The 69,910-nt window shown below is 51.2% G+C and overlaps 2 protein-coding genes and 1 long non-coding RNA gene across 3 annotated transcripts in view; all 3 read left to right on the plus strand.

The window, feature by feature from the left end:
* Positions 1-1,739: 1,739 nt before the first annotated feature.
* On the plus strand, positions 1,740-28,013 carry LOC121151594 (TIR domain-containing adapter molecule 2-like). Its single transcript, XM_040973174.1, has 4 exons — positions 1,740-2,123; positions 4,854-5,099; positions 7,652-7,779; positions 27,251-28,013. Exons 1-4 carry the CDS (start codon positions 1,926-1,928, stop codon positions 27,900-27,902), a joined length of 1,224 nt encoding a protein of 407 aa, XP_040829108.1. The 5' UTR covers positions 1,740-1,925; the 3' UTR covers positions 27,903-28,013.
* Positions 28,014-30,153: 2,140 nt separating this feature from the next.
* On the plus strand, positions 30,154-32,303 carry LOC121154179. The gene is made up of 2 exons (XR_005883463.1): positions 30,154-30,314; positions 31,954-32,303. It is a non-coding gene; the product is annotated as an uncharacterized LOC121154179 (long non-coding RNA).
* A 16,127-nt stretch (positions 32,304-48,430) lies between these two features.
* The window catches only part of FEM1C (fem-1 homolog C), a 24,048-nt gene continuing 2,568 nt past the window's right edge, over positions 48,431-69,910 (plus strand). Inside the window, exons 1-2 of the mRNA XM_040973189.1 lie at positions 48,431-49,466; positions 68,022-69,910. The exon at positions 68,022-69,910 is cut by the window's right edge and continues 2,568 nt beyond it. Coding sequence (XP_040829123.1) covers positions 48,923-49,466; positions 68,022-69,331 — 1,854 coding nt within the window. The 5' untranslated portion in view covers positions 48,431-48,922 and the 3' untranslated portion in view covers positions 69,332-69,910. The remainder of the gene's footprint in view (positions 49,467-68,021) is intronic.

Consider the following 69,910-nt stretch of genomic DNA (forward strand, 5'->3'; position numbering starts at 1 on the left):
GCCACAGGTAGAGGACTGACCTGCCACAGCTCAGGCCCTAGAAGCATGGGCTGAGAATCGGGCATACAAGACACGTGTGTGTATGGAGATCTGCTGTGTGGCTCATTGATCCAGCACAGCAACAGCCTTCCACAGAGTATCTGACACATGCATGCACTCACGGGTGCTTGTCCACGCCGCCTTGGAGGGGACCTGCTTTCCTACTGCACTTCCGGCTCACGGGACCTTTGCAGCTCTTCTTTGCACCTTGAGCCTCCGTTTGCCTCGAGACTCTTACAGGGTTGAGGCAGGAGATGGCGAGCCTTGTTCCGAGCACTCCAGAAGCCAGCACGCTGTTTCTCCTGCACAGTGAGCTGGCCTCTGTGGGGATGGAAGACTGGGATGTGGAGCGGATCAGTGTGCAAGCCGAGGCTGTCCTGGAGAAGCTCAGCTGTCTGCCCAAGCCCCAGCTGACTGAGGAGGATGGTGGGTCCAGCAGAGACAGGTCCACCCGGTGACCTACGGTGCAGTGTGCACAGTGACCAGTTATCCCTGTGGGGTCAGCAGAAGGCTGTGTTTTGGGGTGCCATCACCCACCATCACCACTGACGTACACAGTGTGTTCGCTTCCTTCTCTGGCCGAAAGACACAGTCTAACTACAGGAAACTGCACACGCTGTACCCTTTCACAACCAGTTAGACCGCAACCCAAGTCGGATTAGAACCACAGGCACCCCACAGTCTCCCTTCCCTCACCCTGTGGCGCTTCTCAAAGATGCCCCGTCCTCCCCACTGTCCTGTGAGGTCAGCGCCCTTACGCTGTGTCCACTCGCAGACTCCCTGTCCTCCCCGCTGTCGTGTGAGGTCAGCGCCCTCACGCTGTGTCCACTCGCAGACTCCTCGTCCTCCCTGCTGTCGTGCGAGGTCAGCGCCCTTACGCTGTGTCCACTCGCAGACTCCTCGTCCTCCCCGCTGTCCTGTGAGGTCAGCGTGCTCATGTTTCAGTCTCATTTCACCTCATGTCAGGGAAAACGGGTTGCTATCCGCCTTTGCTCCCTTGTGGCTTTCGTTGCACATCTGTCAGATGTGTCCACACAGTCCTGTGTCGCTAGGTCTGCTGGCTTCATCACTGCGCCACACCCACGTAGGGCTGTTACTTTACGGCTGGGTTGTTTCAGGTAGTGTTGGCTCTAGCCTTCCTGTTCCATGCCAACCTACGCGTGGCTCTCTCTACAGAAGGGTGCTATGGTATTAGATTATCTGGTGCTTGCTACAGACTCTCCACTTCCCCCAGATAACAGAACCCTGCAGTCAGGCTTTCAGATGCAAGCTAGGACGGCCCTACCCGCGCCAGCAGTTAATTGTCAACACCCAAACCGATCCTGACCTCCTCTGCGCGCCCCGCCCAGACCGCGGAGACCACGCCCACTAGCCCACCTGGCTCCGCCCATCCCGCTGGCCCGCCCTCTCGGTGTGGCCACGCCCATCACGCTTGCCCCCGCCCCCGCCGGGGCCCCGCCCCGCCCACCGCGCTGGTCCCGCCTCCGCCCGGGCCTCGCCCCGCCCCATCCACTGGCCCGCCCCTCTTACGGCTTCGCCCCGCCCATCGTGCTGGCCCCGCCTCCGCCCGGGCCGCCGTGGAGGCTGAGAGGACCGCGCCTCGCGAGCTTCCACGTACACAACTCCTGCGGCTCCCTCCCCCGGGGAGCACATCCGGGTCGCCGCAGCAGGTGCCTGGGGCCCCGCCCCTTCCGGCCAACCCGGGCCCTTTCCGCCTTCCGCCTGCCGGTCCGTCTCGGCGTCCGCGGTCGTGCCGGTTCCCGGGCCAGGCCGCTCGCCCTCCTCGTCCACCCCGGCGGCGGCGGCCGTCCTCTCGCCGCTCCCCGGCCCCGCGTCTCGAGCCTCGCCGTGCGCCGCGCTCGGGCGGAGGCCGTCGCCTAGTCGGGATGCCGCGGCCTGGGTCCGCGCCGCACGGGGGCTGCGGGCTGCTGGCCCTGCCGGCCCTGCCGCCGCTGCTGCTGCTGCTGCTGCTGGGCCCGGGGCCGGGCGGCGCCTCGGAGATCACCTTCGAGCTGCCGGACAACGCCAAGCAGTGCTTCTACGAGGACATCGTGCAGGGCACCAAGTGCACCCTGGAGTTCCAGGTGCGCGGGGCCTGCAGGCCGGGGGCGGGCTGGGGAGACCTTTCAGAAAGCGGCGTCCGTCCCCTGCAGGGCCCAGCGTCCACGCCCCGCTGGCGACGCCTGGCCCCGGGGTCCCTGCGGGTCCTGGTAGTTGGAGGAGCCCCGGCTTGAGGCTGCGCGCGACACCCTCCCTGCCCCGGTGGTGTTTGACAGCAGGTGGCTGGTTAGGTCGGCCCTGCACTCAGTTTTGTAGGTGTCTGGGAGGCTGGTCTTGGTGGACCCAGGGGACTGGGAGAGGTGGGGCTGGTCGGGTAAGAGCGGTCCCTGGAGGGGTGTCATGGAGTCTGGGGACGCCCAGCGCTTCCTTTAACGTGACTTTAAGCCCGGTGTCAGAGGATGATTCGTAGGGCAGCCAGGTGGGGGCGGTGACCAGGCTGCCCTGCTTCCCATTCCAGCTTCCTGCTGCTGGGCCTGGAGAGAGCCAGAGGGTGGCCCAGGTGCTTGGGCCCCTGCCACCTGTGTGGGAGACCAGCGTGGGGCCCCAGCCTCCTGGCTTTGGCTCGTCCAGCCCTGGTTCGCTGGGAGAGTGAATATAAATAAGTTTTGTTTTGTTGTTCAAAGGATGACTACCCGATGCTTTCATAAGGGAGGGTGGGGCCCACCTGTGGTGGCAGGCGAGGACTGGGAGAGGGGAGCTGGGCAGGGGCGGCAGGGGCAGCCTGCCACGGGAGACTTGCACGCGACCCGAGTCCCTTGGCTGCGTGAGTAACACCGTGTGCACGCAGAGATGGCGTGGTAAGGTGCTGCAAGGTGGAAGGTGATTAGGACATTGTTGGTGGTCTAGACAAGAAGTCATGGAGTGGCAGCTGGCCACGCGGTTCAGGTGGACTGCTCAAGTCTTGGTACTGCCCTCGTTTGGTTTTTACCGATGAAGCTGGAGCTAAGACCCTGGGTCCCCGAGCTTGGAAGGAGCCAAGTCCATGTGTGCATTAGGTTAAGTGCTCTGTGGTCCACATCCCCAAATCAGCAAGCCTACCTCAGGCGACTCCCCTGGGAGCCTGAAGTCATGAATGTGCAGGGTGGCAGTGCCTGCATCCTGTGGGGCAGTGCTAGCCGAAGACAGGAGCACCCCCTGGGGAGAGGCTGCTGGAGCTGCTCAGTGCAGGTGGTGAGGAGGGAGGCGAAGGCATGGCAGGCAGGTGGATGGCTGTGTTGGGGGAGGGTCTGGCTTGAAGTCAGCCAGAACCCCTGCTGTGGCTTATGGGTGGCTCAGAGACATGCCAACAGCAGCCCTTCTGCTGTGACCGTGCCGGAACTGCAGAGACAGCCGTGTTGCTCCGGCCAGATGGGTCTTGCCATGAGGCCGGGTCCACCGCTGGAGTACGCCTCTGTGGCCATCCAGTAGTTGAAACACTCAGCCAGATTCTGGGGTATTCTTGGCACGCTTGGGTGATTGATTCCTGCTCTGAGCCAAGCGGATCTGGCCACACATCACAGGGAGGGCCAGGAGCCCACAGCTGCCCTCTCCTGGCCTCTCTGGGTGGAGACGGCCTTTGGCCAGGAGGTCCTTCCTGCAGCTGCCTGGCCCTGTGAGCCTTGTCCCTGCAGTGTCCTGGGAGCCTGGCACCCATCTCTCCCCACGCTGAACTGCCACGTGAGGGCAGCTGTACCCCAAGCACTTTGCCCAAAATGACCAGAAGTTGAGGATTCTGGGGCCAGCGAATGAGCAGAGCAGACAGTGAGGCTGCTTGGGGCTCTGGGCACGGGCTGGGGTTGTTGACTGGCCTGGACTGGGCTGCAGGCCCCTTGAATTAGCAAAAGGTTTTCAGAGAGCACTCAGTGAGGGATGAGGACCGCCAGAAGATGTTGGCATGGTTTGGCTGAGGGGCTGCCACAGACCCAGAGGCTGCTGGACGTGGTACCACGGCCTGCTCACTGCCCGCAGTGGAGTCATCCAGGTGCACACGGGAACAGTAAGCCTGGCTTTGGGGGAGAGCAATGGGGTATGAAGACCTCGTCCTGTCTGGACTGGGGGCATGTGGGAGGGCCAAGGTCAGATTTCCCTGGTCACTGGGCAGGTGAGCACGTAGAGCTTGTGGGGGGCAGCCATGCGGCCGTCCTGCCGGGGTGAGGTGACGCTCACCTTTGCTCCCTGTGCAGATTCAGAGCACACCGGGCAAGGGGGAGTGAGTGGGTGTGTTGAGAGGAAGTGAATATTTTCTCCTGAAAATAGTTACTGACTTTTCAGGGAGAGGTGAATACCCACTTGATATGACACATTAAAAAACTTATCAAAGCATTTTATCTGCGTGGTAAGGTTTACATTTTTCTAGTTTCCTGGATGTATAACTATCTCATTATCAAAATGATCTTGAAACTTAGTTCATTTAGTCGTTATCTCTCTTTAAATAATGAAAGGTCACATCCTTCTTTCAAGTCCGGAGTTTCCCTGGCAGAGGATGCCAGCCTGGTCCCGGAGCACCTGAGGGGCTAGCTTGTGCCCTGGGCCTGGGCCATCCTCACTAAGAGTGGCCGACTCCTGCCAGCACCTCAGACTTCCTCCCCTCTGTCATGAGGGGACCTGTTTGGTGTCTGTGAAACTTTCAGTGGACTAAAACCTGCGTGCCAAGTTTCATGTTCTGGTCAAAGTCAGCGTGAGCTCGTCTGTGCTCCAGAAGTCCTTTGGCGGCTGGCAGGGAGCCTGTCCTCTCTCGGTGGTCTCGGGTCTTCTCAGCCGTACCTCTCTCGCAGGTGATCACGGGCGGCCACTACGACGTGGACTGCCGGCTGGAGGACCCCGACGGCAAGGTCTTATACAAAGAGATGAAGAAGCAATACGACAGCTTCACCTTCGTCGCCTCCAGAAACGGGACGTACAAATTCTGTTTCAGCAATGAGTTTTCGACCTTCACACATAAAACTGTGTATTTTGACTTCCAAGTTGGAGAAGACCCACCTCTGTTTCCCAATGAGAACCGAGTCAGCGCCCTCACCCAGGTGAGTGACCGCCTGCAGGATAGCTTGGTGCGGGAGCAGCAGCATGCAGGAGCCAGCCCATTGCTGGACACGGGACTGTGAGGCCTCACCGCAGTGGTTAGAGCCCGTCTAAGTTCTTGGAGGAGGCTGAGCTCCAAGAGCTGTGGGCTTGCAAGTCAGCCGTGCTGAAGAAGGGGTGTGCTCTGCTGCCACCCCTTCAGCAGGGGGTGCTGTGACAGGAAGGGCAATGATGCCTGCCTGGTGTGTGAACATGCCACGCAGAGCCTTGACACCAGCACTCTGCCACTCCAGCTCTGGCACGGGGGTTTCTGCCAAGACTCAGAGAACACGTTAAAACCACAAACTGGCCTTTCGGTGTTCCCTGGTTCCACTTAGGCTCTTGGTCAGAGTCGAAGTGAAAGAGGCAGTTTGAAGATAGGAAAGCAATTAGGCGTGAGAGGCGCTCTGCTTGCGTGGTTGTCCTTTGGGGCTTTTCTTCGTGAGCTGTGGCTTGTGTGTGAGAAGCTGGCTTGCTGCAGAAGCCCAGCTGGGCAGTCTGTGCCCAGGAGAAGGGCAGCAACAAGCGGGACAGCCCCTTTCCTCACGCCACATTTCTACCTCATCTGAAGCAGTCATTCATGCTTTAACAATGACAAAATTACCAGTTGGTGAGTGCAAAATCTGTGATCCTCTTACTGTCACCATTTCTATCCATTAGTAAAATGATGAGTAGAGTGGCCTCCGGTTGGTTGCTGTAAAGCCATTAGCTGTCAGGCCATTGGGGAGCTTTGTAATGGATGGGTCAGGCAGGCGTTGCCTCAGCCTCGGGATCCCCAGTGGAGTGGTCGCCAGACACTGCGTGCCTTGGGGCGACGGGCAGTGAGAGGCCTGCGCCCCGCATCGCTGCCAGCCGGCCAAGAGCACTGAGGAACAGGAAGGGCTGCGGGTGGAGTTGGCGGAGCACTCGGTTGCCTCCCCGCGGGGAGAGACAGGAGCCCAAAAGTTTCAGGAAACACATGGGCTGACTGGGCTAGCTTTGTGTCCATGGCTGGTGTGCAAATAATCTGGAAGTAAGAGGGAAACTTGCTGACTTTATGCAACTATTTTTATTACTTTATGTGACAGTTTATGTTTTTTTAAATTATTTTGGTGTTAATGCTATCTTTAGGGAATGAAGTGTGAAAGTATTATAGCTGAAGCAATAAAATAGCTTGAATTTGCTTTAAAATAATTGGGGGAAATATGTTCGGTGAGTGCAGATGAAATGAAGTTAGCCTTGTGTTAATAGAAACTCATTGTGCTGTTCTCTGGACACTTTAAAAGTCAGGAATAGATGAATTCATGTAGATAAGCCCTTGGACTTGGGCGTTCTCTCTGATCTAGCAGTTCTTGACTCACAGCGCGTGGCCGGGCTTCCAGGAGGCCTTCGCCGCTCTGGGCCTGCGGCATCTCCTGCTTTGTGTGTTGTAAGCAGGTGAAGAGTGCCTGGCCCCACGCCGGGTTGAGCATGCGCAGACAAGAAGTGCCCGAAGCCCCTCTGCAGCCTCTGCTCCCACTCCCTGGGGCGGAGTTGTGCTGACACTTCCCTCCCAAGGACCTCAACAAGAAGAGAACAGTGCGAACTTTGGAATTTTCTAACAGCTAAATGGAGTTTGTTGACCTGATTTTCCACGTTTTAAAAAACATCTGTAAATGGACATTCTTATCATCTGTGTTTTCATATTTAGTTTGGTAGAACTTTACTAAATGCTTAATTTTTACTTTATACTTTTAATGAAAATTCAAACTCATGTTTTTTAAATATATTTTCATTTTGAATTTTGAATTATGTGGTACAATTTCATTTAGGATGGGATTGCCCCCCAAACTCATGTTTAAAAACAAATCTTCAACCATGGGTTATGATATAAAATAATCCTGAGACATTATCCATCACTGTGAGTACATTTTCAGCATGAGGGAAACATTGAACCCCAGTATACTGAAGAACAGACATTCCTCAGATGGTGGGTGATAAATGTGCAAGGCCAGGGTGTGTCAGAAGGCACGGCAGGCTGCCCCGCTTGGGCCCATCACACAGGGTGTTGCCTTAATTTGCACAAGGAGAAGACATTTTTATCAGATCTGTGCCTTTCTGACTCAATGGTTAGTTACACATTCTGATAAATACTTCTAAGCACTGTTCTAGAAGAGTTAGGGAGCTGACTGACTCAGCTCTCTCTGTGCCGCTGTAATTCGCTTCTGTTCCTGTTTGGACTTGGACTTGCAGTCATTGTTGGTGGACTTCATGCCGTTCTCATTCTTGTTGGAAGAAGCTGGACTGGCGAGCCGAAAGCCCCTGGCCTTCACTGCCAGCATTTCTTGTGACAGACAACCCGTTGGTGGGACTTAAGCTTCACCAGGGTCTGGTGTGGGGGTGAGGGGAAGGCCCCGTGACACTGTGAGGCAGTGAGTGGTGCCCAGCTAGTGAATGCTGGTTGGCGGAGGAGCCGAGACCACATCAGCAGAAAGGTGGAAATGCTAGAGGGATGTGCAGACAGACCGAGCGCCCTAACAGGACTGTTTCTCTTTAGATGGAGTCTGCCTGCGTGTCAATCCACGAAGCCCTGAAGTCGGTCATCGACTACCAGACTCACTTCCGCCTGAGAGAAGCCCAGGGCCGAAGCCGCGCGGAGGACCTGAATACCAGAGTGGCCTACTGGTCGGTGGGCGAGGCCCTGATCCTCCTGGTGGTCAGCATAGGGCAGGTGTTTCTGCTGAAAAGCTTTTTCTCGGATAAAAGAACCACCACGACGCGCGTTGGCTCCTAACTGTGCCTGGAGCCCCGGGGCCGCCTGGCACCTTGGGGTGGGTCCTTGAGTAAGGTACTGGAGAACTTGCCAGGGGCAACGTTTTTAAACTTCACTTTTACGCTTGTTGAGAGGGATGGCCAGTGCGATCCCCACACTGTGGAAAGGACACCTTTTTTATTTGTAAAGGTGGAAAAATTTTAGAACTTATTTTTGGCTTTTCATTTTAAATATTGAACACCAGTGATGAGCTTTCTTCTTGGTTGTTTGTATCTCCTGTTCACACACTAAACTTTGATTCCTTTTCTTATAGGTGGTTGGTATTTTAAAAAACTTCGGTTTACCGTTACACATGTTAGGGAGGAAGACATCTGCCTTTTATGTTTGTAGTGAATAAAGTTTTATTTCCAAGAAAACCAGATGCGTAAGTATAACCCAGGCTGTATTCTGCATCGTTTAGTTTTATGGAGCAAAAAATCTACCATAGAAAAGTTAGTTACTGTTAGTACAGCATTTAAGTGATCCCATCATGGTGGTGGTTATTTTTCACTGGCTTGGAAAAATGCCAGATTTGTGTTTGTTTTTATAATGATATGATGTTTTTATTTTCTATACAAAGGCATTCTTACCACACATAAAACGGTATGCTTCAATAGCAGAACAACCTACACGGGCCTTAAAGCTGAGACTTGTCACAGGTGGAGTGACTGCAGCGGGAGGACAACCCTGACACGGTGGAGGGTGGGCTGTGCGTCGTGTTTTCAGTCCCCGGCTGATGCCCTTTGGTGACCAGTGTCAGCCCTTCCCAGTTGAGGCTGACGGCTGCTGGGGAGCCTCACGTGCGAGCCGTCCACTTTAGTTCACTTTATCCTCGGGCTGAGGTGCGCTCAATGTCAGTCCTGCTTTTGTCTGCTTATCACATTTCCTTTCTGTAACATCTGGGTACAACCCTGGGGTGACTTGAAAACTTATGATACTCTGTGTTTCCTGCTTGATAATCTTCACTGAGTGAGAATTAAATGGTTTGTTTTCTGTGCACTGTTGTTAGACTCCACTGGATTCTTACAGCATATGTAAATTGAGCTGACTGAAGCAAGATTTTTGTTCCAAGTATTCCAGAATAGAATACAAGATGATGTAAAACATGGGGATATTTAAAGCTTTTCTGCTGTTTACAAAAAGTTAGAGCTGCTTCTGTGCCTCCCTTTCCCACCCCATGGATGCTCGATGATGGATGATGGATGCTCGAGCTGGGTGGTCTTGGTGTGGACGCTGCAACAGCTGATACCCAGGCTGTTGGTGGACAGCAGTTAGTCACCCGCCCGTGGCTAAGAGTCAGTTCTGTTTTCTAAGCTATCTTAAAACGCATACATACACTTAGCACGAAGAGCGAAACAGGTTCAAGTTGTCATGCCTGCTAATTCCAGATGCCACAGTGTAACCAAGAGTCCCTCTGCAGCTTTTTGATTGATTTTTTTTTTTAAGACCAAATGGCTACTCCTAAACTGCAAGTATCAGTGGATTAAGAAGCAAAGTTGAAGCCTTTCTGGGCTCAGCTCTGTAGGTCCTTGGGCCAGAGCTGGCCTGCAGCTTTGTTAGTGCCCATTTACGGTTAGTCATCAGCGCGTACTGCGGTAACGTTCCTGTGGCTGGCAAGTACGGGTGTCTGTCGGGCGTCCCCTTCTGATGGTGGTCCTGTTGTGTTGAGGTAATTGCACCACTATTTAACAGATAGGTCCTGCCAAGATTGGCTTAGCTAGTGCCCTGGTTTACTTGTGCCACTCAAAACTTGATGCTATTAGACTATGGCCCCAAGAGTGTTTTTAATAATAAAATTACTGAACTTAAATGTTAATTAAAGTGTTTGAAATCAGCACAGTTACCTGCTTTAGAAGGTGATGTGGCTTAGTCTAGTGTCTGTGACCTGTCAGTTTCTGATGGCTGTCTACACTCATCAGAGTGGGTAGCATTTGTTTCTTCCTGTCACTGTGTAGTTAATAGCTTACCTTTGTTTTCTTTTATCCTTTCATAACTTGTTACATCAGGTTGTTTTCCAAATATTAATGTTTGGACATATGGCCCAGAATGCATATTTGAACATCATAGTTGTATATATTTTTAAACTAGCATAAGTAAAGGAGGTGACTTGACGTACAAGTTTATATTAAATTTTCAGCTGTGTAAAGATAGTTTAAGATATTACTTTGCTAATAATCTAGACATTCTTTTTCTATTAAAGAAAAAAATGATTTGTGGGTCAAAAATTTTATCTAGGCTTAGTGGTAATGAGTTTTAGATACAGGGAGGACTGAAATACAGTTTTATTCTTTGGAAGGTTACACTTCTCTGTTCTATCCATGTTTGTTTTTTTTTTTTCCAGTTTGTAAATGTATAACATTTTAACTTAAAAGGACAGAGAAACCCTATGACTATTGTTTTCAAAAATTAAGTTAATATATAAATAATTTAAAAGATTCTTCATTTACTTTTGAGAAGAAAAAAAGTAAATCAACACATGGTTCTGCAGAACTGCCCCAGTTTGTTGTAGAATAAAAAAGTCTGTAAGCAAACCTGCCTCCAGCTGTGTTGGATTGAGAGCTTTGTGGGCTTGAAGCGTCTTCCGGAACAGCACACGTGGCTTGCCAGGGCGTCGCCGAAGTCCCAGGGACTGGAATCAGCAAGAAACGCGTGGCTTCGTTCTGTCTTCCCTTCGCTTCCCTATTAACAGTCTGGGCGGGTGTAGCATAAGCCATCAGTCGCTCTAAATACTCTTCATTTTTAAGTTAACTAGGTTGTGTACTGCCCAGTTTCATGCGTTTTGTTGTGCAAAGTAGGAACCTGGTTCTAGAACAGTGGCAGATGAGCAACAGTCATTGGGGGTTGGTGTGTGCGAGGTGTCTGCTGGGAGTCCTGCTGTGAACACGTGCTGTGAACACGTGCTGTCTTTGTAGTGATGCAGTGATACTGCCACTTTTCAGATGAAATGAAGAAGTCAAGAGATTGGAACCACAGCAGCTGACTCTAGAACGTTCTTTCTCGAGCAGCGTGATACCACGTAACAGACATGAGTTCAGGTTAGGTCTCTGGAGGCTGAGCCGTCCGGAGATGGCTGCGTGGCTCCCTGGTGGCTTGGCTTTAGAGTCATGTCCAGGTCCCAGACATGGTTGTGTGATGTTGTAGCGGTGGCTGGGTTGACTGTAATGTGAGCCTCTTGTTGCTGCCAGGATCATGCATGAACTGTGATAAGAAGGAAGTGAGGAGTTTACAAAATACTCGCTGGTAGGCTCTCTGCCCCACATATGTCAGCTCTTGGGATGGTGTTTTTATTGTTGGTCTAAGTGTGGTCTCTGGGTTATCATTAGTCCCCAAAGTTCTCACTGTGACTCCTATTCAGGTGACCCTTGGGCAGTACATGACACAAATGGGAACGTGTTTGAATGTCTGTCGTCTGCATAATAGCCTGCTACAAGTTTCTGAAATGAGTACAGTAGGCTGACCTCCAGGATTGGTGGCAATATGAACAAGTAGTGTTACACAGTGGCCTCTTGTTATTAAATGTTCAGAAAATTATTTGAGAAGCTGAGAGAGAAGCAAAGTTGCAGTCCATTTGTCATTCCCCAAATGACCACAGTGGCCAGACCTGCCCTGGGCCATATCTTGGAGCCAGGAACTCAATCCAGATTTCCCATGCAGTTGCCAGGAAACCAGCTGACTTGAGCCGTGCCACTTCCTCGTGTTAGCAGGGAGCTGGAGTGGGCAGAAGTGCGACCAGATCCCTCTCAGAACACCTGCTTGTGTGCCTCTCCGCTCCTCGGCCAGACAGTTCACTCGTCACTGCTTGCGGACTGCACTGTTAGGAGCAGTGATGAATACATTCCTTAGAAAGAGTAAGAAAGCATCACATTCTGTTTTTGTTAGCTTGTTTCAGATTTATTGATGTATTTGTTTATTTGGAAGAGCTTCAGAGAGAGACTCTTCAATCCATTAGTTCACTTTTCAGATGGCTGCGGTGGCTGGGGCAGGGCCAGGTCAAAGCCACGGGCTTCTTCCAGGTCTCACATGGGCACTGGGCCCAAGCACCTGGCTGCCTTTGCTCCATCCTCCACTTTTCCCAGGCACATGAGCCAAGAGCTGGATGAGCGTCACTGGTGGTGGCTTGGCCGTATGTGCCACAACGCCGGCCCCAGGAAGGCTTAAATTCTATTGAGTGTTGTATGGCGTGACTTGTGCTGCGCGTGGAGTCTGCCGCCTTGCTGTGTCTGTGTGGCCGTCCCTCCCGGGAGCGTGACAGAGCTGCTCTGAGCATCCTTGTGCACACGTACATGCTTTCTTGAAAACCCACCCAGGAATGGAGCTGGTGGATAATAGGTTACACGAGTCTTTAGCCCTCCCGGGTAATTGCTCACTTGTCCAGAGTCTTAGGGCTGCACTGAAAAGCTCTACAGTATTGTGACTTGAAGATGTTTGAAAATTGGGCTTGTGAGAAGTGGTATAAGGCCGAACGTGTGGAATACTCCAGAATCCCATCGGTGCTCGCCAAGCTCTGAACTATGGAGCACATTGGATTTTTGGATTAGGATGTTCAGTCAATTATGCAAGTATTGCACAGCTCAGAACTCCAGAATCTGAACTTGGTAGGGAATCTTCAACACGTGTCTTCTTGTTGGTTAATTTTTTATTGTTTTTTTTTTTATTTTCTTTATTGGAAAGGCAGATATACAGAGAAGAGGAGAGATAGAGAGGAAGATCTTCCGTCCGATGATTCACTCCCCAGGTGAGTGCAATGGCCGATGCTATGCCAATCCGAAGCCAAGAGCCTCTTCCGGGTCTCCCACGTGGGTGCAGGGTCCCAAAGCTTTGGGCCGTCCTCAACTGCTTTCCCAGGCCACAGGCAGGGAGCTGGAAGGGAAGCGGGGCTGCTGGGATTAGAACCGGCGCCCATATGGGATCCCGGGTGTGCAAGGCGAGGACCTTAACCACTGCGCCACCGCGCCGGGCCCTGTTATTTTTTATTATATGGTTCTTTGCATATAGGGATTCCCTCTCCACATTCCCTTCTCCCCCCAGCACCACCATGTTCCTACTCCCCTCCATGGGTTACTTACCACTGCATTTCCTCTCTCCTGAAGTCCCTGTGTAATTTTTGTACTCATTTTGAAAAATAGGATTATTTGATATTTTTATTGGGAAAAATTAAATATCCAGGATATTAATAGGTTATAGGTTAATAGGTTATAGGTTGTAACTATTTCTCTCTCTTAAAATACATACACATACATTTACCCAGAAGGCGGAGTTGCATAGACAATAGAGACAGTGTGGCTGATTTTCTTCCTCTGGGTGGGGCCTGAGTCTGTAGCTTCATGATGCCTTAACAGGGACTGGGAGCCGAGGTGCAGCAGCCAGGACTTGAAGCAGTGCCCATGTGGGATGTTGGTGTTATGGGTGGCAACTTAGCGTACTGTGCCACAATGCCAACACTGGTTATAACTATTGCAGGTGACTGTTCACAGTTGTGTTTTTCTTCTGCTGAAACCACGTGTTGGTGTTTTTGTGTCTTAATTTTAAAAACACTTCAGTCTCCTCAAGTTATGAATGTCTTCTGTTTTCTCAAGTATGTAGTTTTAGGGTTTTTTTGTTTGGTTTGTTTTGATTTTGATTTAATTCTGTTTGTGGTGTGAAGTAGGGGGCCAGGTATGACCCCCAGTGGCTTGAAAAGTTGTTTTTGTTCTACACGTTGCGCATGCCCCCTGCCATGCACTAAATGCCCTGCCTTGGGTAAGTAACTTCCTGGGCTCCCTAGTCTGTTCATTGGTCTGATGTGCTTAATTATCAGTGATTTGAAAAGAGTTGTTATTTAGAAAATTCAGTTTTATATATACTGAATACTGTGTTCTTCAAGATTTGTCATCTTTATACAAGTTTTAGAAAACCAAGCTTCCATAAAGCAAATATATCGGGATTTAGATTGGGTTTATGTTTGATCAGCTAAGAAACTCCTGTTTGTATTAGTGCGTTCTATGGTGAATCAATGTTGAAGTCCTTTTATTGTTTTTTTTTAGATTTATTTATTTATTTATTAAAGATTTATTTATTTTTGGGCCTGGCGCGGTGGCACAGTGGTTAAGGTCCTCGCCTTGCACGCCCGGGATCCCATATGGGCGCCGGTTCTAATCCCAACGGCCCCGCTTCCCTTCCAGCTCCCCTCTTGTAGCCTGGGAAAGCAGTTGAGGACGGCCCAAGGCTTTGGGACCCTGCACCCGCGTGGGAGACCCGGAAGAGGCTCCTGGCTTCGGATCGGCATAGCATCGACCGTTGCGCTCACTTGGGGAGTGAATCATCGGACGGAAGATCTTCCTCTCTGTATATCCGCCTTTCCAATAAAAATAAAATAAATCTTTAAAAAAAAAGATTTGTTTATTTTTGTTGTAAAGTCAGATATATATAGAGAGAGGAGGAGAGACAGAGAGAAATATCTTCCGTCCGATGATTCACTTCCCAAGTGAGAGCAACAGCAGGTGCTGCACCAATCTGGAGCCAAGAGCTCTTCCGGGTATCCCACATAGGTGCAGGGTCTCAAGGCTTTGGGCCGTCCTCGACTGCTTTCCCAGACCACAAGCAGGGAGCTGGATGGGAAGTGGAGCAGCTAGGACACAAACTGGTGCCTATCTGGGATTGTTGCTTTTTGCAAGGTGAGGATTTAGCCACTAAGCCATTGGCACCAGGCCTCTTCGTTAACTTTTTTATACTAATTTTAATTGTTTTAGGGAAAGGATTGTAGAGTTATCTTCCATCCACCTGTTCACTTCTGTGGGGGTGGCCCCAATGGTCAAGGCTGGCCTGGAGCTTCCTCGGGGTCCCCTGGGCCCACCTGGTGTTTCTCACAGGCCATTGGGAGGGAGCTGGATCAGAAGCAGCACGGCCATCCAGGCGGGATACTGACATTGTCGGCAGCAGCTTCATGTGCTATGCCATAACGCCAGCTTGGCCTTGTACTCCTCCACTTCGTTGTCTTTGGTTGTTTGCCTTAAAAATTGGAAAATTGAGGGCCTGACATGGTGGCCTAGTGGCTAAAGTCCTCACCTGGAACATGCTGGGATCCTGTAGTGGTGCTGGTTCTAATCCTGGCAGTCCTGCTTCCCATCCAGCTCCCTGTTGTGACCTGAGAAAGCAGTTGAGGACAGCCCAAAGCCTTGGGGCCTTGTACCCACATGGGAAACCTGGAGGAAGCTCCTGGCTCCTGGCTCCAGATTGGCACAGCACCAGCCCTTGTGGTCTCTTGGGGAGCAAATCTTCAGACAGAGATCTTCCTCTTTCCTCCTCTCTGTGTATCTGACTTTGCAATAAAAATAAATAATTCTTTACACAAAAATTGGAAAATTGAGACTGGCCATTGCAGATAGGGCTGCAGCACCCACCAGCACACGTGAGACCAGGGGTAGGTGCTGCAGTTTGTTAGGGGAGTAGGGGTGACTCCCCTGCTGGGCCACTGCTCCTGCTGGTGAGAACAAGAGCTGGGACCGGGGGCAGACCAGGTCAGACAGGACCACAACACCTGTTGGCCTACATGTGAACTGGGTTGGAGGAGAGCCAGGATAAGCTAACCACTGTTGCAGCCATGAGCCAGAGTAAGGGCATGTGGGTTGGGCTTTCCTGCCACAGCAGCAGCTGCCAAGTGCTGGGACTGGGGGCAAAGCCTGCCAAACTAGACTACAGAACCACCTTCAGAGTACAAGATCTGGGACAGGGAGTGGGTCCGGTGGGGAGGTTGTGGGTACCTCTGATGGGCTGCAACTCCCACTGGTGAGCATGGGAACCAGGACTGGGGGTGGGCCTGGCTGGACAGGCAGTGGCACCCACTGGCATGAGTGTGGGCTGGAGGGTAGAGTTGGCTGGATCCAGTTAGGCTTTAATACCCAATGATATATACAAAATCTGAATGGGATATCCAACAGACCAGGCCAGTCATTGCACTGCGCAGGAACCAGAGCTGGGAGCTAGTCCAGTGGAAGTAGTTGGGGGTCTCTTTGGGCTGCAGCTCCCCTGTGTACATAAGGGCTGAGCCCTGTGTTGGGCAAGGCTGGGCTGGGCAGCAGCACCCATTGGTTTGCAGAGGAAGGAGGGCAAAACAAATTGATCAACTTTCCCAGTGAAGCTCGACAGCAAATTCCTGGTGAATGGAGCCTTGGAGGTGGACTATGCCAGCCAGTTGGTCTCAGAAGGATTTCCTCATCCTTGGACTGGCAATATCAACAGCATCTCAGAACTACTGAAACCACTTGACTAGAACCCTCAGAACATGCCCCACCGAGGGACCCTGGGATGACATCGGGAGGCCATTCCCCATCCCCAGATCCTGAGGTGGTTGGGAGGCTGGCTGTGGCTTCTCCCCCTTGTATTCCCCGCAGTGCCCCAGACACGTGTGCAAACAGTGGTCTCGCCTGCTTTCCCCTGATCTTCCACCCTTCCCACCTTGATCAACTATAATAAATTGGGGGAAAGCAGGAATGACTGAAGCACTGAGGTGACTGTTTTGAAGGGTTGGTGGTGTTCTGCCATGGACTTTGGAAGTCCTTGGTGGTCTGGGGCTTGGCTTTAGGTTTCCTGAGCCCTTCCACTGCCATGGGGTTTGTGCGTGGACCCCAGGGTGCAGCGCTCTGAGTCCCGCCTGGAGCAAGCTGAAGGAGCCCTTCTCCCAGCTCTGCCTCTCGGCCACTTGCTCTGCGAGTCACTCCCAGAGCTGCCTGCCGCATCTCATGCATTGCCACCTTCAGCGAGCGGCCATTTCTCCCGTGAGCCACTTCTGCTGGTTACAGTCAACTCCGGCGTCTTCAGAGAAAGCCTGTTGAAACTTTGTTGAAGAAACAGGTTTGTAGTTTTACATCTGTCATTTCGGCAGGGCCGAGATGTGGCTTCACCCTGTTGACACCCACCATGGTGGTAACGGGGTGCCGGTGCTGGCAGGAGACACGTGGACAGAACCTGGAGTTTGTCATCCGCGGAGCAGGCGGCTGCAGCCCTGGCCAGCCCTGTTCTTCAGCTGCTCTACCCCACAAATCCCGAGGGGTGCAGGCCGCGGCTACGCAGGTAATGGTATCAACTGTACTAGTCTTTGGGGGAAACCTTCTTTACTTCTTGTTGGGCCCATTTTACTTTAATTTGTGTTGTTATTTTTGTCCCTTTCATCTTTTTCTTTGTTTTACTTTTTAAAAAATCTGCGTAACTGGGTGCTTTTTTGTGGTTATCTTTTTGGCTTTCATATTTAAAATAGTAACTGGGTGGTCAAAAAAAATTTTTTTTAAGTCTTCCACAATTATGTTGAGATTTGTCCTGTGGTTAAAAAAAAAAATGCGGTCTAACCTGAATATTTTGAGTGCCTTGATCCCTGTTGAAATGGTGTCCTTGACGGACAGGGACATCTGGGGAGATGGACACGGGAAGCGAAGACGGACCCGGAAACACGAGTGTTGGTGCCAGATGTCCAGGTGGGGCCACACCTGTCCGAGAAGCCCGCTCAGTTCACTCACTCCTCCCCGCTTACTTTATTTCTTTGCTCATTCATTCTCAACTGTCTTGTTTGCAGATCAGACTGTAAACCCCACGAGCATTCTAGCTTACACCGTTTCCCTTGCTGCAAATACTGCTGGCACTCTCTTGACATTGGGGGAGAGGTGGTATGAATTACATTTGTAGCCAGTTAAATAGGTTCTCAGCACAAGGAGAGAAAATACTGTAGAGAAAGCAAAAGGTGGAGCCGTCCTGTTGTGCACGTGGGGACTTGAGGCGCACGGATGCCCGAGCAGGGAGCAGCGGACCCCCGCGGTCCTGGGTTTTGGGGACGAGGTCTGGAAAGCCTTTGGCTGGCGGGAGCGAAAGCCTAGCTGGAGCAGGCTGCGCTTTGGCCCTTCAGTGAGGAAGGAGCGTCCTCCCCGGGGACTTTGAAGGCAGGGCCTCGTCGGGGGCGGACCGCCCCGCGCGTCGGGGTTGGTCGCCGCGGGAAGGGCCCCTTGCGCAGTCCACGGGGCAGAGGGGAAGGCCGGTCCTCAGGCCGCGGCTCCACATCCCGTCCCTCCCGCCTCGAGCCTGGAGCCTCTCCCGACTCCGCGCTCCCGGCTGGCGCGCACAGGCAAGTAGGCGGCTGCACGTGGAGTCCACGCGGGGCGTGGCGCTGGGGGGCGGCGTGTGGGCGTGTGGCCGGTGCCCTGTCAGCGGCCTCCATCTTGTGTCTTCCCTTGGGCCGCCGGGGCGTTTGTCGCCTTCCCCGAACCCCGCCGGCTGCCTCTGCCTCCCCACAGTCCCGTTCCAGGCTTGGGGCGCTGCTCCTGCCCGGTTCCTCTTTTAAACCCCCAAGGCACCTTCGGGCCTGCCTAGTGCTGAGCGCCATCCCCTGTCCCCTCCGCTGTGCCGGGTGACTGCAGTGTCTGCTTCTCCCAGTGATTTCCCCCCAGATATAATTAGAGCTTTCACTTCCCTTGCAAAGTTCCTGGAACTGTAAAAAGTGAACTTGTGCTAGGGCTGCCAAGCCCTCTTCGGGCTACTCTCCTCTTTGCCTTAGCAGCACTGACTGCCTGGGTTGTCCCGCGCCTGCCTCACCGCCCTGTGCACCAGCTGCTGTCTCGTCGGTGGTTACTGCCCTGTCCTAACCAGGTCATTTTCCCGTGGGTGTGATGGTGTGGGCTGATCACTGCTCAGGATCCCGTCTTGCGCCAGTCTCGGTGGGGGTCCGCCTTCCCCCTGTGCGTGCACACGCGTGTGATACAGGCAGAGGTTAGACAGGTAACAGCGTTTACTGCGATGAAGTTGCCAGCTGGACTGATGTGCTCTGCGGCCACTGAGAAGTTGGACACAAGCACTGTGACATGCCAGGAGAACTCTGGCACCCAGGCTGGCCTGTGCCCGGCAGGCCGGCAGTATGTGCAGTGTGGCCAGGCGGAGGAGGGCGTGGGTCCAGTCCCAGGAGGTGTGGAGGATCCTTCCTTGCAAAAACAGCAGGACCCGTGTTCCAGCTGCAGCCCTCCTCGGCCCACTGTGAGATGCACGGCTCCTTTCGAATGCTGTGGCTGCGGCTGCTCACTGGCAGGGAAAACACACAGTCCTCTTGAGCCTCGTTTTAATGAGACAGTTTGCCTCTGTGTTCTGTATTTTTTTTAAATGATTGATTTTTTAATAAAGATCTATTTATTTGTTGGAAAGTGAGATATACAGAGAGGAGCAGAGACAGAGAGGAAGATCTTCCATCCGATGATTCACTCCGCAAGTGAGCACAATGGCCGATGCTATGCCGATACAAAGCCAAGAGCCAGGAACTTCTTCCAGGTATCCCACACGGATACGTCCCAAAGCCTTGGGCCATCCTCGACTGCTTTCCCAGGCCACAGGCAGGGAGCTGGATGGGAAGGGGGGGCCACCAGGATTAGAACCGGCGCCCATATGGGATCCCCGTGTGCTCAAGGTGAGGACTTTAGCCACTAGGCCACGCCGCCGGGCCCAAATGATTGATTCGATAGAGCTACAGAAACAAAGATCTTCTGTCCACTGATCACTTCCCAGATGGCCACAGTGGTGGAGGTTGAGCCAAGCCTCAGCCAGGAGTCTAGAACTCTCCTGGGTGGTGACGGGGGCCCAGATACTTCAGATACCATCCAGGGAGCTGGATTGGAAGTGAAGCAGCCAGGACACAAAAATGTACCCTTATGCCCTGCCAGTGGTTGTACATGCTGCGCCACAGTGCTCACGCCCAGATATAGAATAATTTTTTAAAAGTTTCCCTTCGTTTGGAAGTGTTTTTTGGACAGTTGCTGCTTGCCAGAGTAGGTAAGAGTCCGACTCACAGAACAAGCCGTTTAATGGGCAGGAGCTTGTTTATAGGGTAAGCTTTTTACTTCTGCATTGATTAAATCAGTATTAGAACCATCAAGATTTGTGGGTAACGCAGTTCTTTTTCAAAGACGTAGGAAGTGTTTTCATCTTGGGAGAAGCTGTCGGGGACTAAAAGGCCATTTAATTTACAATGTATATTTTTTTCATTTTAATGGCAAACGAATGGCTTATTGTCATTACGTATGTGTTACTTTCTCTTCTAAAAGTAGAGAAAGAACTTCAGGATTGAGGCTTCAGATGTTTGAATAAACATATACGATTGTATACGGTGTTTTTTTTTAAAAGATTGGAGGTGCAATGTCTTTAAGGTTAAGCAGTTATTTTTTTTTTTAAGATTTATTTATTTTTGTTGGAAAGGCAGATTTTTGTAGGGAGAAGGAGAGAAAAAGATCTTCTATCCACTGATTCACTCTCCAGGTGACTGCAGTGGTCAGAGCTGAGCCGATCCAAAGCCAGGAGCTTCTTTGAGGTCTCCCACGTGGGAGCATGGTCCCAGGGCTTTAGGCCATCTTTGATTGCTTTCCCAGACCACAAACAGGGAGCTGAATGGGAAATGGAGCAACCAGGACATGATTCAGTGTCCACATGGGATCCTGGCATTTGCAAGGCAAGGATTTTAGCCACTGAGCCATCACTCTGGACCCAAGCTTAGAAGGCTTGCAGCTGAGTGCTGGTTCATGTCCCAGCTGCTCTGTTTCTGCTCCCGCCCCCGGCTCCTCCCCCCTGGTAACTAGCCCACCTGAGAAGCTAGCAGGGTTCCCTTGTAGGCGAAGGAACCCAAGTGTTTGGGCACCTAAGCGGGAAGCTGTGTTGGAAGCGGAGGGGACACGGACACCTCAGGTGGGAGAGCTGATGTGCTGTGCCTTGCTTCAGCCGGATGCTGTAGGAATCTAATGACTGACGGAGGGGTGATCGCTCTATTTCTTAGGCAGAGAGTTGGAGGGAATGGGAAGCTTTGAGAAAGAATTCGGAGGCAGATTTGCTGACAGGATTTAAGCGTTAGTTGAATGGGGGCACTTGGGTTAAACGAGAAGGAAAGTGAAAATGATGTCTGAGTTTCCGTCTTGGCCAACATTACGTGGTCACTGCCTGACACATGGAATGTCTGAATCATGGCAGCTTGAGGGGGTTCACTGACTGACCTGCCGGTCCATCCCCGCATCCAGTCTACCTGCGCTGTGCTTACCAGGTGCCTCCGGTCGGCAGAGGGAAAGACAGCTCCCAGATCACTCGGTGCCTTCGTTCTGGCCCAGCTGCCACTGGCCACTGTCGGAGTTGGTGGTGGAACCAGGAGACACGGGGGCGCTGCTGGGCTAAGTCTATTTCTAGCATCTCGGTGGAGGTGGGCTTGCCCACCTTTGGACGTGTCCCAGAGCCACGACCACCCTCGGCCTTGACTTCACTTTGCCGGGTCGTTGGTCCCCGAAGATGACCTGACTCAGTTGTTTTAGCTGTCGAATGGTTTGCCAATGTCACACTCATTGTTATCGAAGCTTTATAGAAGTATGAATGCAAAGTCTCATTGTTTACAAGTTGCTGTGCTCACCCTTTAGATATCCATAAAAGTTTTGGAATTGAACTTGTAAATCTGCCTAAGATGTTCTGTTGAGGGTTTGTTTTTTGTTTTAGATTTTGTTTTTATTTGAAAGGCATAGTTACAGAGAGACAGAGACAGAAAGAGATCTGTCCACTGGGCCACTCCCGCAGTGCTGAGGCCAGGAGCTCCCGTGTGGATGCAGGGGCCCAAGGCTTCGGACCATTCTCCACTACCTTCCTGGGCACTTTGGCAGGAGCTGGATCAGAAGTGGAGCGGCCAGGACTTGAACCAGCACCCATATGGGATACTGGCACTGCAGGCAGAGGCCTGATGCCATGGAGCCTCCCCTTTGTTGAAATCTTTATTGGGATTGCATTTAATCTATATATCACATTAGAATGGGCACTGTTACTATACTAAATTTTTGAGTAAATGAAGACAGTAGTCACAGATACCTGTAAATATTTCTTCTGTGATTATTTCTCTTTTTAAACCTATCCTAGTGTTTTGTAGTCTCCTGAGCAGAAGTTGTAGACTTCCTTCCATTTTTTGGGCTTGTTACATCTGCTGACCTTACTGATTTTCCTGTTCTTTCTGTTCAGTCAGGAAGCAGTGGGCAGTGGCTCATGTGGAGCTCCTGGTAGCACGCCTGTGAGGAACATGCGCAGACAGGTCCCTGCTGGGCTGGGGATGAAGAAAAGCAAGAAGGAGCCAGGTGACTGGTTGGGGCGGGGCTTGCAGTACAAACCCTGACTCAGCTGGGCACGGGGTGGCAGGGGGCCCTCTGGGACCAGGACCAGGAGCCCCAGCCCTTCTGCCTTCATCCATCGGCCCCTAGGATGCATTAGCTGCAAGCTGATTGAAATCAGAGCAGTGTACAAGGTGGGCAGGCATCCCAAGTGGCAGTCCTGATGGATTGGTGGTGTTGTTGAATCAACCATGCGCTCCCTAAAACGAGCCCAACTTACCTGTGATGTGTTATTGTTTTTCTGTAATATTCTCCTTATGGTTTTTAAAGAAGTAACTGTAATTTTGCTTTCCGTGGTTGTCGCCCTAGGTGTTGGTGTGATGGTTTATGCTGGCTTCATAAAGAGAAGTCGGGCAGTGTTTCCATTTTTTCCCAATCATCTGGCCTTGTAATTTCTTCCTTAAAAACTGGGTGGACTTCCCCATTACCCTGTGAGTCTGCAGTTGCTTCGTGGAGGGATTTTCAGGTCGAACGTATTTCTTCATTAGTGGAAATGTCTGGGTTTCTTGCGTCTTCGAGAAGGCATTGGCTCGCAGGCATGTTTTCATCTCACCAGCCCTCGCTCGGCTCGTGATGCTGTTAGCGCATGTCCCGTCTGTGGGCCCCTCCCCAGCCTCGCTCCTTGGAGTGGTCCCTGAACGCAGGACTGTGTGGGCAGCTGCTGTCCCTCCGCGCTGGAGGAACCTTCTTACTGCTGTTCTGGGAAGGCAACTGTTTTTTCTTGCTGTTTTTTGTAAGACTTTTCTCTCTCTTTTAAAAAAAAAAGTTTCTTTGTTTACTTTTAAAGTCATAGTTATAGAGACAAAGGGAGAAAGAGATCTTCCATCTGCTGGTTCACTCCCCAAATGGCTGCCACAGCCAGCACTGGGCTGGGCCAAAGCCAGGAGCCAGGAATTTCTTCCAGGGCTCCCGCAAGGGTGGCAAGGGCTCAAAAACCTGGGCCAGCTCACTGCTTTCCCAGGCCGTCAGGAGGGAGCTGAACAGCAAACAGAGCAGGTGCGATTTGAATCAGTGGCCATAGGGGATGTAGTGGGAGGGTTCCTAGAGTCCCTGCCCATCGCTTCTGGAATTGAGCCGTCCGCCAGGGGCGTTGCTTCTGGGTTTCCTGCCCTTGCACTGCCTGCTCAGCACCGTTATTGATCCCTGTACCGCCTGCCCTGACCAGAGGTGGTAGGCACACTGTGACGCACATGGCCCTGGAGAGGAAGAGAGTGCGAAGCAGCCTGCTGGGTCCCGGTCCCTCTGGTGACCACCAGCGCACTCAGATTTCCTCTTTGCCTGGCAACTTCTGGCTTCAGAAGTGGAGGGAGCGTTGGAGGTACGTCTAAAGAGCAGAGCCTCAAGTAGCATCCCGACGTCTGGATGGCAGTCTTGTTCTCTTCCTTGCAGCCTCTTCCTTTTTTCTAAAAGCAACATGCTGTATTTACATTTAGGGAAGTCTTAAAAACTTGACATAGTTGTTTATTTTAAAACTCTAACAAGATGTTTTTGGGTTGGCTAGTCCCTGGTTCTGACTGCACCAGCAGGGAGGATGGAGAGCTGGTGTTTAGCTTACTCTCCCAACTCTGAGAGCCCTGTTGGGCTTATGAAATGTCTCATTCATCCATCTGAAAGATGTCTCTTGGGTGCCGACCACAGGCTGGGCTGTGGGACGCCACGGAGGGCCAGGCAGACAGTTATGGACCTGACTGCTCGATGACAGCTGTCGCCAGTGCCAGGACAGGAAGAGCCCACATGCATCTCCCTTGCCTTGCACATGTGGGCTCCAAGTGTCGCAGGATGGAAGGGACAGGCACCGGCTGCCTTTAAGTGCACGTGAGCACCCATGGGTGATATGTGGCTGTTGTAGCTGTGGACAACAGAAGCTAGTTAGTTTCAGCAGAAAGGTGTGTTTCAAGGAACGGCAGGGTTGACGACGCCTTTGGAAGGCCAGCTCTTCTAGGAACACCCCTGAAAGGCAGAGCTGGCCAGCCGACCGGGCCTTGGCCCACTCCAGCGTCTCCTGCCACATCAGAAACCTGCTTGCTCCTGAACCCCACTACCCCTGTCATAGTGCTGCCCGACAAAGCAGGTGCCGTGCTCTGTGTGTCACTGCTGGCACCTGCCTCACTTCTGGACCCTGCTCCAAGTGCGTCCGAGACACTCCTGGTAGCTGCGTGGGCAGAAAGTCCAGTCACGGTGGCAGAGGCTGGCACCTGCTGGGGGTCACTGCTTTGTCTACGTGGTGTCCATGTGCGTCTTGCTTCCGTTCCTCACCTCCCAGGCAGCAGCTCTGAGAGCTGGCTTTCCCCCAGGGTGATGTAAGCATCCTTTGAACAAAAGTGCACTCACCTCCTCTCTGAAGATGAAACCCTGAGAAAGGGAGAGCGAGAAAAATCTATCCACTGGTTCACCCCCTGAACAACCAGGCTGAAGCCAGGAGCCAGGAACCTGTTCCAGGTGTCCCACGTGGGTGCAGGGGCCCAAGCATGTGCCATCTGCCTCTGCTTTCCCAGGCCACTAGCAGGGAGCTGGATGGGAAGTGGAGCATCTAAGAAATGAGCTGGCACCCAGTGCTGCAGGCAGAGGCTTAGCCTACTGTCCCATGGTGCCAGCCTCAGTTTATTATTTCCTGATTAATTGATTTTTTTTTTTTTTGTCTGAAAGGCAGCTTTACTGAGAAATATGGCAGGGCACGAAGTTCTTCCATCTGCTGGTTCACTCCCCAAATGGCCACAACAGCCAGAGCTGAGCTGATCTGAACCTAGGAGCCAGGAGCTTCCTCCAGGTCTCCCATAGGTCCCAAGAACTTGGGTCATCCTCTGCTGCTTTCTTCAGACCATAAGCAGAGAGCTGGGTGGGAAGTACAGGAGCCAGGACACAAATGAGTGCCAATGTGGGATGCCAGCCTTTTCCTTGCTGTGTCATCGCTTCCTGTGGCCTCCATCAGCACACAGCATTTTGTCTGGGTAACTCACTGCACCCCGCCCCCGCACACGCGCAGGGAGCCAGGGCTGCTGCTCCCACCGCACCCCGCACGCGCCCAGGGAGCTGGGGCTGCTGGCTTGTGGCAGCGTTGGGTGCTGAGCTGCTTGTTGCAGTCAGCTGTCCTACTAGCAGACACCCTGGCCTTGCCCCGCCTGGCCCTGCCCCGCCTGGCCCTGCCCTGCCTGGCTGCCGGCTTAGATTTCTTTCTCTCCACCTGTTCTCAACACTTCTGCTGACACCACTCCTTTCCCTGACAACCTGCCCTCCTGCCGGGTCCTTCGTGCTCCCTCACTCCTATCTCCCTCTCCCTCCTTCCCCCACTCTCCCTCCTTCCCCCCTCCTCCTCTGCCCCCACTCCCTCCCAACAACCAATGTGTCGCTCCCCTCCTCACCCCCTCACCCCAACCAACCACCGGACTCCTTCCTGGTGGCCCTGCTGAGCTCTCTTCTGGTACCTGACCTTGCAGAGAAGGCCCAGTTGCTAATCCTGCCTCACATCCCTGCACCAAGCAAAACCCACCTGCTAAGCTGGAACAAGAAACCCTCAACTGTACTGTGCAGTGTTTCCACTAGGTGGTGCTGTTCAGGTACAAGAAGGAAGTTGTTCCAGGATCAAGGGTTCAAAGATGCTGTTGGCTTCACCTTGTTTCAAAGGCAGGAGCTGAAACATACAAACTTCTGCGGCAAAGTCATCGACTTACATTGCATATGTGCATCTATTTTATCCCCAAATTATTCGTGATGCTTATTTTACTTAATGCTGTTTTGGAGACCCTGTTCCCATTTGGCCAAAATGTTGTTATTTAATTACTGTTATTTTTTTTTTTTAACAGAAACAGAGGTCTTCCACCCCCTGGGCCACTCCCCAGGTGGCACCACTCTGTCTTTCTCTCACCTTCTCTCTTCACTCTGCATTGCTTTCACTCGTGCAGCTTGGGACCCTTTTTTTTCCCCCAAAGATTTATTTATTTGGGCCCAGCACAGTAGTAGCCTAATGGCTGAAGTCCTCACCAGGGATCCCATATGGATGCTGGTTCGTGTCCTGCTTGCTCCATTTCACATCCAGCTCCCTGCTTGTAGCCTGGGAAAGCACTCGAGGACATCCCAAAGCCTTGGGAGCTTGCACTGGCATGGGAGACCTGGAAGAAGCTCCTGGCTTCAGATTGTTTCAACTCCAGCTTGTGGCCACTTGAAGAGTAAACCAGGGGATGGAAAATCTTTCTCTCTCTCTAAATCTCCTTTTCTTAGTATATCTGCCTTTAGAATAAAATAAATAAATAAAATTTTTAAAAAAAGATTTATTTCTTTTTATTGGAGTGGCAGATTTATGGAGAAGTAGAAATAGAGATAAAGATATTCTGTTTGCTGGTTCATACACCAGGTCGGCAGCAGCTGGAGCTGAGCTGAGCTGAAGCCAGGAGCCAGGAGCTTCCTCCAAGTCTCCCTCACGGGTGCAGGATCCCAAGGCCTTGGGCCGTCCTCGACTGCTTTCCCAGGCCACAAGCAACTGGATGGAAAGTGGAGCCAGGACATGAACTGGTGTCCATGTGGAATCCCAATGCTTGCAAGGTGGGATTTAGCCAGTAGGCCATCTCACTGGGCCTGGAGCCTATTTTTTCTAAAACGTGGCTTTGGGGCCTGGCGTTGTGGCCTAGCAGTTAAAGTCCTCGCCTTGAACGCGCCGGGATCCCATATGTGCGCCAGTTCTAAATTGGCAGCCCCACTTCCCATCCAGCTCTCCCTGCCTGTGGCCTGGGAAAGCAGTCGAGGATGGCCCAAGGCCTTGGGATCCTGCATCCACCTGGGAGACCTAGAAGAACGTTCCTGGCTCCTGGCTTCAGATCGGCGCAGCACCAGCCGTTGTGGCCACTTGGGGAGTGAATCATTGGACAGAAGATCTTCCTCTCTGTCTCTCCTCCTCTCTGTATATCTGACTTTGATATGAAAATAAATAAATGAAAATAAAATAAATCTTTTTAAAAAATAAAATAAAAAGTGGCTTTGTTACTGCTGTCTGAAGACCCATGTCTCTCGATGTTGGCCAGCTTTTCAGGTGGAATGACCGTCTCCCGTGTTCATCTCTTGGTTAATTTTACAATGTGCTTCTGTTTTGTTATGTCTCCTTCTAGATCGGGAAGAAGAAATGCTGAGAAATCAGTAAAGCTTTCTTCTCCCCGCCTTGGAGCGCTGTCATGGGGGTCGGGAAGTCTAAATCAGATTCCTGCTACCTGTCTTTCTCTTGGGGTAAAAGCCACAGTGTGGACCCCAGTCAAGGACCCCGTGGGGCCAGTTCCAAGAGACCCAAAGATGTCGCCCGGTACAACACTGGTGGGCATGGCTCAGCCAACAGGGAGCCAGCGGGAGATCAGGAGGTGGCCGAGGGCATGGGGGCGACGCCCGCCGAAGGAGTGGAGGAAGAGGAGGTGTTCCTCAAGTTTGTGATCTTGCACGCAGAGGAGGACACGGCCGAAGCCCTGCGCGTGCAGAGCCTGCTGCAGGACGGCTTTGGTGTGAGACCCGGCATGATCTTTGCAGAGATGCCGTGCGGCCGGCAGCACCTGCAGAACCTGGACGCCGCAGTCAATGGCTCCGCCTGGACCATCCTGCTGCTCACCGAGAACTTCCTGAGGGACACCTGGTGCAACTTCCAGTTCTACATGTCGCTCATGAACTCGGTGAACAGGCTGCACAAGTACAACTCCGTCATCCCCCTGCGGCCCCTGAACAATCCCCTGCCCCGCGAAAGAACACCGCTGGCCCTGCAGACCATCAACGCCCTGGAGGAGGAGGGCCACGGCTTCCCCACACAGGTGGAGAGGATCTTCCAGGAGTCTGTGTATCAGACCCAGCAGCGGATCTGGAGGGAGGCGAGGAGCACAGCACGGAGACAGATGATGGCCTGAGGTGGGACCTTGGCCATGGCCAGCCTCCCGGGACAGGCCGGGTGGCATGTCCATAGAAACAGCCATGTTGTGTGGAAACACGTGAGCCCAGGAGTGGTGCCCCCTGTAGGACACTCCTGGAGGGGCGGTTCTAGATGCTTCTATTCTGCCGGAGTCCAGCTCCAGCTGAGTTCGGAACTCGAGAAGGGTGCGTGGATGAAGCGCAAAGAGGAAAGAAAGACGGACCACTAGGATTTCATGATCACAATGGATAATGCGGGAAAGCTGTCCGCTTTATTTATACAAAATCAGTCAAACTCTGGCTCAGACGTTTTATGTCACGGTTAAGTTGGGAATTCCTAAGAATAATTCTGCCATAGTTTTATAGAGACAATACCTAGAAGTTCCTGCTACAATTCTTATCCTACAACTCAATCTTGTATCACAAAGAAAAGGGGAATCTAAAGAATGAGGAAAGAATGAAAGCCTAAATCTAGATCCCTTGACTAGCACAGGCTCAATGGGGACAGCCAAGACAGTAGGAATGATAAAGGGCCCTTTTTGCAAGATATTAACGTCCAAGCTCAGGCTGAGCAAAAGGTTAACCTCGCAGTAGCAAATGCCAGGATGGATTAGAATTCTTCCGCAGGGTGGTCCGGTGTCCATGCAAAAGGTGGAGTTGCATTCAGGTGGTTGTAGAGAGGTCCACCGGACAGGCCCTACCAAACAGCGGGAAATTCCTTGCGGCCCTGCCTGCAATGGAACAACGCTCTTCATGTCCCCCACATCTACTGCATGGACCCCAACACTGTTCCTTTAAGAGTATCCATGCTCCAAGAACATCCGTCTCACTGTTTTCTTCTCATCCCTGAATGTGACCAAGGGTATCCTCAATTTGTGCTTCAAGCACTGAACTTTGGATGGAAACTTGTCGGACAGATAGTTCAAAAATAGAAAAGCAAGAAACGCTTTACACTCCAAAGCTTGTTCTCGAAGGACACTCGGAGGAAAATGACCCAAAAGGCTGACCATTCTCCCTCTGGGGTTCTGTCTTGGAGGCCACAGCCTCTGGGTACCATTTTTAAAGGTGTGAGGGCCCAGAGCATTGAGAATCGTGGGCCTGGGGGTTGTGAACCTGACACCTGTGTGAGACTGTGACACTAACCCTAACACAGGCTGCCTTCTGCTGGGTCTGCCCGGGAGATGCTTCTGGAAGTGTGGACACGTGTGCACTGGAATTGTTGCGAAAAGCTTGACCTCCAAGTGAAAGTGTTTCATCGCTTCGTCCTTCCTGGCACGCCAAGCTCCGAGTGGGCCGCAGGGACCCCACGGCCACCTGTTCCCTTCCACATGGCCCTCTGGCCAGCTGAGGCAAAGGGAGTGCCACCAGGTCCAGGACCCTGCACAGACCAGAACATTTCCTGCTGTGCTGAGCAGAGCACCCGCTGGGGCAGGGGCAGGGCCTAGGTCCCAGGCTGAGCAGAGCACCCGCTGGGGCAGGGGCACGCCCTATGTCCCATTCTAGTCTGGTGTCTGGCCGCGAGGATGGCTGACAGCAAGTACACCCCTTGAGCTTTGACTGACGGCGCTCTGAAGGCCTTGGTCATGTCCCAGGCTGTAAGAGGCTAGGAACCAGAAACAAAGATAGAATTTTCCAGGGTGCAATGGGTGTTAGGCACAGCAAGGTACCCCCACCGGGAACGCCAGAGCCTGTGCCAGAGTGCTGGTTGGAGGCCCGACAACTCTGCTTCTATCCAACTCCCAGGCGGCATCCCTCGGCAGGCAGATGGGTGACAGCTCAGGGATTAGACTTCTGTCACCCACGTAGGAGTGCTACTATAGTTCTGGGCTTCCGGTTTCAGCCTGTCCACTCTTGGCAATTAGCACATTTGGGAATGGATGGAAGATGTCTCTTTCTGTCCCTCTCTGCCTTTCAAGTCAGTGACAATAACAAACATTTCAAAAGAATTACATAAGGGTTTATGTGACATAGCAGGTGCAAACAACAAAATGGTATTTTTGTATTTGATATAGCATGATTGATTTAAAAAATTTTTTTAATTTTGATCATCTTTATATAGTTGGTTAGGGCCCAAAGGATCAAGGGCTGCAGGAAAGTGGGTAAGACCACTGTTTCCACATTCTCTTTTCTTTCCTGTAACTGTAGGAAGGAGAGAGACAAAGGGAAAAGCCATACCCACCCTCCCACCCATCCCAGGGTCCCCGATGTGGGGCGTGCTCTGAGGGCACTGCTCAAGTGGTTTCGATAGTTCAACTGTTCTGAATTACTGCCAATCTTGCCATTTCAAGCACAATGAAATATCTTCAAAACCCACTGGCTGGTACAGTCCACCTTAGCGTCTCCACTTGCCCAGATTTCACTGCCAGCACTTGGTGGGGGTAGCTGACCAATCTACTCCATCCTCTGTTGTGGTCCCAGGTGTCCTCTGCAGGCTCCAGTGGACTGCCACGTCCTCCATGTGCATCTGGTATGCTGAGCCACTGAGGAGGCCCAGCCTTGACACACGCACTCCATGGTCAGACCACAGGTCCTACAGTTCTCCCATGATTGGAGTTCTCAGTCCAGCAGTTTGATTCAGGAGATCCCCAAAGAAACTTCATCTGAGGTGAATCATCTCAGACCAGATTTTTGTGTGTGCTTCCCAGCACAGTCCGTCACCCCTATCGGCCTATGCATATGCTGATGGTTGCAATTGCTGGGTCAGTTCTGTCTCCAGCCCCATCTTCTACACAAACCAGTGGGTGTTGGAGCCCATCCCGATCCTGGCCACCACACACTTGGCCCTCACGCAAACCAGTGGGAGCTGCAGCCTAGTCAGAGCGATGTGCAATAACCCCACCAGGCCTGCCCCCTGCCTAGTTCCCATGAGCTTTGACTGACATACAGTATGTACAGCAGACTGGTCCAGTCTGTCCCACATCCCGTTCAGCTCTCATACCCGTCAGTGGGCATTGAAACCTAGTTCAACCCAACCAGCCCCACTATCCAGCCCACACACCTGCCTAGAAGGATTGATTTTTAATGATGCCTGTAATACTTTTACAGTCATGGGAAGAAATGTTTATACATACTTCACCAGGTGCTTTTGTTTTTAATACTTTTTAAAACACAAGGCCCCTTGAGCCCAGATATTCTGCCTGATTTTTCTTTCTCCATCCCCTCTTCTCTGTCCCTCAGTGGGACAGTTCATCTCTTCGTGGCCTTGAAGCCCGGTGTTCCCCAGAAACATGTACGTGAGGCGGCCTGCTCTGCGAGTGCCTGTCACCGGAGACCGTCCTCACTGCAGGCCGCCTTTCCCTTCGCCTGAAGTCACCGTGGCTCACCCGTTGCCCGCATGCTTTGGCTGTAAATAGTACTGATTTTTCCTATACTGCGTCCTCTGTCTTGAGTTGTGTCCCACGTGCCTTTCCTACCTGCCACACTCGGAGCGGTTGGTGCTGGCCCAGGGCCCCTGCCTCCTCGGGCGGCAGGGTGCTCGCTTGTGGCCGAGGCCTGAGCAGGACGTAGAACAAGGGATTATCGAAACAGCCAGATCAAGGGCAGGTGTCTTCAGATGCATGGAGGAGGTTCTGGGAGCTTCTGCCACCTGCTGGGAGCCTGCACTGGAGTGTTCTGTGAGCTCCACTGCCTGCCTGTGCTGTGCCCTCACTTCTTGTAGAAATCTGTGTTGTGCCTCGTTCAATGCTTCAGACTGTCTTAGCAGAAAGCCCAGTGTCCTGTGGTTTATACCACACGAGAAAGCGGTTATCTAGCCTAACAGGTGGCAGCGTGCCTAGGTGTGAGAACCCTGAAGTGTTGTTAGAAGCCCACATGTTTGCACATGATTGAATATTATTCAGCCATCAAAAGCACAGAATTCCAGCTCATGCCACAGCAGGGCAGACACTGAGGGCTCCTGGGAGCTTGGAGTGTCATCTGTTGGGTCTCGCCCCTTTGGGAGTTCTGCCTGCCTTGGGCTGGCCCGGAGCATGCAGTAAGGCTGCTCCGCTTTTCCCCTTCCTGTGCCACCTGCCACTCAGCAGGTGGGTGCTGGGCTCTTCCCTACCCCAGGTCCTCATCCTGCATCTTTGCAGATGCTGAGGTGCCCGTGGGGCCCCAGCTGGACTCCAGCCTCAGCTTCACTGGCCCTGCCAGGGTCTGGAGTTTGGGTGCTCATTGTCCCCCCAGCCTGAGTCCCCAGAGTGGTACTGTTGGGCCTCAGGGAACTTCCTGGGATCCCTGGCAGCATGCCCCGGAAAGGCCGTTCTTTGGTTGAGTTTGGCTGGACCATTGGTCTACCTCTGCTTCCCAGCTCACTGAGTGCTCCTCCCCTGCCCTCCACCAGGGGGCCCTCATGGAGCCCCAGCCTGCATCTTGCTCTTTGGACTCAGAACCCCTGTGAACTAAATAAACCTTTTGTATGAGTTGGTTGTCTTGGGTATTTTGTGGTGGTGATAACAAGCTGACAGATGCCAGCCCTGCAGCTCATGTCTGAGGCCCAGGCTGGCTCCCCTTCCAGGTGGCAAGCACCAGATTCACAGAGGGGCACTTGCCAAGCCATGCCATCCTGTGCCAGGTGAAAAAGAGATGGTTGAGGTGCTCAGTGGGGCTTCTTGGGAGGGAGCTGAGGATGCAGTGTCATCTCCATGCAGGCGGAAAGCTTGCAGTGCTGCTCCAGGGCGCGTGCGTTGCCCTGCACAGTCCGGCTGCTTCTGACCATGTGCGAAGCCCCAGGGCCTGAGCAGTCTTGCCATGGCTTTGCGGCTGTGCCCCAGAGTTCAGCCTCTGCCCTGTGCAACCTAGGTTCCTGTGATGCTGCATGGGATGCGACTGGCATGTGCCGGGCTGTCGCAAAGTGGCTGTGCTCTCCAGACTCACGGAGGGTCTGTGGGGCGAGGAGGGGCCCACGCCTGAGCAGTGACCACCACGCTCGAGCCAGTGATGAGCAACAAGTGAGGGGGCATGTGTGTTCAGGAATTCCGTGCTTCTCGTGCAATTCCGAAGAGAAATGCTCATTAGAGTGTGAACGTTCAGTGCCTGGATAAGAACAGCAGCTGTGCTGTCTATAAAATGCATGCTGTACATGTGGTTTGAATTTTCAGCCTTCGTTGGCAGTGATCATATTCAATTAACATGAGGTTTGAATTGGAGTAAGTAGTGCTCGGATGTGCCATTACTGAGTCACTCGGATCGTGAGAATTATTTTGCTTGAAAGCTCAGTGAGCTAAATGGTGGGGAGGAAATGACGATTGCCTCCCTGTATGCACGGGCCCTCACCTCTCCGTGCCTCCCTCCCATTTCAGTGAGCGAGGATTGTGGTGGAGGAAGTCATCCCTTTGTTTGGCATAGCAGTCCTCCCATCTGCCAGTGGGCAGCGATGCACGTCACTGCATGCTGAGCTGAATAATCAGGAGAGATTGATGGGCAAATCGCAGGGAACCAGCGTTAGTGTTTGCACTGGCTGCCTGTTGAAGCTCGACTTGGATGAGGACAGTGGTACGCTTTCCAGGTGCTGCCGGAGGATCTCTGTGGGAATATTGCATAGGAGGCATCAGCAGCTTTGTGGATTGCTGTATGTTCTGTTTACAAGTAACACCAGGGCATAAACATGTCCCCAAATTAGTTTGTGGTGATGTGCCCGGTCCTGCAAACATACTAGAAACCAGTGAGATATGTATCTAGCAAATTCTAGGTTATTCAAAATCTGTCTTGAAGAAGAAGCTGGAAGGACTTGGAGAACATAGCAAAGTACAACAGCAGCTTGGTTAAGCTGGGTATGTTGGTGGTGTGTTGGTATGTTGGCCAAGCTGGGTATGTTGGCGGTATGTTGGTATGTTGGCCAAGCTGGGTAGGTTGGCGGTATGTTGGTATGTTGGCCAAGCTGGGTATGTTGGTGGTGTGTTGGTATGTTGGCCAAGCTGTGTATGTTGGTGGTGTGTTGGTATGTTGGCCAAGCTGGATATGTTGGCGGTATGTTGGCCAAGCTGGGTATGTTGGCAGTATGGTGGTATGTTGGCCAAGCTGGGTAGGTTGGCGGTATGTTGGTATGTTGGCCAAGCTGGGTATGTTGAGCGGGCGTCTGTCTCTGGGGGTGCCCTGTGTGAGTTCCCCACAGAAGCCCACGGGATGTAGAGGTTCTACTGCAGTGTTCATTGTGGTGAAACCCAGAGGCCAGGGTCCATTAGTAGAACACAGACGTCGATTTCAGGTTACGCCAGCAAATACTTAATACGCTTAAACTCATCAATAAAGCCACGCGTGTAAATACAGGGCAATCCCACAGCAATGCTGGGTTGTCGTGGGAAAGCGGCAGAATGAATCTGACACCCTCGTTCTGTTTGCATACTGCTCGAAAGCCTGCCCTCGGAGCAGCCCTGGTGCGTTTATTGATGATGGTACGCTGTTGTCCACGCTCTTCTGTATCTTTGAAATAGTCCAGCTGATCGTTCTAAAATTAGCACACACACTTAGTCAGGCTCATTGCAGTTATTTGAGGAAGATTGTCAATAGATACATAGAGATATTAATGCTGGCAATAGCAAGTCTTCTTAGAATCCCTTGTATCAGGTGCTCACATGACCTCTGAACTTCCCCCCCCCCCATCCAGCTCCAACACTGTCCACCCCATCACATCCAGTGTTGGTCCAGGACGTGACAGTGCCATACCTGCGAGCTCAGGCTTGCTGAGGAGTTGGGGGGTCTCTCAAGCGTCCAGTGGTCAGGCCACAGAGCCTGCTGCTTCCCAGAGGTCCTGTGCTTTGCCCGTGGTGGGACAGTCTTCGGAGAACCCAGAGCACAGAGGACCACAGCAGTTTGCAAGCTACACTGAACTGCATGAGGCGCCTGCCTGGAGTGGAGTCTCCTTTGTGTAGAAGCTCCACATCCTTATTTCACGGTGTTGTCCCCAACTGCCTTTCCCAGACCCCTGTCTCCAGGGACTGACCGTATGACCACGGCTGGGACCCCTGTCTCCAGGGGACTGACAGTATGACCACGGCTGGGACCCCTGTCTCCAGGGGACTGACCATATGACCGCAGCTGGGACCCCTGTCTCCAGGGGACTGACAGTATGACCACGGCTGGGACCCCTGTCTCCAGGGGACTGACAGTAGGATGGGCTGGTTCCAGATGTTTTTGTGAGCTTTCTGAACACAAGTCTGCCAATTCTAAAGTGTCCCGTTTGTTTCCCTTCCTTGCCTTACGCTTTCTGCAGTTCAGCTTTTGGGCACGTGTCCTTCCGTCCTTCTTTCCCACAAGCTCTGAGTGGAAATGGCCATGATGCCTCCCCAAGGTCTCCGCTCCATGTCTAGGCGGACAAGAGGCAACCTGTGTCACTTAGCTTGGATCAGAGCTCACTCTGTGGCGTGGCTGCGTAGCCAGTGGCTTAAGACTCCTGACTGGGTTTGTGTTAGCTGTCACCTTTGCTCCAGTGAGGTGTTGCATGGGTTAAATGAAGCACTGCTTGTATTTGCAGGAGGGGAGGGGCAAGGAGCCGGACTAGGGGCTATTTCAGGAATGTTAGTGTTTCCTAAGGGTGGTTCAACACGGCAGGATGACTGACTAAAAGAACAAGCCCGGCCATGCACCTGCACTGTGGTGCGGGGTTCTGGCTGGGCTAGATCTGGCAGGAACTGTTTTTCATGTTGAGATGATCCTAGATGGGAAGTTGTTAGCCTCTGTAGCCAGTTGAGGCTCTGCCGTTTCTGTTGGGCTCACCTGAACACACAGATAGCCTTTCCCTGCCTCTATTGCCTCATTTCTGAGGTGGAAACAGCAGTGACTACCTCTTAAGAGCTGTGAAACAGTTAATGCAGGTGGAGACGGTGTTCCTGGGAGCCACTTCCCGTTGACCTTGCCCGGACTCCTGGCTAGCTATGAAGACACTGACTGAACCATCAGCCCCAGATCTTGCCCACTGGCCCATTTTTTTCCCCTTCCGGGCCATCTGGGTTACTTTCCTCTGATAAGTTTGCCTAAAGCTATCAAATGATCCATCTGCCACTTAAACAAGAACAAATGTGTTGCTGTTAACTATGAAAAGAGGCAGAGGAGTGTGCCGTGTCAACCACACAGGTCTGTGGACCACTCCGCCTCTGTCTTGCTGTGGCTGGGTGGCTGATGCAGTGGGATGCTGTTCCTGGAGCACAGCCATGGAAATCCGACCTGGTACTGTGTCTGAGCTGACACAGGGTCTGTGGGCGTGGACCCAGCGACTCTAACATGTGCCTGCAGCAGGAGTTCCGAGCCTGAACTGCTCCAGCGTCTCCTTGCGAGCCAGGGAGGACCAGGGAGGTTCCAGGCCTGACTGCAGCGCTCAGAGAGGCTCTGGGCATGGTGAGTGCTTCCCTGTGCCGGCCTGGGCAGTACATGATCAAGATTTTCCTGTCAATAGGGAAGTTAGGGGAATAGTCAGTGATCCTGACGATCGGCCCTTTGCTGAGATGTTTCTTTTGTTCGATGCACTGCGTCTTTAGGACCCAAGCTACTGTACAAATGCCTGCTCCAAATGTGTTATTTAGTTCTGTTTTATTGCTAAAATATATAATATATAATATACGCCACTTGGGGAGTGAATTATCGGATGGAGAATGCTCCTCTCTGTCTCTCCTCCTCTCTGTATATCTGACTTTGCAATAAAAATAAATGGCCGGAACTGCGCCAATCCGAAGCCAGGAAGCAAGAACTTTGTCCATGTCTCCCACACAAGTGCCGGGTCCCAAGGCCTTGGGCAGTTCCTCAACTGCTTTCCCAGGCCACAAGCAGGGAGCTGGATGGGAAGCAGAGCTGCCAGGATTAGAACCAGTGCCCATACGGGATCCTGGCTCATTCAAGGTGAACACTTAGGTCGTTAGGCCACTGTGCCAGGACCTAAATTTTATTTTGATGATGTTTACATAGTTGATTATGGCGGGAAGGCTTGAGGATTATGGAAAAGTGGGTGAGACCATGGTCTCCAAGTTTGCTTTTTCTTCTTCCTGTATAGGGGAAGGGGAGAAGCCACAGCCAGCCTCCCAGCCACCTCAGCATTCAGGGATGGGGAATGGCCTCCCGATGTCATCCCAGGGTCCGGATGTGGAGCATACTCCGAGAGTACTGCTCAGGTGGTTTCGATAGTTCTGAAATGCTATCTCTTGCCACTCAAAGGATGAGAAAATCCTGCCCAAGTCTATTGGCTAACATAGAGCACCTAAGAGTCTCCCTCCATTCATCCAGATATCCCAACACTTGGCTGGAGTAGTTAAATTGTTCTGCCCTCCTGCCTCTGCTATGATACCAGATGTCCTCTGCAGGCTCCAATGGCCATATCCTCCATGAGCATATGGGTATACTGTCCACTGCTCTGTCAGCCACAGAGGAGGCCCAGCCTTGACACATGCACTCCATGGTCAGACCACAGATCCTGCCATTCTCCCATGGTTGGAGTTCTGAGTCCAGCGGTTCAGTTTATGGGAGATCTCCAAAGAAACTTTGTATGAAGTGATCCCAGATCTGATTCTTGTCTGGCTCTGTCTTTCACCCACATCAGCCTACACACACTGGTAGTTGCAATTGCTGGGTCAGTTCTGTCTCCAGCCCAATCTCTTATGCAGACTAATGGGTGCTGTGGTCCAGCCTAACTGCCCATCACGTCCTCAGCCCTCACATATACCAACAGGAACTGTAGCCTAGTCAGAGTGATCCCTAATGACCCCCGCTAAGCCTGCCCCCCTGTGCTTGACAGTATATGCAGCAGACTGGTCCAGTCTGTCTCATATCCCATTCAGCATTTCTGCGCATCATTGGGTGTTAGCTTAACCCAACTGACCCTACTATCCAGCCCACACTCATGCCAGTGAGTACCATTGCCTGTCTGACCAGGCCCGCCCCCAGTCCTGGTTCCCATGCTCACCAGTGGGAGTTGCAGCCCATCAGAGGTGCCCACAACCTCCCCACCGGACCCACTCCCTGTCCCAGATCTTGTACTCTGAAGGTGGTTCTGTAGTCTAGTTTGGCAGGCTTTGCCCCCAGTCCCAGCACTTGGCAGCTGCTGCTGTGGCAGGAAAGCCCAACCTACCTGCCCTTACTCTGGCTCATGGCTGCACCAGTGGGAACAGTTGGCTCATCCCGGCTCTCCCCCAACCCAGTTCACATGTAGGCCAACAGGTGTTGTGGTCCTGTCTGACCTGGTCTGCCCCCGGTCCCAGCTCTTGTTCTCACCAGCAGGAGCAGTGGCCCAGCAGGGGAGTCACCCCTACTCCCCTAACAAACTGCAGCACCTACCCCTGGTCTTACATGTGCTGGTGGGTGCTGCAGCCCTGTCTGCCATGGCCTGCCTCACCTCGGCATTTTCTGGTGGGTGCCATAGCCTGGCCTGGGTTCCAGTCTGTCCCCAGTTCGAGTTCATGCTGGTGAATGCTGCAGGCTAGCCCAGCCAGGCTCCTGATTTTTAAGCAAACTGTTACTAGCCAGCAGATGCTGGATTAGGAGTAAGTCCCTCGGTCATTCCCCAGAGATAATCCCATACTTGTCAGTGTTAAGGGCCATTCGTTGGGAGTGATGACTTGATGGATGATGATCTCAGAAATGAACTATGAGGAAATCAATGAACAACAACAACAACAAAACATAGCAAATGCTTTAAACAAAGCCCATTAGCATTTTGTTAAGCAGAAGTTCCTCCAGAACAGTCAAAATCCATCAGTAAAGAAATAAAGTTAGCCAGATTTCATTTGCATGTGTAGTCAGTTTCTTTAGGAAATGCGCCAAACCTCATCTAGGCACCAGGTGTGCCCCCCTGCGAGACGCTGGGGCATTTTGGCAGTGACAATCATGCATGTTGGGGAACATTTGCATGCATGGCCATCCTGGACAGAGTCATGAGGACCCTGACACGGGAAAGGAGAAAGACCCTGTATCTGCGGGAGGGACTACTGAAGGCTTGAAGTTCAGCTTGTGACTTTGCTTCTGTTTCCAACTTGGGGGATGCTATTTTTGGATCAGAGATCAGAGATAGTCGTAGCATTAGATTAGAAAAAGGAGCAGTGGGCAGGAGTTAGGAGAGGATGGAGACGGCGTCCAGCGAGGACATGGACATCTTGTCCTTTGCGTGGAGAGACAGTGCTTCTGGCCACTGTGAGCACGGAGCGTTCTCCGAGGCATTTGGTGACAGCAGTCATGGATTTGTGCAAATGCAGTCATCGTGTTCCATCTGTTGTTTCCTATGGTCAGGGACAGAGATCACAATGGGTCATTGTTATAGCCACTACGGGCAGAGGGTCACATGGGCATTCAGTTTGTTGGGAGGCGATCAGGCTGATTGAGCCCGCTTGGAGAAGACAGACCTCCGGAGCTAAGCCATTGGACCCCACCTGCTCAGGAGCTCCCTGTGGAAAGCACCGTCAGGAGTTTCGCGGGCACTCAATGCTTTAGTTCTCAGAGCTGTTCTTTGGGCCCTGGCTTAAAGTGAGGGTCACTGGGGCTCTGAGAGATGTCCCTGACCAAGGGCACAGGTGGTGGTTTGCCTCTGTAGCTCTCTGGGCACCTACCTTCCTCACTGTTTACCTAGCAAGCTGAAGCTGCCCATTGGTGTGGGTCCCAGAGTGAACTGTGAGTTCCCTCAGAGAGGGCAGAGCATGTGGGTGCCCACTGACGGACTGCTTCTACAGATGTGCTCGTGCTGACCGGCCTGCCATGCTGCCAGCCTAAGCTCCGGAGCTGGGAGAACGCGAGGCGCAAGTGCAGGGGTCCAGTGGGAATTTGGAGGTGGTGGGGCTGGGAATGACGGGGTGGCAGCGCAGCATCTGGACAGTGCATTGTCCCCTAGGCCTGACTTCTGCCCTGTCCTCAGAAAAATCTCCCCCGAAGTCTCTGCCCCTGTACCTTCTTCTTGGTGCTGGGAGCCTGACTCCGTCTTCATCCTCTGACCCCCAAGGGCAGGTGGACCGACAAGAGGACACTGACGCCCTGTGCTGGAGAGGTTCCTGCTTGGGGCAGGGCCATAGAAAAGGGCCCACAGTGCCCACGGGGCTGGGCAAGTGAGAGCCAACGCTTGAAGGCAGTGTGAGGAAGGAGGCAGGAAAGGCTCAAGTGTGGGCACAAGCCTAATGCAGAGACAGATGGTAAGATCTAATGTTTTCATTCAGGGTTTAGCTTAGTATTTCGCCAGGAAAAGCGGGTGGGGACTGACACCCCTGCAACCTAGCCAGCCACCCAACCTGGTGGCTTGGCCCACCACCCCCGAGCTCAGGATGCTGCAGAACTGGGTCAGGCGGGGCTCTTCAGGATGGGGCTGGCAGCAGTCTCCTGCCAGAACCCGCTGAACGGACGCACTGGATCCGAGAGTGGGCCTGTGCTGGGTGTGCGTTGTTGAAGGCAGATTGTCTCACCGTGTAGATCCAGGAAAGACCTTGAGCTCCATAAAATGCCTGGGACCCTGGAGCCTTTTGACCATGGAATCTGTGACTTCCCTACCTCTAACCCCACTTGCTCCTCGTAAACTCAGTCAGCATTTACTTGGTGCCCTGTAGTCCAGCGGGAGCCCAGCCTGGCCTGCCCCATTGAACCCAGATTGGGAAGCAGCTGAAGGAAGTCTGACAGTCACAGCAGTGTCAAGTTGCTCTGACTCTATGTCCGGGGTGGGGCTCCTTCAGAACTCTACCTGTTCCATCCACACTGCTTGCTTCCCGGCATGAGCAAGTCTCTGCTAAGCGGCCAGGCCTCCTGTCCTGAGCTTTCCGGAACTTTCTCCATAGCTCCTCTTCATCCGGAAAAGACCCGCTGAGCCTCCAGGCTTTGGCTGGATCCTCAGTGCCTCTTGAAGTCCTCTTCCCACCTCACCACAGCCCCGATGTGGCACCCCAATACCCTCTTCCCACCTCACCCCAGCCCCGATGCGGCGCCCCGATGCCCTCTCCCCACCTCACCCCAGCCCCGATGCGGCGCCCCAATGCCCTCTTCCCACCTCACCACAGCCCCAATGTGGCACCCCAATACCCTCTTCCCACCTCACCACAGCCCCGATGCGGCACCCCAATGCCCTCTTCCCACCTCACCCCAGCCCCGATGCGGCGCCCCGATGCCCTCTCCTCACCTCACCCCAGCCACGATGAGGCACCCCATGCCCTCTCCCCACCTCACCGCAGCCCCAATGTGGCACCCAGATGCCCTCTCCTCACCTCACCCCAGCCCCAATGTGGCACCCAGATGCCCTCTCCCCACCTCACCCCAGCCACGATGAGGCACCCCATGCCCTCTCCCCACCTCACCGCAGCCCCAATGTGGCACCCAGATGCCCTCTCCGCACCTCACCCCAGCCCCAATGTGGCACCCTGTTGCCCTCTCCTCACTTCACCCCAGCCCCGATGAGGCGTCCCAATGCCCTCTCCCCACCTCACCGCAGCCCCAATGTGGCACCCCGATGCCCTCTCCTCACCTCACCCCAGCCCCGATGAGGAGCCCCAATGCCCTCTCCCTCTCTCTCCACGCCACCCCCCACCCCCGCCAGGTAGTTTGCTATCTTGCTCACAGACATCACATCACAGGCTCACCGTTGGGCATCACACAGTCAGCAGTCAGTAAGTGCAGCTGAATGGGTGTGTGACTGAACAAACGGCTGAATGAATGAGCGGGCAGAGAAATCTGCCAGTGCCAGGATCACGTTCCACAGGACTCAGAAGAGTGAGGGGCGAAGGTTTAAGGCTCTTCAGACTAAGGAACTGAAGCTTGTCCAAAGCATTAAAAAAAAAAACCCCACTTATTAGGAAAAAAAAATGAACTAAATCATGGTGAACAAGTGGCTTATACTGAACCTAACAGGACATACATACCCCGCACTCTCTCACATGGTCAGGGCTGCCTGCAGACAGCATGGAGCACCCCACTGATGCCCAGGGGTCACGGTCTTCTGACAGAAACGGGCAGTGTGCTGCACTCCTCGGCCCCATGTGACCACAGAGAGGCCTGGCAGAATTGAGACCTGCCTGCCAAGTGGGACAGAGAACAGAGCCAGCAGAGGATCAGCCAGGGAGTCACTGTGATGGGGGCACAGCAGCTGCGGGAAGAAGGAAGGTGTGATGGTGCTGGCTCTGGCCAGAAGGAGGCTCGTGGAAGGCTCTTCCCAGCTGGGAACCAAAAGAAGAATCCAGACGCCACTGGCATTGTGGTCAGGGAACGTGACCCTGCTGAGACGTGGGCCTATTGAGAGGGTTCAGCAGTAGGACGCCCTGGGCCATCCAGCAGGGACCTGAGTGTGACATGGAGGAGTGGAAACCGAGCACTCAGGAACAAGGAGGGCCAGGAAACGAGGTGCTGCCAGCGCTGCGGCAGAATCACCTCACAGAACTCACGCCTGGGACACAGTGGGTTCCACTGGGAAGGCGCTGGCTTGCGGTTCCCGGAGCTGGCAGCTCTAGGATTAGAGGTGGTCAGCTTGCATCTGTAATGATTCAGCCCAGCTGCTTGGAGACGGACAGCCTTGGAGGAGAGCGCCCCAGGAGGTGAGGGAGGGTGAGTCAGAAAGAAAAGAAGCACTCCGTTATCACCTGTTATCACCGGGGCATTTGGGACCTGGCCTTGGGCCCAGGAAGGGAAGAGTTGGGGAGAGGAGGGCCTTGTTCTGAGACTCCAACTGCTGAGTGAGAAGGGATTCCACTCCCCCCTCTGATAATGTGTGCACTCTGTGACTTTGGGTGGGACTCGCATGTTTATAACTGACAAAAACGTGGCCCCATCTGTCATGGGTGTAGGTGGTGACAGGGAACTTTGAGTTCCTTACCCAGGGAGTGGCTTGCTCGGCTGTTGACCAGGTTGATAAATTCATGAATAAGCCAGGCTCATCACACTGGGGAGGTGGCGTGAGCTGTGATGTCATCTGTCCCGGGTCTGGCTGAGGAGCTCCTAACTACGTGGGGAAGAAGCCAGACAGACCCTCAGCTCTGATGTCAGCTTCTCTTTGGAAACTCGGGGGACCTAAGGTCATCTCTAGGATTTGTTACAAATGTCGAGTCTTCTGCATCACACGAGAATCTGAATGTAGGCAAGTCAGTCGGGAATCCTCACGCTTGCCAGATTCCCTAGGAGGTTTCTATGCTTGGGATCCCAGGCGCCCGTATTCTTTTCTTTTCTTTTTTTTAAATACAGATTTATTTTGATTGAAAAGTCAGATATACAGAGAGGAGGTGAGACAGAGGAAAATCTTCCGTCCGATGATTCACTCCCCAAGCGGCCACAATGGCCAGAGTTGAGCTGATCTGAAGCCAGGAGCCAGAAGCTTCTTCCAGGTCTCCCATGCAGGTGCAGGGTCCCAAGGCCTTGAGCTGCCCTTGGCTGCTTTCCCAGGCCACAGCAGGGAGCTGGATGGGAAGTGGGGCCGCCGGAATCAGAACCGATGCCTGTATGGGATCTCAGCATGTAAGGTGAGGATTTTAGCTGCTAGGCTATGACCAGGTGTCGTATTGTTAGTCACAACAGCATGGAGCCTGTTCCGGTACAGTCAGGGCAGGTGGAGTTTAGGCTTCCAGGGAACGGTAAGCTCCGTCCTCAGCAGGCTCATCCCTGAAGGCCTAGGGAGATTCCAAGGAGGCTCTAAGGCTGGACAGTTCCTGCCAGGCAGACAGCTGCTGAGCCCTAGGAATTGCTGGGGTGGTGGGAACTCTTCCTGCTTGTTGGCACAGACACTGGAGGGTCATGGGCAGAGGCAGCCGAGGTTTGGCCGTCACCACCAGAGGCTGCCGACAGTGGCCTCTCATCCTGGAGACTCTTAAACAAGAAAGAGTCCTCAGAACAGATCCTCTGCTCCCACGTAACTGGTTACTTCATTATCTCAAACAAATACAACCCCCCTTTGGGCTTCTGTACCAGAAACCTGGGCACTCTGGGTGTGCTGGGCTGGGCTGGAACAGGCAGAAGCTACAGTGGGTGAAAGTTGATGCTTAAGAATGTTTAGATTCTTTTTCATCCATCACTCCCAGACAGCTAGAGTCGGGGCCTGGACAACGTCAGGAAAGAAAAGAAAGGGAAGACTCGGGTCCTTTCTCGGCGATGTCCTTGTCGCTTGTGGTGCTGTGCTGAGTGGAGTAAGGGCACCAGACCGAGGAGCAGACTGTGCCAGAACTTTCTCAGGATTTGGTGAATCAGTTGCTGCCCCCTTCTTTTGTATCTCTCAGAAAGTGGATGAGGATTAGATTCAAGCATGCGAGGACTGTGTGCTATGAAAAAACCCACACGTGCATTCCACACTGTTATTTGCACCAAAATCAATTTATTTTTTAATTCCAGTTTTCAAGAACTTTATGAAACATCCTCAAACACAAGGCAACCTAGAAATTTCCTTGCTAAAAGAATTCTACCCTGCCTGCTTCTACCTTTTTAAAAAGATTTATTTATTATTTTTTATTGGAAAGGTATATATACAGAGAGGAGAGACAGAGAGGAAGATCTTCTGTCCGATGGTTCACTCCCCAAGCGGCCGCAATGGCTGGAGCTGAGCCAATCCAAAGGCAGGAGCCAGGAGCTTCTTCCAGGTCTCCCAAGCAGGTGCAGGGTCCCAAGGCTTTGGGCTGTCCTTGACTGCTTTCCCAGGCCACAAGCAGGGAGCTGGGTGGGAAGTAGGGTCACGGTGATTAGAACCGGCGCCCATATGGGATCCCCGAGAGTTCAAGGTGAGGACTTTAACTGCTAGGCTATCATGCCGGGCCCTATTTCTACATTTTTTGAAAGATTTATTTATTTTTTTATCAGAAGGGCAGATATGCAGAAGGATCTTTCACCTGCTGGTTCATTCCTTAAAGGCCACAGTGACCAGAGCTGAGCTGATGTAAATCCAGGAGCCAGGGCTTCTTCCAGGTCTCCCGAGGGAGGTACGGAGTCCCAAGGCTTTGGGCTGTCTTCTACTGTTTTCCCAGGCCACAGCAGGGAGCAGGATGGGAAGTGAAGCTGCTGGGATTAGAACCGACACCCATATGGGATCTTGGCACCTCAAGGCGAGGACTTTGACCACTACCTTATTGTGCCAGGCCCCACAAGTTTAATGCTGGTAACCCATGAAGGATTTTTTTCTTTTGCTGTAAGCAGCTGTGGTCAGACTGTATCCCTCCTAACAGCTGTCAGTGAGCAGCTGCACTTGGAGGATTTGAATTCTGGTTGAGTTGCAAGTGGCATAGAAAGTCATACTTTGAGGGACAAGAGTAGAGATTTCTGTAGGCCCAGCAGGTAGCTAAGGGCACTGCTGTGGGACCTGGTGGAGGGATGAGGGAAGACAGGGGAGGCAGCTCCCAGCTGCTGGGTCGCCCCCTCCTCCCACTGCCTCTGGCAGGGCTTCCTCGCACCATGCGGTTTAATCATCACCCCGTTCCCGGAGTTGCCCAGGTGGAGTTGGCAGCTCTGTCCTTTGGGCTCTTGCTGTTTTTTTACGTACATATTTGCTCTCATCTGTCTATGGCATCTGTTTCCTCCAGATGATTGTGGTTGTGTCATATTCATTTAGTATCTAACACAGTGCGCAATAGGATAGGATAACTGTTGACTCAATTATGAATTTGTGACCATTAACATACCTCACATGGGAAAAACAAACCTTTGGTGTTAAAAAAAAAAGGGCCTTCTTTTCTATGAAAACCATTTCTAAGTACCACGAAGGGCATAAACATGACTCTGCTATTTTTATGTTAAGTTTACATTAATTACAGCAGGGGCCATTCAGACGTTTCTGAATTGAACTGTGGCCCAGTTCATTCAGGAGTATTTTAAAACTCATCCCAGGCTTTCCTCAAATCAGACAAGTTGACACTGTCAGAACCACTGGGGTTTTGACATCACAGACTGGCAGGAGCTCAACTCCAAGAATCCCAGAAGGAATGCTGTGAAAGGAGCCCTCTCCCAACTGCGGGAGATTCCACAGACTAAAATGCTGCCACATGGCCAGGCAAATCTGAGAAACGTGTGCATAATGTTTTGCACACACCAGGCTGAGGAGAACTGAAACATCTCCTGACACGGAGTGGAGACAGGTTTTGGTGAAGTCAGCACTCCCTTACTGGTAGTGCGGTAGGTTGTAACACTTCCGGAAGACACGGTGAGGGCTTTCCGTGGTCCAATCCTTGGAACCTTAGGAGGTGAGCAACCTGAAGCTGCTCATTGTCAGCCTGGATGCAGCGGTGTGCGCTGCTCAGCTCCACCTGCAAACCTCTCAGGGACCCTTGGTTCCTCAAGAGCAGGGAGTCACACAGCCACCTAACAGCTCATGGTAGACGGCAGGGAAAATGTCGGAGTTTTATTATTATATCGTTGTCAATTCCTTGAAAGCCTGCTACTGAATAGATTCCCAAGGTGATCTCTATATCATATTTTACTTAAAGCAGTTTTTTGTGAATCATCTCATTTGCGACAGGAATTGTTACCCAGTCACTGGGAGAGTACACTTCCTTAATGAAGGCCAGTATTTCAAATGGACACTTAACTGCCAAAGGTTGTTTACAGTTTCTGCATCCTAGAGCATCCGGGCACTGTAAGACTAAGAGGTAAGCCTTTCTTTTCCCAGACTGGGAAACATAGAGCTGTTGTCAAGAGTTGGGAAGTGAACTAGCAAGGTACCTTGACAGCATTGCTCCACCAGCAGATGGACTTAGGAAAGGATATAGGGATAAACTAAAGATTCTGAAACTAGTGGCCAGACCACCAAGTGTCCGCCCACTTCTTCAAATTCCCAGGGATTGTCTTTTTATAACCACTGAAAGGGCCCCAGTCAGCTCGGGGGAGGGCTTGTTGGGACAACCGAATTGTGACCTGTAATACAGTCTTTCTTGTCCGGCTTTCCCTCCTTTTGTTTTTGACCGCCAGAGAGACAGAGTGTGTGGGTGTGTCACACACACCGAGTTGAGTTTTCGATGGTCTGTAACAGTTCGCACTAGGGCTAACGCTGGGAATTCAGGCCGGCAGGTGGCTGGAACCCAGACCCCTGAGCACACAGCATGCCTCCAGGATGCAGCAGGAAGCTGGGATTCCAACCCAGCACTCCAGTGGATCACTAAGCGTCTGAGCTACCAGTGGAATGCTCACCTCGTTTTCTATCTACACATCACTAATTTCATTCTTTGTTCTTTTATGTTTTCTTGTCAATAGTGGTAATGATCTCAACTCCAATTCTTGTCTTCTAATAACGAGTGTATATATTGATGACCTGAGGGAAATACTATGTCCCTCTAAGGAAGGACTGAAAACATGAAAAATCTTACAGAATATGCCAAGGGGAAAAAAAGCAAAGCACACAGTTGAATGGAAATTGTTTCAGTGATACAAAACTAAATCAATTTCTGGGCTACGCTCTAGGTAAGCACATAGAAAGGAAGTTGTGTTTTCTTGCAAAATTTCCTTCAGTGTCGCATGGCTTTTAACAATGATGATGGAGACATGGCAGTCTCTCCACCATAATATATGTTTATGTCACCAGCTGAAGTGCTCACGGGGCTGAAGGTGTTTTCAGAAACTCTGGCTTCTCACCATGACTCATTATGAGTGTTATTTCCTCAAACATGTTTGAACGCTTCAGTCGCGTTTAATATTTAATTCCAGAAGTTTCTTCCCTGTTCTGCAGTAATTCCTTTCTTCATAAACGCTGTTTAGGTCTCATTTCCTGTGTTGTTCCTCACATTTCAGGAATTCCTTTTGCTGACTTTATACCGCTGTTGGCGTCTACCATTGCTCCTTTGTTATCTTTAGGGACCACTGACTCTGTTTCCAAAGCCCATTCAGTCCTGTCGGGTGGATTCCAACAGGGGAAAACGTGTTGGTCACAGGGGCTCACTCGGGGCCCGTCAGGGGAGGTAAACAAGTCAGTGACGTGCGGATCCCGGCCCCTGGCTGCCACGAATCGGGGTCTGGCTCCAGGACCGGGTCCGAGGTCCCGCAGCCCGTCGCCGGGAACACGAGCAGCTCCGCCGCCCGCGAACTTTCGCCGCGTTTCCGGCTACCTCAGGCAGCCGCGACGCCGCGCGGCCCGCCCCCCGGCCGTGCGCAGGCGCGCTGCCGCCTTCCCCGCCCCTAGGCGGTTGCTCGCGGCGGCCGCCGCCCTCCCCCGGCCCAATGGCGCGGCGGCCGCGTCAGTGATGTGAGGCAGCGCCGGGGCTCGTCCGGCCCGCAGCCCATTACACCATCGGCCGCGGCAGCCGCTGCAGGCGCCGCAGCCCGGCGGACGGCGGAGGGCGGGAGGCGGCCCGGCGTGGCGGGGCGGGGCGAGCGGCGCGGCCGGATTCATTCCTGTGGGGCGCGGGGCATGGAGGAGCAGCGCGGCCGCAGGCGGAGCAGGGCGGTCCGGGCGGCGGCGGGGACAACGGTTTCCATTTGAAGGGGGCGGCGGAGTCCTCGCGGCCGGCGACGGCGGGAAGACTTGGCCCGGGGCAGGTAGTGGCGGCGGGCCGGGCCGCAGGCTGCGGCGCCCGCGGGAGGCCCGGGCGGGAAGGAGGGCGCCCCGGAGCGGGCGGCGGGCGCTCGGAGGCCGGGCCGGGCCGCGGGGGGCTGCGGGCCCGGGGCTCCTCGGGGCTCCCCGGGGCCGCGGGAGGGACGGCTCCGCCGAGTCTGCAGGACGGGCGCCTCGGGCCGAGGTGTTTGGCGTTGGCCGGCCCGGTTTGGCGTGCGGGCCTTTTTTGTTCCCTGCCGCCTGCCGTCCCGCCGGCACGAGGCCCAGCGGCCGCGCGCCCTTGGCCGCCTCTCCTCCGCGGAGGCCGGGCCGCGCGCCGGGCGGAACGGGAACAAAGCTGGGCCGGGGAGCCCGGAGACGGGCCGCGTTCCCCGGTGGAGCCTGCGCTCGGCACGAGGGCGAGCGGGGCCCCTCTCCTTCCTTCTTAGCCTAGAGAATAGGAACCTAACTTTGTTCCGGAAAATTCCTAACCGCCCTCCCCCCTCCTCTCTCCAGCTGGAGCCCTGGGGTCCGATGCGGGGCCGCCCCTGCCGTGCGCGGGGTGCCGTCCGTCCTGCCGCGGGGTTCGGGTCCCCGAGCCGGGCCGCCGCTCGGGCGCTGTGCTCGCCGCACGTCTCGGTCGACCCCGCGCAGCCGCCCCACCGGCCCTAGATGGATCTCAAGACGGCCGTGTTTAACGCCGCGCGCGACGGCAAACTCCGGCTGCTCACCAAGCTGCTGGCCAGCAAGTCCAAGGAGGAGGTCTCCTGCCTGATCTCCGAGAAGACCAACGGGGCGACGCCGCTGCTCATGGCCGCCCGCTACGGGCACCTGGACATGGTGGAGTTCCTGCTGGAGCAGTGCAGCGCCTCCATCGAGGTCGGGGGCTCGGTCAACTTCGACGGCGAGACCATCGAGGGCGCGCCCCCGCTCTGGGCCGCCTCGGCCGCCGGGCACCTCAAGGTGGTGCAGTCGCTGCTGCACCACGGCGCGTCCGTCAACAACACGACGCTCACCAACTCCACGCCGCTGCGCGCCGCCTGCTTCGACGGGCACCTGGAGATCGTCAAGTACCTGGTGGAGCACAAGGCCGACCTGGAGGTGTCCAACCGGCACGGCCACACGTGCCTCATGATCTCGTGCTACAAGGGCCACAAGGAGATCGCCCAGTACCTGCTGGAGAAGGGGGCCGACGTGAACAGGAAGAGCGTGAAAGGTGAGCGGGCCTGGGCAGGCGCTGGGCAGGGGTGGGCAGGCGGTGGGCAGGCGGTGGGCAGGCGGTGGGCAGGGGTGGGCAGGGGTCGGCAGGCGGTGGGCAGGCGGTGGGCAGGGGTGGGCAGGGGTCGGCAGGCGGTGGGCAGGCGGTGGGCAAGGGTGGGCAGGCGCTGGGCAGCCGGTGGGCAGGGGTCGGCAGGCGGTGGGCAGGGGTCGGCAGCCGGTGGCAGGCGCTGGGCAGCCGGTGGGCAGGGGTGGGCAGCCGGTGGGCAGGGGTCGGCAGCCGGTGGGCAGGGGTCGGCAGCCGGTGGGCAGCCGGTGGCTCCCACGAGCCCCCCAGACATGGCGTTTTCTCCTTGCTTTGGAGTGGATTCAGGTTCCCAAGGTGCCTGTGTGGGGTCTCGGGTTTGTGTTGAGCCTGTCCTGCGGCAGAGTTTATGTAATACACTTTGCTTGGAGACCCCCTCCCCCATTTTGTTTTTGTTTGTTTAGCTCAGCCTTGGGAGGGGAGTGAGGCGGCGCCTGGTTTGTTGCAGTGTCGGGAGGCGAAGGCCAGCCCGACCTGGCAGGGTTCAGCTCAGGAAAAGGGCAGTCTGCTTCCTTGTTGCGTTGTAGTTAGGACTAACAGGAAACCCAGGCAAGTAAACATCATATGTGTAGTAAGAGAAAACGGATTTTTGAAAGTATTTCAGTACCGAGAGTGAAAACGAGGACTGAGTTAAGCAGATGTGGGTTTGTAGGCGAGTAACAATGCAAATTCCTTCGTCCAGGAAGAGCAGGCCTTACAGTGCTGCTTGGTAGACTTTGTACATGAAAGCCTGGTTTTCCTACCTCTATTTAAACAGCTGCAGGGGGCTCGTTAATTTTAGGAGGCTTGTGAAATGTCAAGGTAACATGCATCCATCTTAAAAACCTTTGGCACAGGGTGAATTGATGTCTCCTCCCCTGGAGTTGAGGCGTCTGGCTGCCCGCCTTGCCCCACAGTTACAGAGTGTGTGTGTGAGTGTGTGTGTGTCCCTCGCCCCGCATTCATGGTGTGTGCGTTGTGTGTCTGTGTCCCTGTCTGTCCGTCTGAGCCTGGCAGAGCCGAATACGAGAATATGGGCATGTCTGTCTGTGTCCCCTGCCTCTTCTCACCGCTGGTTAAGCCATGGCCTTCTGTGTTTTTTAACCTTGATTTATCTTGGCTGCCGTTCAGCTCCGGTGTGTAGCCACCTCGTTCTTGTTTCACAGCTGTACAGTGTTTCACTGTATAAACGTGCATAATTTATCTGGTCGTCACCAACAGATGTTCAGATCTCATCTAGTGCTTCGCTGATACAGACCATGCTGTATGCTTGTCCACTTGGCGGTGCAGGCTGTGCACACCAAGCCGTGTGTGTTTGGACTGCTCAGTCACCGAGCGTGTGTGCTGAGCTGCTTGTGAGGGTGGTGCAAGATCATCATGGTTGTACAAGTGTACATTTCTTCTGTCCTTCCAGAGCTGACTTTGCATGTACGTGTGTGTGTACAGTTTTTTTATATAATATCCTATGACTTGTTTTGCACCCAAATCTGTTATCTTTGTCATTAATCATAGCTCTTGGAACAACTGCACATTCCTTGAAGCAAGGTTTACAGCGCTTCCAATTTTTAGTGTGATTTAAAAAATGCTCCCTACACATTGTTTCTTGTGAATGTTGCATTTATTCCTGATTGGCTTTAGAAGTAGGAGAGTCAATTGCCAGCTTGTCTTTTCTTGAAATGAGCATTCTTTAGAAGAGTGCTTGCTGTAAGAAAGCTAGGCACTGTGTGGCTCGCCGTGTAAATGCCTGGAGAAGGTGAAGCAGAGGGGTCCGAAGGATGGCGTCTCTGCTGTGTGCTCAGTCCCGCCCTCCCCTCACTGCCTTGGCGGGGGGGATGTGCCCCCTCTTGTCGCCTCAGTGGTCTGCTCAATCTCTCATTTCCCCACCAGTGTCAATATCTATTATATGTGCCTTCAAAAATATAAACAAACAGCATGAGAAAACACTTTTATATCCAGAATTATTTTTCAGATAGTCTCAGTTCTATGTAGCTGTGTAAATAGGCGTCATCGTTGTGTGTGTGGTTGCTTTAGTGTTTTCTGGCCTTTGACGAGGTTCTTCGTGACTTGGGCAGGCTGAAGGACCTGTCCTCGCCCGCACTGCCGTCAAGAAGCTTCGGTTCTTTGACAGCCATCCCCCCCGCCCGACTTGGGATTTTCGTTTCTTTAAAATGTGTTAGCAGTACTTATAAAGCTAGCACCAACGGAAATGGAGACACAGACACTGGAGAGAAGGGTCTGATGGGGCTGCAGAAAGGCTGTTCTTCACGTTCTTGCCCCAAATGGACAATTGGTCAGACCAGGGATCAAGTCGAGTGCTCTCAGGACATTTTATTTGCCACCATTGTACATGTTTCTGAAGAAGGGATTACCACTATATTGTACTTGGTCTGCTTAAATATAAAATTCATGTGACTTCTATATCCCATGACTTCTTAACAGGCAGTTGACATTTGAATATGTTTTTAAGCTTATTTCGATTACTTTTTAACAGGCTGTTGGCATTTTGAGTATGTTTTGACCTCAGGTGGAATTCATTCCTTGAGTGTTTGTTGAGTCCCTTGGTGTGCCAGCTGTTAGAGTTAGGACATGGTCACAGATGAGTAAGACTGCCTGCTCTGGAGGGGAGCCGGGTTCATCCGCAGACACTTGAGTCGCCATATGGCCCGTCAGTAATGCTTTCTCCTAACAGATAGCTGGAAATACTTCCCCAGCCACCTGCTACCTGGGGACAGCTGATTGATTCTTTCCCAGAGAGGGGAAACAGTCTGAGCTGCTTAGGAAGACCTGCCCAGTTCAGCAGCCACATTGGTTGAATTTTGAGATGGCAGTTAGGTCCTATATGTGAATCTAGACTGTAAATCGAAGCTGATTGTATAAGCCACTTTAAAAGCTGTCACAGGATAATTGCTGACTTGGTTTTTTGTTGTTTTGTTTGGACTCAGCATGAGACTTTGCATATTTAAACTGAAAGTACCTAATTTCTTCCATTCTGCTTTTATTTTTTTAATGTTTATTTTTATTTGAAAGGCAAGTATACAGAGAGAAAGAGAGACTTGGAAAAATCTTCCAATCGCTCATTCACTACCCAAATAGCCGTAACAGCTGGAGCTGAACTGATCAGGAGCCAGGAGCCTCTGTCTCCCTCATGAATGCAGGGTCCTTGTCATCCTCTGTTGCTTTCCAAAGCCACAAGCAGGGAGCTGGACGGGAAGTGGAGTGGCCAGGATTCAAACTGATGCCCTTATGGGATGCTGGTGCTTGCAGGCAGGTTAGCCAGTTGAACCGTTGGGTTAGCCCCTCCGTTCTGCTTTTACACTCGTTGGCGTGATTCACCACCGCAGGCCCAGAGGACACACTCTGGGCTGAGTTGGGATACTTGCCCTGGAAGGTCTGCGTGTAAGAGCACCCGCTCATGGGCTGTACACCTGCCGTTACCATGGGTGCTTTGCGTAGGTGAGGCGCTGTGTTGGATGCTGTTGGCTGCGAGGAGGTAACGCGGACGGATTTGCTGAGCGCTCGGATGAAGATGTCGGCTGTATATCCTGTATCGGAGTTCAGAGGAGTATACTGACGAGCATTGTGTCACTCAGAAAGGAAAATCTGGTTGTTGGGGTTCAGGTGTGCAGGTTTTGAGGCAGCTTTCTAGGCTTAGGAAATGGCAGCAGGGCTGGCAGCACTGGGACGTGGACTTGGAATTGGAAAGGAACCATATTCCATCAAGGGGCACCAAGGGCAAAAAGGGAAGTTTGGTTTTACTTGTCATGCAGTAGAATGCCACAGTTCTTCAACAGAGGAGGAGCTTTAAAGAGAAATTCGCCTCTGCATTCTATTGTGAGATTTTGAGGCTCTGTTTGTCAGATAGATCAAGTGTGTTTGTAGCTTAGCTTACTGAATGAATGTTAAGTTGAAAAGAAAAATATTATAAGCTACCTGATGGTAAGCTGCAAGCTTTTTTTGAATTCTAGAGAACTGAGTATTTTGTAAATACTTAAGGTGGGAGGATAAGATAATATTAAAAGTGAATGATTCCGGTAGAGCTGTGGCTTTGGGCTGACTGACACAGCTAAAAGCTAGTTGGGGCAGCTTTCCTACCTTTTACTTTGGAAGTTTTGTAACACATATAAACCGCAGTGTCGCCATCGCTCTGATCATTGATTGAACACTGCATTTCTGGAGCTGGCATTGTGGTGGTGTAGGTAAACTTGCTGCCCGAGACTGGCATCCCAGTGGGTACTGATTCATGTCCTGGATGCCCCACTGCTAGTCGGGTTCCTTGCTCTGGAGCCTGGGAAAGCAACAGAGGATTGCACATGACCTTGGGCCCTTCATCCACATGGGACACCCAGAAAAACCTGGCTCCGGCTTTGTCCTAGCCCCAGTCATCGTGACCATTTTGAGGGTGACCCAGTGGCTGGACGGTCTCTCGTTCTCTCCCTTTCTCATATGTTGATTGACTTAAATACCACAGTAAACGTGATGGAACCCTGAGGACGAGAGGGAGGTGCTCATCCAACAGTCCCATGTATGCTGTCTGACTCGAAGTTCTCTCCTTCCCCTCTTGCTCTGGGAAGCACTGTGATGGAAAAGGAAGTGTGCCAAAGAGAGTCATCGGGAGATGGAGTTGCTGTGAAGTATGCGCTGGTGGTCTTAGTCTGCAGTTGTTTTAGCCCCATCTCTGAGCTGCAGGTTTCTTGGCCTTGAAAATTCTCCTACCATCGAGACTCACTGAGTCGTTGAGGCACTTCTTGGCGTTTGCCTGTCGCGAGCGCAAGGACCTGTGCTAGACACAGCTGGGGCTTTCTCTGTTAAGTTTCTGACAGGAGTCACTAGCAGTGTGGCCAGGTTGCCTTTGGTTCTATTTTCTTTCTTTCCTTATCTTTTTTTTTAAGATTTATTTTTCTCAGAAAGATTTACAGAGAGAAGGAGAGACAGAAAGAAAGATCTTCCGTCTACTGGTTTCACTCCCCAAGTAGCTGCGGCAGCTGGAGCTGAGCCAGTCTGAAGCTAGGAGCCTCTTTCTGGTCCCTCACGTTGATACAGTGTCCCAAGGCCTTGAGCCGACCTCAGTTGCTTTCCCAGTCCACAAGCAGGGAGCTGGATGGGAAGTGGAGCAGCCGGGATACAAACCAGCACCCATATGGGATCCTGGCGTTTGCGAGGTGAGGACTTTAGCCACTAGGGTACCACACGGGCCCTGTTTTTAAAATCCTTTTTTTGTGAAATGTCCTTGTGCATTTCTGCTGATAGCGTGTATCCAAAGAAGGGGAGTTGAGGGTTGCGCTGCTTCCTGCCGCCCCAGCAGCTGTTAATTACCTAGGCACTGGAGTATTCTGCCTCCCTTCTTTTTAAGGGGTGCCGCCCTGTGCAGCTAGAGTTAGGAAGGATGGGTTGCCAGGCAGAGTAGTAATCTGAAGAGGAAAGAGGAGAAGTGTGCATTTCCAGCCAAACCTGTCAGACTAAAAGATTTTTAATTGGTGCTGTCTTAACGCTTAAACTTTTACCAAATACAAGTATTTTGACTTTTTCACTGGGTCTTACACAGCTTTATGAGATAGAATTCACATGTACTCACCCAAGTGTACAATTCCTTTAGCTCTTTTTTGTGTGGATTCATTGGTCATTGTACTGGTCATCTTTTCATTGGCGCCCTCTGCACAGCTCCGGCCCCTTGCTGTGTCCTCTTGGGTGACCACCAGCCACCTTCTGCCTCCAGTGCCTGTTGTAGGCGTGGCACGTCAGTGAGGCTGTGTGCTGTGCCGTGTTGTTGGTCTGGCACGTTCTCAAGTGCAGCGGCCCTGTAACGTGAGACGGTGCTTTGCTGCTGTTCCTGCTGGAAGCGCTCCAGCATCCGCATGGAACAGTATCCTCAGCAGGTAAAGAGCGGTGGGATTGTTCCTACTTTTTTGATGCTGCTATGAATATTCATCTGGAGTAGAATTAGGTCACAGATCTGTCTGTTTTGGGCAGACCTATTTTCCAAAGTGAATGCACAGTTGACGTTTTGGTCACTGACACAGAAAGGGCTCCAGGCTCTTCACGATTTCTCCAGCACGCCTTCCTTCCTTCCGTCCCTGGAAAGGCGCTGCCGCGGCGGGGCGAGGCATGCTGTCTCACGGGTTGAATTTCTGCCTTTTCCGTGGCTAATGATGTTGAACATTTTTATACTTCATTTGTGTGCTTGGTGGCTATTTTTGTGTTTTCTTGGGAAGGTGTCTTTATATTCTTTGTCTTTTTATTATATTTTTACAATAAAAACTGCAAATCTTAGAATACAGATCTTACTGGATGCATGCTTTGCAAATATTTTTTCTCATTCTGTTGAATGTATAGCATTTATGATGTCTGAGTTAAATAAGAATGTTATAAAACACTACAGTGTTTGCTAATATTGTTTTCTGCATAAGAACTTTTCTGTTCTGTGATATTTGTAAAACATCTCCTTTTCCTGCTCTGGCATATGTTTAGAGTCAGTAGAACAGGTAAGATTTTCTGTCTTTATGGTGCAAAAGGTATAGCCTAATCGGCCAGAGCTAAGCCAATCCAGAGCCAGGAGCCTCTTCCAGGTCTCCCATGCAGGTGCAGGGTCCCAAGGCTTTGGGCCGTCCTTGACTGCTTTCCCCGGCCACAGGCAGGGAGCTGGATGGGAAGTGGGGTGGCTGGAATTAGAACTGGCACCCAAATGGGATCCCGGCGCTTTCAAGGCGAGGACTTTAGCCATTAGGCTACCGCGTCAGGCCCTTGGTTTCTTTATTAGAGGTTTATTTTTATTTGGAGTTATGAAGAGAAGGTTGGAGAGCGAGATCTCCATGTGTTACTCATTCCCCGGATGACTGCAGTGGCCGTATTCTGCTGCTTTCCCAGATCATGAGCAGGGAGCTGGATGGGAACCGGTACCTAGATCAGATGCCAGTGATGCAGGTGGAGGCTTAGAGTGCTGTGCTGTGTGCCTGGCCCCAGCGTAACCACTGTGAAACATACACTGCTCTCAGTGTATGTTAGCTGTGTGGCGAAGCTGTGTAGCAATCAAGGAAATAAGGTTCCTCTTCCGTTTCCTTGCTTGTCAGTGTCTAGCAGAGCTGGCATCACTGCGTCACTGGACTCATCCCAGAAAACCTGAATCCAAACCTGCATTTCACTGTGCTCCTCTGGGGCTTTGTACATTACAGCTGGAGAAGCACAGATTTAATTGACTTACAATGAAGATGCACAAAAGCTTGAAACATGGGACGACTTCAACAACTCTGTTGAATTGTTAATGCTGGAACAGTTACATTATCAGGAGGAGTTTTTGAACATTTTTGGAGTGCGTGTGTGAGGGGACATTTTTGTTTCACTGAAACATTAGTTACGAGGTCTGGCGCTGCGACGTGTCTGGCTTCATCCTCTGCTTTGCAAGTGCCAGGATCCCGTGTGGCACCAGGTCATGTCCCAGCTGCTCCACTTCCCATCCAGCTCCCTGCTGTGGCCTGGGAAGGCAGTGGAGGACGGCCCAAAGCCTTGGGACTCAGCAGCCACATGGGAGACCGGGAGTAGAACCAGGGCTGCCGGCATTATGAACCAGAAACCATATGGGCTCCAGGCGTGTGCAAGACAAGGACTTTAACCACTGTGCTATCGCACTGAGCCCAAAGCTACTCTTTTTACACCTAGGTTCCTGTGTGTCCTGGGAGACAAAAGAGAACGGCCCAAGTGCTTGGGTTTGTCCACCCAAGTGGGTGTCCCCGCTTTGATTGCTGGGGACATTTGAAGTATGAACCAGTCTGATGCAAGAATCTTAAAACATTTAAAAGTATTTTTTAAAACAGTACGGGTTCCTTTAAAATGAATAGGAGTGAACATTGGATCTCTTTGGAGAAATTGGGCGCCATGCTTCTTTGTTTTCCATGATACAGCTTTGCATCTGTAGGGGTTCTTCCCTCCCCTGCGCCTCTCTCCCTCTCTCCTTATCACAGTGGTATAATCCCTTAGGAACAGTTACAAGTTTAACTTCCATCTATTTAAATATACCATGACATGGTAGCTATTGGCAAAAGTAACAAATGTAGTAGCAAACGAGGTGTGCCAAGTTTCACTGGGAGTTCTGCTTTTACTCAGGAGTAGAGACACCTACTGCAGTGTTAGCTTTAGTCTCAGATGCTAGCTGCCGTCACAGAGTTTGTCTATGTTTGTATGTTTACTTGTATGTGTTGATTTTGTACTTTGTATGAAGGCTGTTTTGTATTAGAGAACATACAGTATTTGTGCTTTGGGGAGTGGTGTACTTCATTGAGCGCATAGAAGACATTTTGTTGCAAACTGTATGATTTCATTCTTTGTGTGTGAGGTCTTTTTTATTATTTAAAATTTTTTTTTTCGGGTACAATTCCATCGGTTTGGGAATGTCCCCTTCCTCCTTCCCTGTCCCCGCTGTCTGTTACACGCCTTCCACAACAGTTACGAGTCTGTCATTCTGCTATGTAAGTGTATCATGCTGTTGTTGGGGTGTGTTCACAGTGTCTGGGTATTTCCACTTCTCAGTGTGCTGATCTTCATTTATACAGCCCCCAGATGCACAGATTTGTATTTGTGTTTACCTACATGTCTTGGTCTTGTATTTTGCAGGAAGGTTGCCTTATATAAGAGAGAACAACGCATAATATTTGTCCTTTGGCGTTAATTTATTTCATGAGCATAATGGTCTCTAGTTTGACCATTTTGTTGTAAATGATAGATTTTCACTTTTAAAGCCTGAGTAGTATTTTTTAAAGAGATTTTTATTTGTTTATTGGAAAGTCAGATATTCAGAGGAGAAACAGAGAGGAAGATCTTCCATCTGCTGCTTCACACCCCAAGTGGCTGCAGTGGCCAGAGCTTTGCCCACCTGAAGCCTGGAGTCTCCTTCCGGTCTCCCACGCGGGTGCAGGTCCCGAGGCTTCGGGCCGTCCCTGACTGCTTTCCCAGGACACAGCAGGGCGCTGGGCGGGAAGCGGGGCAGCCAGGACTCAAAACAGGCACCAAATGGGATCCAGGCACTTGCAATGCAAGGATTAGCTAATTGAGCCCTTGTGCTGGGCCCACTTTTTTTCCTTTTTGAAACTAAAGTAGATGTATTAAACGCTGCTGAGTTAATTTAGGACGGCTGGTAGTGTATATGTATTTAACTCTGGGTTTTATTGCTCTGTTTTCTCGCTCACTTTGTGGATGCAGGCAGTGTATGATAGAGCAGAGGAATGGTGCTCACTCTGTTCTAAGTTTTTTATAGTTGTTTTCATTTAAATGAAAAGAGCAGTATGGACGGAGAGAGCGAGCACACACTTCCATCTGCTGCCTCGTCCCTACATGCCCACAGCAGCCAGCGCTGGGCCAGCCTGAAGCCAGGAGCCTGGAACTCCGCCAGTCTCCCCGTGGGTGAAGGAGCCCAAGCACCTGAGCCCTCACCTGCCGCTCCCCAGGCCGTGTCAGCAGCACGCGGGATTGGTAGCAGAGCAGCAAGCATTCAGACCAGCGCCCCAGGGTAGGATGTCGGGGTCCCAAGCAGCTTAATGCGCTGTGCAACAGCACCTGCCCCGTGTTCTGTGTACAGTGCTTGACATACGTTGTTTTGTGATTATTAATGAAGTAAAGTCAATGGTGTTAATTAACAGAAGGTCCAATAAATGTGTTTTTAATGATATTTGGCATAGAACGTCACATAAAGCAGACACAAGAACATAGTAAATTAATATTCATATTTGACTTAAAATGATTTTTCAAGCCCAGTAGAATGATTGAATTGGCTTTTCTTCTCCCTCCAAGCGCTGGGATCCCATATGCGTGACAGTTCCTGTCCCGTCTTATTTCCCATCGAGTTCCCTGCTTGTGGCATGGGAGAGCAGTCGAGGACAGCCCAAAGCCTTGGGACTCTGTACCTGTGTGGGAGACCTAGAAGAGGCTCTTGGCTCCTGCCTTCAGATCTGCTCAGCTGCAGCGGTTGCAGCCACTTGGGGAGTGAGCCAGTGGATGAAAGATTATTCTGTGTATCCTCTGTGTAAATCTGCCTTTCCAATAAAACTAAATTTTTAAGAAAAATGACTCTTCACTAGAAAGTACATTTAATATAGCATATGCAATATTCTTTTTTTTTTTAAAGATTTATTTATTTTTATTGGAAAGGCAGATATACAGAGAGGAGGAGAGACAAAGAGGAAGATCTTCCGTCCGATGATTCACTCCCCAAGTGAGCGCAAAGACCAATGCTATGCCGATCCAAAGCCGAGGCCAAACTAGCACATTAGTGAAGAAAGCTTATACTGACAAATATTTTATTTACATAGGAATAGAGCTAATAGATTATAAGATGGATTACAGTGCAAGAGAGAATAGTATAAAAATGGGACTTTAAACACATTTTGTTATCTCTTTGAAAGAGAATTGAAAATACATTGAATTGGGCCCGGAGGTGTGGCCTAGCGGCTAAAGTCCTCACCTTGAACACCCCGGGATCCCATGTGGCCGCCGGTTCTAATCCCGGTGGCCCTGCTTCCCATCCAGCTCACTGCTTGTGGCCTGGGAAGGCAGTCGAGGACGGCCCAAAGCTTTGGGCCCCTGCACCCGTGTGGGAGACCTGGAGGAAGCTCCTGGCTCCTGACTTCGGATCGGCATAGCATTGGCTGTTGCGCTCACTTGGGGAGTGAATTATCGGACGGAAGATCTTCCTCTCTGTCTCTCCCTCTCTGTATATCTGACTTTCCAATAAAGAATAAAATAAATCTTAAAAAAATATATATATTAAATGATCACACATTTGGGGTAGACCTCTTTTTTTTTGGTCATTTGTTTATTCACATACAAGAAAATTCATCCATTTTAGTGTGTGGTGCTGTAAGTTTTGAAAAAACATGCTGCTACAGTAAAGGTTAAAATAAAAAATTCTTTGTGTCCATTCAGTGAATCACCCTCTCAGCTGCTGTCTCTTTGTTTTGTGTGTGAGAGAGGGTGACAGTAAGACCGACACTCCCATCAGGCAGTTGTTTTCTCCTCGAATAACCTCAGCAGCCAGGAGTTGGGAAACACTCCGGCCGTGTAAACTGACGCTTAGCCGCGCGGTCCCCACTGCCTGCCCGGCCCCTCCTGGCAGGAAGCTGGCAGGCTGAGGAGCGATGCGGGCGCCTTGGCTGTTGGGCTGGACAGTAATTGTAATGGTGAAAATTCTGAAGCCTCCTGATCTGCCAACACAGACGTGATTATATAAATTGTCCCATCATTCTTGAACTTTGACCATCAAAGCATGAGGAGTGGTTATGTAGTGGTTTATATAGTTTATAGAAGCTATGTATATTACATAGGTGAAAAGCTGGAGATGGTAGTATGTGTCCTGATGACAATTTTGTCAAAATATAAAGAGTTGGGCAACGAGAAATACTTGAGGAAAGTGGCTTAAGGAAAGGTTTTTTGATAAGACCACAAAAACATAGGCGATGAGAGCAAAACTAGAGAAGGGAATTTGTCAGACTGTGAAAGCAAGCCGACATGCAAGCGAGGGGGCAGCCAGCGGAATGGGGGACATGCTGACCAGCTGCATACATACTGACCGGCATACATAAGGAACTCCATAGAAATAAAAGAGCTAGGTTTTAGAATGGGCAGATGACCTCAATAGACATTTCCCAGGAAAAGTAGGCAGCCTCCTATAAAAAAAGTTGAGAAAATACTTTCCTTCACTGATCCTCAATGAAATGCTTATCAAAAGTGTATGGAGGGCTTTGTGCTGTAATCTAGTGGCCAGAGTCCTTGTCTGGCACACACCAGGACCCCATATGGGTGCAGTTCATGTCCCAGATGCTCCACTTCCCATCCAGCTGCCTACTTGTGGCCTGGGAGAGCAGTGGAGGACGGCCCAAAGCCTTGGGACCCTGCACCCCTGTGGAGACCCAGAAGAAGTTTCTGGCTCCTGACTTTGGGTGGGTGCAGCTCCAGCCATTGCGGCCACTTGGGGAGTGAATCATCGGATGGAAGATCTTCCTCTCTGTCTCTCCTCCTCTCTGTATATCTGACTTTCTAATAAGAATAAAATAAATAAAATAAATATGGTTTTTATATATACTGAAAAATAATTTGTTCTTAGAGAGTATACAGTTCTGGGGCTGGTGCTGTGGCTTACTGGGCTAGTATCCCATATGGACACTAGTTTGTCTTCCAGCTGCTCCAGTTCCAATCCAGCTCCCTGATTGTGGCCTGGGAAAGCAGCGGAAGATGGCCCACTGTCCCAGGGCCCTCCTGTTGGTGAGGCTGGAGGAAGCGTCTGGTTTCTGGCTTTGGATTGGTTTAGCTCTGGCTGTTGCAGCCATTTGCAGAGTGAACCCACAGATGGAAAACATCTCTCTCTTTCCTTCTGTGTAACTGCCTTTCAAATAAATAATAAGATCTTTTATATTAAAAAGTATATACTTCTGTTGCAGTAACATGGTGGATGAAACTGCAAGACCAAATGTTAAGTGAAATAAATGACAGTGTTCAATTTTTGTTTGTGGAAGCTGAAAAAGTTGATCAGATGGAGGTATTGAGGAAAATTGGAGTCCTTTGAGCCTAGGGAGGGACATAGTGAAGGTGGGCGTGGTGTCTGCATGTTGGGAAGGGTGACTGGCAGCAGTAGTTCAGTGTAGCCAGGAAAGAATTTGAAGATTCTGAATACATGGAAATGATAGACCTGAAGATGCTAATTATTAACTATTATTTCTATTTTGACCTGTACATATTTTTACATGTACCAAATTATAATACTGTACCCCATAAATTATACACACATATCAGTTAAAGACTTTGGTAAATGACATGGGGGATTATAGTTGCTTTAAAGTTACTGCTTCAATTGCCTATTTCCTTCTGCTGGATCTTGAATGCTCCAGGCTGGCACTCCCAGATTTACCGTTAGGGCCTTCTTGGTCCTCAAAGGGTCGTGATGTTCTGTGTAACCTGTTGGAGTCATTGAGAAAGATCTCCTCAGATTTTACTTTCTGGATTTACTTTGTCCTCAGGAGCACAGCTTGGATCATTTTTTGTGAAACTTGTATTAAAAATGTGAACCTGCCTTGGCTTGGGCAGTGCGCTAGTTTGTGGGGTTACAAAGGCAAAGGCTCTGTGTAGCTTGGGATCAGATCTGGGGGGGAAGGAGTGGCATGCAGTGTTACTGTGTGTTAGAGTAGATTCATATTTTAGGGCTTGTCTGCCAGGACTGGGGACAGTTATTCAGCAGCATCCTCCCAGATGGCAGGCTGTTGCGACATGTCCAAGAAGGACTGTCTGAGCACCTGGAAAGCCAGGTAGTTACACAGGTAAAGAAAGAAGGTGGGGCCCGGGCGATAGCATAGCGGTTAAGGTCCTCGCCTTGGACACTCCAGGATCCCATTTGGGCACCGATTCTAATCTTGGCAGCTCTACTTCCCATCCAGCTCCCTGCCTGTGACCTGGGAAAGCAGTCAAGGACGGCTCAAAGCCTTGAGACCCTGCAGCCACGTGGGAGACCTGGAAGAGGCTCCTGGCTTTGGATTGGTGCAGCACCGGCCATTGAGGTCACCTGGGGAGTGAATCAACGGATCTTCCTCTCTCTCCTCCTCCTCTCTGTATATCTGACTGTCCAATAAAAATAAAATCTTAAAAAAAAAAAAAAAGCAAAAGAATGTGTGTTGGCATGGTGGTTCAACTGGTTAATCCTTTATCTTCAAGTGCTGGAATCCCATATGGGCTTCCTACACAGTTCCTTGCTGTGGCCTGGGGCACAGTAGAGGATTGCCCTAAACCTTAGGATCCTGCACCCATGTGGGAAACTGAGAAGAGGCTCCTGGCTCCTGGCATTGCATCGCTCAACTCCAGTCATTGGGGCCATTTGGAGATGGAAGATCTTTCTGTCTCTCCTTTTCTCCAAAAGTCTGGTCTACCTTTCCAATAGAAACAAATAAATCTTAAAAGAAATGATGAGGAATGAGGCTGAGAGGCAGGGTAGGGGAGTGTTTTTCAGTCTAAAATCTGCTGTATGTGTTATGTATTTATCCCTATTAGTCAAATTAAGCTTTACTACTTATCAGGCCTTTTCTTCCCTTTGAAGGTTTATTTATTTATTTGAAAGGCAGAGTTGGCTGATTCACTCTCAAATAGCCACAACAATCCGGAGTTGGGCCAGGCTGCAGCCAGGAGCTTGGGGCCTCGTGTTGTCTCCCATGTGGGTGCAGAGGCCTGAGGCTTTGGCGTTGCTCTTCCAGGCCAGCACAGGGAGCTAGACGGCAAACGAGCAGCTGGGGCACAGGCCAGAGAGCCCATGTGGAGTAACAGCACTGCAGGTGGTGGCTTACCTTGCGGAGCCACAGTGCCACTCCGACACAGGACGCTCAGACCGTGCTGTGACGGTCACTGCTACAGCCCTTTGGGAGCCGCTTAGAGATGCTCTGTTGAGTGAGGAAATGGTGTGATCGGTGCGAGTTTGGCAAATGCCGCCTCTGGTTTGTTCTCTGGAGTTTGGTGTGACTGCTGTTTAAATGGGACCTCGGGAACGGGCAGGCTTCAGAAGGCGTTTCGGAGCCAGGGATTTACGGTTTAGCGCCGATCTCTTTTGTATATTAAATCAGTTTGTCTAATTTGCCTTGTATGGTTGCCAGGGTTAGTAAATAGATCATGGAAATTTTAAAGAACAGTACTAGTATACCTTTTTCTTCCTTATTTCTGCTTTTTAATGATGGGTTTCTACTTCTCTGTTTAATTTACTGTTTATCCTGCATTACTTCTTGAGATGTAAACCTGGGTTTTATTACGCTTTCCTTGTTTTTTTCTTGTACATAGGTTTAATAGTATACATTGCTTTTTAAGCGTAGTGTTAGTTTTTTAATCTTTTTATTATCGCTGGTTAAAAATATTTTCTTCCCCTCCCCCCAGTATTTATTTATTTATTTATTTGAAAAGCCCAGCTCCGGAGAGCAAGGTCTCCCTGCACTCGTCCTAATTCAGGGTTACGTTTGTTTCATCTTTTCACTTCCAGCTTCTCTCCGTTCTTTAAATTTGAGGATTTTCTTTAGAACATGTCTTTGAGTTTTTCCTGTTTATAATTTAGTCTGATAGTTTTTGTCTTTTAATGATAGTTTGCTTAATTTACATGCAGTGATTACTGATATGTAGATTTTGATCTGCTAGTTACCTATTTTACTGTGCTTAAAATGTCCCTTTGTCTTTTTAAAAATCTTCACTTTTGTTTCTTTGTATCAGGTAATGTAGTAGTTACATGCACAGTCTGTGGCTTTAATTTTAGTGAGTTCCCTGGATTACAAAAGTTGAGCAGAACTAATCCGGGAATCTGAATTCCAAAGTGGCCTAGAATACGAAGCCTTTGATTGCTCACCTGGTACTGCAGATGGCGAAGCCACACTTGCACAGTGAAGACAAAGGCTGAAGTAATCAGAGAAAGTTGTCCGAAACTACCTGCAGGCAGTGTGTGATTTGGATCTCATCCCCGGGATGGCGCGTCACAGTAATCCCAGTGCTGAACCAGTTGGGATCAAAACATTTCTGATAGGGCTTATTTGACCTTTGATTTCTCAGACCAGCATGTTTAACTTCCTTATTTGTAGCAGGGCAGAGCTCCTGGGGCTTCGAGGGCCCTAGGGCCCCGTCTTTATGCTGCACCTGCCAAGCAGTGTGCCGCTGGGAGTTTCAGGCCCTGTGGGACGTTGCTGGGATGATTTTATTTGGAATCACTCGTCACTTCCAGCTGACATCTGTGCCCGCTTCTCAGTCTGTTATGTCCTGCCCTCCTTCTGCCCAGAGAGTACTAGTATCTAGGTTGGGAATAACTCCCCTTCATGGCAGAGTTGCCCCTCCTGTCCCACTTACCCTTATGTGGGGAGAGTCCGAGGCTGGCAGTGCCTTTCCTGTGCCCCCCAGCACCCTGTCTCCTGGCTCGTGTTGCTGAGGAGGACTTTGCCAGTAATCTAGATTGCTGCTCTTTGGCAGGAAATTTTTGCTTTGTACTTAGTTTTTGGCAGTGTGCTGTGGTGTGATTACCTTGTCATATATCCTTATTGGAGTTTGTAAAACATTAAATTTATAGCTTGGTTTTTTCGAGGACTTGTAGAAAATTCTCCGACTTTGTAAATACTGCCTTCAGCTGCTGACTTCCTCAGAATGACGGCTTTCCATCTGCTGACCCTCTGATGGAGCATCCTGGTACTGTTCCCTGCTGTGTGTTTTCATTGGACCTCGGTTCCAGTTCACAAGTTCTGTATTCAGCTGTTTGTAATATGCGTTAAACTTGCCTATTTAATTTTTCCCCTCTGAAATTTGCATTTGGTTCTTTTTTTAAATTTGAAGTGGTTTTTTTTTTTTTTTTGAAAGGCAAAGAGACAGAAAGAGATGTGCTACCCCCACCCCCCAGTTCACGCCCCACACGCTTGCAACAGCTAAGTCTGAGCAAGCTGAGGCCTGGTAGGGGCCAGAAACTGGGTAGGTGGCAGAGACCCAGGTTTGCACATTAACAGGAAGCTGGATCTGAGGCAGAATTTGGCACTTCAGTGTGGGATATGGTTGCCCCAAGAGGCATTGATTTGTTTTATTACAAAGTCAGATAAACAGAGAGGAGGAGAGAGAGAGGAAGATCTTCCATCCAGTGATTCACTCCCCAAGTGACCACAACAGCCGGTGCTGCGGCGATCTTAAGCCAGGAGCTCTTTCAGGTCTCCCACGCAGGTGCAGGGTCCCAAGGCTTTGGGCTGTCATCAACTGCTTTCCCAGGCCACAAGCAGGGAGCTGGATGGGAAGTGGAGTTGCCGGGATTAGAACCGGCACCCATATTGGATCCCGGGGTGTTCAAGGTGAGGACTTTAGCCTCTAGGCCATGCTGCCGGGCCCCAAAGTCTTCCTTTTTCTAAGTCATGTTTTTTCAATATGTGGGTGCATTCAAAATATGTATTCTGTTTTTTCAATAAATACAGAAACATAAACATTTCGTTTTAAATGGCTTTTGCTGCTATTGGACCCTCCTCATTCACTTCTCTTTATTTGTATGTTCCATTTCTTAGAAAGAAATGGAGTAGTAGGGCTTCTCAGTGGTTTTTAAAATGTGCTTGGTGTAGCAGTAACATTTAGTTGAAGTGGTTTCAGACTAATGAACATTGGTAGTAAGTTCTGGGCTCTCAGTGCCTGCTTGCTTATACTTTGCTAAAGCATTGTATCACATAGCCTCCTTGGAATCGTCAAAATTCTAGGTCAGAATAAACATGTAATGATGTCATAGTTAGGATATCTTGGAAGACTAAGCAAGAAAAACTTGTAAAAATTTTAAATTATAAACTAGATTTGCTATTTGTAGTATTCAGGTTTAAACCTCTTTCTGGCTCACAAATTGCTTCGGGGGTCCCCAGAGTGCCCCACCCTCATGTTTGGAGGTGACTGACTGTACAGTTCTCATCATGGCTGACTTCCCAGCAGCTGATTCAGAGAACCAGGTGAGGTCTGGAGGAATCCCGTCTCCTCTTTGTGAGCTCGCAGACGCCACGTGCTTTCACAGCCATGAAAATGGCACGTGTATGACGGTTCCGCATGGGAAGCCCCTGGAGAGCACACAGGCTTTTCTTGGGGCTGCCCTTACGGTATCGGGAGGTTGTAGATCGGGCACTGTTCCCCACACAGGTTCCCGGGTACGCACTCGGCTCACCCTTGCAAGTAGGCCTTGCTTGAGGGAGCGCTCCCAGCCTGCCGGGTAAGCCTGTCCTGAGCTGTCTGCATCGTGTGCAGGTGTCGCAGCTCAGCTTGGTCAGTTCTACTTTGATAACTGGGAAGATGTACATCATTCAGTTTAGATGGCTAAAAATACCTGTTTATCATGTCTTAGTGTATTTCATACAAGTTTTACTCATTTGCCTGTTGTCAGTTTTAATCCATGTGTGGGAAGACTAGGACAGAGTTAGAACATTTAGTACATCTAAAAAGAACATTGGAAAAATTAAATTACAATGGGAAGTAATCCATTATGAAAGGGCACTTCAGATGTCTCCTTTTAAAGTTCATGTTGAACCACCCACATGCTTTCCAAATTTCAATGGACTTGTTTTATGGAAGCTTTTTTGAAGAGTATGTTACCAGAATTTTGGCTAGAACAGCAGAAGGTAACTTGGCAGTAAGAAACACCAAATTCTGACTACTGTGAGAGTGAAGTGAAAGACTTGTAGGTTAAAACTGTAAGTCGACCCAGAAAGATAAATGACTTCAGCAAGACTGGGACTCGCTGCTGAATTTTATTCCACCGAGTTTTAGTCACAGAACATGCACATGGATGCGTTGTCTCCGCTAGTGACGTCAGGAGTGTCCTGGCTGACTTGTCAGGCGTTTGTCAATGCCAGATCAGATGCTGCTGGGATGCTCTTTTCCCTCGTCGCGGTTGACGTGCGTCTTGAGGGTGCTTGGACGCTGCCTGCTTCTCTTTAGGAGTTTGTGTACGTGTAAGTGTTAATGATAGCGGGTCTCTCAAAGTATGTTATTTCCCTCCTCTTCAAGGTAATACTGCCTTGCATGACTGTGCGGAATCTGGAAGTCTGGACATCATGAAGATGCTGCTTATGTATTGTGCCAAGATGGAAAAGGATGGTTATGGAATGACTCCGCTTCTCTCCGCGAGTGTGACTGGTCACACAAATATCGTGGATTTCCTGACACACCATGCACAGACCAGCAAGACAGAGCGCATCAATGCTCTGGAGCTCCTGGGAGCTACATTTGTAGACAAGAAAAGAGACCTCCTTGGGGCGTTGAAGTACTGGAAGAAGGCGATGAACATGAGGTACAGTGACAGGACGAATATCATCAGTAAGCCCGTGCCGCAGGCGCTGATCATGGCCTATGACTACGCCAAGGAGGTCAACAGTGCCGAGGAGCTGGAGGGCCTCATCGCCGATCCTGACGAGATGAGGATGCAGGCCCTGCTGATTCGAGAGCGGATCCTCGGGCCTTCTCATCCTGACACCTCCTACTACATCAGGTACAGAGGAGCTGTGTATGCAGACTCGGGGAACTTCAAGCGATGCATCAACCTGTGGAAGTACGCTCTTGACATGCAGCAGAACAACCTAGACCCTCTGAGCCCCATGACCGCCAGTAGCTTGCTGTCGTTTGCAGAACTGTTCTCCTTTATGCTGCAAGACAGGGCAAAGGGCCTGCTGGGCACCACTGTGACATTTGATGATCTTATGGGCATCCTGTGCAAAAGCGTCCTTGAGATAGAGCGTGCCATCAAACAGACTCAGTGTCCGGCCGACCCGCTGCAGCTGAACAAGGCTCTCTCCATCATTCTACACTTGATTTGCTTGCTGGAAAAAGTTCCTTGTACTCTTGAACAGGACCACTTCAAAAAGCAGACTATCTACAGATTTCTTAAGCTGCACCCAAGAGGAAAGAATAACTTCAGCCCTCTGCATCTGGCAGTGGACAAGAACACGACCTGTGTGGGGCGGTACCCTGTGTGTAAGTTTCCGTCCCTGCAGGTGACCGCTATTCTGATAGAATGTGGTGCTGACGTGAACGTCAGAGACTCTGATGACAACAGTCCCCTACACATCGCCGCCCTCAACAACCATCCAGACATCATGAATCTCCTTATTAAATCAGGTGCCCATTTTGATGCCACAAACTTGCACAAACAAACTGCTAGTGACTTGCTGGATGAGAAAGAAATAGCTAAAAATTTGATCCAGCCCATAAATCACACCACATTGCAATGTCTTGCCGCTCGTGTCATAGTGAGTCATAGAATTTATTATAAAGGGCATATTCCAGAGAAGCTGGAGACCTTTGTGTCGCTTCACAGATGATAGTCTGTGCTTTCGCAGTCAGTCGCTTCCTAACTGAGCACTGTTGTGATAACACCAGCATTCATTTAGCTTGACATCGTTGTGCTCTCCTTGGCTAACGCATTATAAGCATCAGATTTACAGGATTGGTTTCCCAGTATTTAATATAAATATACCATATAATATATTGTTTGTGAATTATTAAGAAATGTCATATTCAGATTTTTAGAACTGTCTGCCAAAGGCTACCCATTCTGGTTTTGTTTGCTGTTGGTGTTTGGGCAGTTAACCAATTTTCAGTGGTGTCTTTATACTTACACTGGTTTGAATTTTATACAGTTGAAGGTCTTTTTTTCTTCTCCTCTGGTTCCACGTTACTTTTTCCCTGGCCATTTCTGCCACAATTTCCGCCCTTGTGGACCCGTGCTAGATTGTACAAACATGGACTCGTTACCGTCTGCAGTTACCATAAGTGCTTTATCTTCTCTATGCACTGGCTTAAACTGGACTGTTGTATGTTAGCACATTTCTATGCAGCAGTTGGTCGACTTAACTCAGAAAATCTTGAATTTGTTATGAAGTTTGTTTTATTAAAGCATG

Source organism: Ochotona curzoniae, unplaced genomic scaffold (genome assembly GCF_017591425.1).
Source record: "Ochotona curzoniae isolate NIBS_2020 unplaced genomic scaffold, NIBS_Ocur_1.0 contig_1, whole genome shotgun sequence".
Taxonomy (NCBI): Eukaryota; Metazoa; Chordata; class Mammalia; order Lagomorpha; family Ochotonidae; genus Ochotona; species Ochotona curzoniae.

Excerpts from the sequence above, each read along its gene's own strand:
- LOC121151594 (XM_040973174.1), top strand. The coding sequence starts at position 1,926 with ATGCCGCGGCCTGGGTCCGCGCCGCACGGGGGCTGCGGGCTGCTGGCC. Across the intron at positions 2,124-4,853 it reads AGTGCACCCTGGAGTTCCAG|GTGATCACGGGCGGCCACTA; the intron begins GTGCGCGGGGCC and ends CCTCTCTCGCAG. Across the intron at positions 5,100-7,651 it reads GAGTCAGCGCCCTCACCCAG|ATGGAGTCTGCCTGCGTGTC; the intron begins GTGAGTGACCGC and ends GTTTCTCTTTAG.